Source organism: Saccopteryx bilineata, chromosome 5, assembly GCF_036850765.1.
Source record: "Saccopteryx bilineata isolate mSacBil1 chromosome 5, mSacBil1_pri_phased_curated, whole genome shotgun sequence".
Classification (NCBI taxonomy): domain Eukaryota; kingdom Metazoa; phylum Chordata; class Mammalia; order Chiroptera; family Emballonuridae; genus Saccopteryx; species Saccopteryx bilineata.
The window spans coordinates 132855041-132927129 of NC_089494.1; the positions used below are offsets into that span (position 1 = coordinate 132855041).

At 42.4% G+C, this 72089-nt stretch overlaps 1 protein-coding gene across 1 annotated transcript; it reads right to left on the reverse strand.

The window, feature by feature from the left end:
* Positions 1–15422: 15422 nt before the first annotated feature.
* On the reverse strand, positions 15423–40033 carry LOC136306548 (lysozyme-like protein 1). The gene is made up of 4 exons (XM_066233058.1): positions 39895–40033; positions 39232–39390; positions 16285–16363; positions 15423–15489 (listed from the first exon to the last, which is right to left on the reverse strand). The coding sequence occupies exons 1-4, from the start codon at positions 40031–40033 to the stop codon at positions 15423–15425; spliced, it is 444 nt and encodes a 147-aa protein (XP_066089155.1).
* Between the last annotated feature and the right edge of the window lie 32056 nt (positions 40034–72089).

Genomic DNA, 72089 nt, shown 5'->3' on the forward strand with positions numbered 1-72089 from the left:
CTCTCTTTCTCTCTCCTTCTCGCTTGCTAAAAAAAAGAAGAGCCAAGACTAGCTAAGGGGGTAAGAGGAAGAAGGGTTTCAGTTCAGGTTGGCTGGGAACTCTGTTCTAATAACTGTACTTTCTGAGACTCAGTTTCTCTGCTTATCACTTCAGAACCTTGACATCTGTTCTGACTGTGGAACATAGTTTCTTTCTTGAGACTTAAAAGAAAATGAATATGAAAGTTCTTGCATAAAAGTTAGAATTATATTATTACTAGTGCAAAAAGTTTAAGGAGATAATTTCAGGGTCATGCAGATTGCCTGCCTCTTTTGCTCCATTTTCATCACTAGCAATTGTTTTGTGCAATATATTATTAATAGCGATGGGTTTTTGAAGCTCCATCAGTGCTCCTGGCATTGCAGGGAGCTGCTCATTCTGCTTAGTATGGAGATAAGCAGATGAAGGGCTAAGCATGTGATTCTAGAACTACACACTTTTTTCTTTCCATGATAATACCTGGCTTAGTGCCTTGTGAACATTCAGTATTTAGAATTCTAGAGTTGAAAGGCTGTCAGGGATGCCCTGGCCCGGTGATCTGAAAATTACCTGGTGGTGGAGGAGACAGAATAGGTGGGTCTCTACCACGGAGAACATCAGAAAGGAACGAAATATTTGTTGAGTACCTATTGAGAGTCAGGTACTAAGTGTCAACTACTTTATATACATTGGTTCATTTAATATTAAGAATAATATTGTAAGGCAGGTATTCTCATACTTTACAGATGAGTCAACTGTAGAGGTTAGTCATCTTCATCACACAGCTAGTAAGTGAATACATCCAGGAGTTGAATCTAAGTCTCTGATTCTTAAGCTTAATGTTCATTCTGCTAACCCTCGGAGTTGATAAGGAAGAAGAGGGAGGGCTTTCTCCCTGTTTAGAAGGAATATTTTATGCACCTATGCAGGTCCATAATATCTGAATAACTTAACTGACACAGTCAGGATGGTATAATAATAGATGAGAAAGGAAGAACAAGAAAGAGACAGGCTGAAGGTGGAAAGGTACAGGGAGACAGATGCACACCCACTCTCTGTGCTCCTCTGACTTCAGCCAGTCAGTGGAAGAAATAGATAGAAGTGGGTCTTTTGAAAAACATTGACTTTAGAAACGCTGCCAACAATTCTTCCAATAGCTGTTTGCTGATAATTGCATCATCTACTGGCAAAAATGTGAGTGTAAATTGTGTTTAGATGTTATGTTGGCTAAAAAGAAAAGAAAAGGAAAGAAAGAAAGAAAGAAAGAAAGAAAGAAAGAAAGAAAGAAAGAAAGAAATGAAAGTGAAAATCTAGAATGCTTAGTATCATTTTCCTGTTTATTTATTATATAAAGGGTTTTTCATTGCAGATATCTTTCCTCTTGGTAGCAAATAGGAAATAACATGGATTATAGAAATTATGCTATTCTTTTTGCGTTTCTTCTTGCTACTTGTCATCCCTGCAGAACTTTCCCTTCTTTCTTTTTTCCAAATCCCCTCCACCAACTCACAAATCAATAGGTCGTGTTAAGTGTTTACTCAGCGCCTTGTGCCGTGAAGGGATGGCATGAGGGATATAATCCGCATTATTGAAGACCAAATATGTGCTTGTTATTCTTCTTTTTTTTAAATGAGAGTAGGGGAGATACAGAGACAGACTCCTGCATGTGCCTGGACCAGGATCCACCCAGCAACCCCTGTCTGGGGCCAATGCTCTGCCCATCTGGGGCCTCTTGCAACTGAGCTATTTCTAGTGCCTGAGGCAGAGCCTCGACAGAGCCATCCTCAGAGCCTGGGGCTGACACACTTGAATCAATCGAGCCATGGCTGCAGGAGGAGGAGGAGGAGAGAGAGAGAGAGAGAGAGAGAGAGAGAGAGAATGAGAGAGAGAGAGGGAGAGAGAAAAGGGGAGGGGGAGGGGTGGAGAATCAGATGGTTGCTTCTCCTGTATGCCCTGATCAGGAATCGAACCTGAGACATCCACATGCCAGGTCAACACTCTGCCACTGAACCAACCAGCCAGGGCTGTGCTTATTATTCTTGACCTAAGAGGAGATACAATGTCCTTTAGTAGGAGTTATGTAAATGCTCTATTCTCAGGTGCCTCATAGAGTGTTCTACTTGACTTGAGAATAATTTATAATGCATAGTGCTTATAATATCTGTTTCAAATAAATGTGAATGCTTTGAGTATAAAATGAAATTTCTCTTATGTGGTGGTCATGGAGCTAGGCAAGATTGCTTCATAAGTGAAAGCCAAGAGGCTCTGCAAAAATTGAAGGAGGTGGGAGATAAAAATGAGAGTGATATTTTCTGTCACAGATAGAAAATACTGGAAAGCTTCCCCAGAGTCCACCATGGAGTAAAGCAACAGATCATACACACGGCAGCTAACGCAGGAATGCTGGAAGCCATGCCTGGGTATCTCCCCTGCCCCCGGCATCACTCTTCGTATTTAGAAAGCATACCTGTGAAGTAGTGGTTGCCAAAGTTTTATGTCCTGACTGTTTCCCTGAGAAACATGCAGGTAATTCATGTTCCAAACCATTCTTCCATCCTGGTGCTAAAATCAAACAAACACCTCATCAAGGATGAGTTACATAGGTCCCATATCTGCTAAGCATCTGTTAGACACATTCCAGGGATGGTCCCTCTTGACAGCACATCAAATCTTTGAGATGAGGAATAGATAAAGTCTACGAGAGGATCCAAGGATGAGGATAGAAGATGGGCATCTTACCTCATACCTGGCCCAGGTGTGGAACAACCTTGTCTGAAGAGCAGCACAGAACACAGGATGGGCATAAGCTTCACAGTCAGATGGACTGGCGCATTGGAGGTCCAGTTCTGCCTCTCACTGTCTGTGATACCTTTCCTGGCCCCACAGTTTCTATGGTCTCAATTTTTTTCCATTTGCAGAGTGTATCATGCCATAGTAAGTTCTTTGTACAAGGCACCGATTACTCTTCTTATTTTATAATTTTTCCAAACAGTGACGGTTGGCTGCTGCAGCAATCTCTCATGGCCCGGACTCTCAGAAGTCCACAGAGCTTAGACATGCTACCCTCCAACTACAGAAATGGTGACATGGGTGGTGCCAATGGATAGCCACCTCCATTTCCCAATTGCCTTTCCATGAGGACAGGCCTGAGTATATTCGTGGCCAATAAACTGCAGAATCTGTTACTAACCTTAAAAGGAAACGATCTCCATGGCAGTACTGGGATTAAGGTTCCAGAACTGAGATTTGAGAAAGTAAAAAGAACTTCCTTCCACACTAAGATTTAGCATGGGATGTGTTGTCTCAACCAGTCTTCCATAGCCAGCCAGCCCGACAGCCTCGCAGGGGAGAACACAGAGAAGGCTTCTTCCGCGAGGTGCTATCAAGGATAACTGGGCTAGGTCAACAGTCCGAGAATTATTGGTGTGTAAATCAGAGAGAAAGCATTTAACTAGGAGCCTCATGTTTGCTTTAGGCTGCTTTTGACTTTGAAATGAGAAAGCTGACCCTGTTTGGGGTCCCCAAGCATGGGAAACCACAGGCTTCAGAGAGCCCAGGACCTCCAAATATTTGGGTTTATTTATTTCCACACATTGATAAATTCTAGCTCCAATTCTTTCACATACTCACTCTACTACAGTTTTATTACTAACTGTGCTCTGAGTGTCCATTAAGCATAATGCATACTCACATACAACAATAATAACAGCCCAAACCACTGCTTGAACAGTTAATAGAAACCAAATGTCCCAGTAGCTAGCAACACCGTGTATCATGTTTTTCTTTTTTCCACTGATTTAAGAATGTCTCTCCCTGAGCTCATTTTCTCCCCTCTTTACTTCACTTCACTCCCCAATGTCTATAGTCTAAAGGTCTCTTGTCAACCACACTTAAAGACTTCCGTCTCCTCCGGGGTGAACTTCCCTGCCTCGTTTCATTACTTGCACTGCATTCTTCACAGACAGGGACTTTGACCTTCTCAAATTCCTGTTGGAGATTAAATGCTAAACCCAGCAGTCTACAGAAGAGTGAACAGACAGTTTAGATACACACAGCAGGACTTTGAAAAGGGGCAAATTATTAACTCACGGGAAAATGTGGATTGGATGGTCAGATGCAGGATATCACTCACATTCTAATCAGCTTTTGGCACTGGACAGGTGGAGGGGGGTCACCAAGTCCTTGGTAGAGAACAGCTCTGTTCTTGGTGAGCAGGAGATCCCAAGTTTGGGATTTTTCTGAAAAACACATAAATGCCCTCAATTCCTTCTTTATGGAGCTTTTAGACCCCCCCCCCCCCCCAGTACCCTCTTAGGCAGCCTAGCTCCTGGCCCTCATCCAAAGTGTCTATTTTTCGTCTGCTACAGTGACTGTAACAGCTGCTATCTCTTTCCTCCTTTTCTTCTCTCCCTTTTCACATCCCAGTTTTAGGCTTTTCCAGAAGTTTAAAATATCACATGTCTAGTCTGTTAGAAAATAGAAGTTAATAAGAAACCTGCTGGGTCCATGAGGTATATATCCCACAACACTACCGGGTTTTGAAGTTTCCAAGTCTGAAAGTGGGGGAGCCAGAAATATGGTTAAAAAACTTGTCCTTCATTCAGCAAGAAAACTTGCTAACGCATTCATGTCCTGTAATTGAATAGAGATTTTAAGTTTCTAAACATTCTATAAGATGTGTGGATTTGATTGAAGATGCTTTGTGCATTTGTCTCTAGATCAGTTCTGAGTTCTCCATTGGTCCCTTCTTTCTGTCACCTGTCCCCTTCTTATCAGGGTTACTTACTTACTCCCTGACACAGGTTGGTAAGGGTCCTAGAGATATGGAAAGAGAAAAATATGACTCTGCCTTCTTTCCTACTTTGGGATCTGTTAATGTTTTCATGGAAATAGGAGACTAAAATTCTGGGTAAAATACATGTGGGAGCATGTACTCAGGTAGCAGCATGTACTCAGGTAGCAGCATGTACTCAGGTAGCAGCTTGTACTCAGGTAGCAGCTTGTACTCAGGTAGCAGCTTGTACTCAGGTAGCAGCATATATATTCATGTAGCATCATCATGTACTCAGGTAGCAGCATGTACTCAGGTAGCAGCTTGTACTCAGGTAGCAACATGTACTCAGGTAGCAGCTTGTACTCAGGTAGCAGCATGTACTCAGGTAGCAGCATATATATTCAGGTAGCATCATCATGTACTCAGGTAGCAGCTTGTACTCAGGTAGCAGCTTGTACTCAGGTAGCAGCATGTACTCAGGTAGCATCATGTATTCAGGTATATCATGTATTCAGGTAGCATCATGTCACATTAGACTCTGTCAGCTGTACTTCTCTCATTTGTAAAATAGGAATGTTGGGCAGATAAAATATATTATGCTCACTTTGTTAAAGATGGTGCTGCCCACGTGGAAGCCCGTTGCCCAAGTGATGATATTAGTTGTCCTTCTTGCTTGGGATGGGCGTGATTATGTTAATGTGTGTTGGGGGAGGGCTTTCGCACCAAAAGGTTTTAAAAGGAGAGATCACATTGTTCCAGAAAAAGAGTGATTACATTCTAGGAGGAGCCCATGCTGGGAAGAATGCAGAGAAAGGCCATGTGGAGGAGGCCAGGAGAAGCAGCCAAGATGGTGGAGTGTTGAATGAGAAGCCAGTTTGTGCAGAGTTTGTACAGAGAGAAGGAGATGGGGAACAGAGGTGAATAAGGCTGGTGAGCTAGAAACCTTTGATTCTAGGAAACTTGGATAAGTCAGTGGCTTTGAGAGCCCTGAGTGGAATTGGAAGTGTTTTCCCACTGTGTGTATTTCTTGCCCGCTGGGTGCAAGCTGGGATTAAAGGTGATGGCTCACCAGTTCTTGGCTCCATTGTTTCATTACCGACTGTCCGAATCTAATGTGAACCTGCCCTGGCCAGGCAGCTGTGATGGTGGCCGTGGCTATTGGCTTTACAGGGAATAATATTCATTGCATAGGATTGTGAAGGGAATTCAGGTAGGTAATATTTGAAAAGTCCTTGTGGTGCTCCCAACCTATAAGAACATGTGTTGAGTATTTATTATTATTAGTTTCTGCAATACCCCACGAATTTGCTGTTCACAGAACACTGGTAGCTCAGCCAGAGTGGCAGGATAGTTTTAAGAGTTTCTTTTTTTGGGGGGTGTGTGTGTGAATTTTTTCCCTTGTTTAAACAGACAGCAGGCTGTTGCATGGATGCCCAAGGTCACGGGTACAACCCACACTGCCCTGCCATTAGAGAGAGCAAAACTTCAGTACCTGCATGAAAGCAACTGCAGATCAAATGGAAAGAGTTGTTTATGACCAATCAGAGCACTCCATGCCCCAAACTTCCCATTCACTGATGTCTAGGAAATTGGGGAACTCAGTTGCTTTTTCAGGGTGCATTTGCCAAAAGCTCTCATAGAAAAAAACATAAGAGAAAATATTTTGAAAATGTCTGCAGTTTCTGAGTTATGCCACCTAAGCATTTCAGGTCCTCCTAAACTCTTCTAGAACCTACCATGAAAGCATCTGAAATCTCCAGAATGAGGTTGTGCTCACCTTTTATTTTTTTCCCTAATTTGACCATTTTGGTCTAATCACTGTTGCTGCCTTGTTTCAGGCCTCTAGGAAGCCTCAAGAGCAGGTTTTTCGTTAGCCCCACGTGAGAAAGTAGCTATGAACCATCACAAGACTGCTTCGCCAACTGGATGTGGTCAACTCTGCCTGTGGGGGAGGGGTTGTTCCAGAACTTTTCAGAATTTGGTCTCAACAGACCACTCTAAAGGGATTGAGGAGTGAGAGAAGAGACTTCAAATTCTATTGCCAAGGACTGTGGAGTTGGCCCAACTCGTGTCCTGGTTTCAGACAAATTAGAGCCAGGAGGTCAGCCATAGAAGGAGTGTCAGTTTCCTGAAGGCTTGGTCCTCACAGTGGCTCTGGGTGGTTTGCTGGGTGAAATCATCATCATAATAATAGGGAAAACATGTTGTGTGCTGGAATTTATGCTGAGCCCTTTGGTGCTCAACCCCAGGGTGGTCTCTACCGTTTGAGGGTCCACTGGAGGATAAGAGGGGCCATGTTACTGACCACATGGCAGAGGTGGGTCCTGAACTGAGGCAGGCTGTGCCCTATGACTGGAGGCAGGCCCTAGGGTAACCATAGGAACCTGCACAAGGCTGGAGCCAAACCCCAGATTCTCATTCCCTAGCCCCTCCTAATATCCCGTGCTGACAGCACTTTCTATTTGTGTATTATTAAACTTTAAGCCAGGGGTCCCCAAACTACGGCCCACGGGCCTCATGTGGCCCCCTGAGTCATTTATCCACCCCTGCCACACTTCCGGAAGGGGTACCTCTTTCATTGGTGGTCAGTGAGAGGAGCACAGGATGCATCCACATCCTGTGCTCCTGGAGTACTGTATGTGGCGGCGCTGCAAAGCACGGCGTTGCTCACGTACAGTACTACTTCCGGTTGAGGCAGGACGCACGTGTCACGGCTCCAGAAGCGCGTCATATCACTTGTTACGGCTAGCAGTGACAGATATGGAACCAGACATTGACCATCTCATTAGCCAAAAGCAGGCCCATAGTTCCTATTGAAATACTGGTGAGTTTGTTGATTTAAATTTACTTGTTCTTTATTTTAAATATTGTATTTGTTCCTGTTTTGTTTTTTTACTTTAAAATAAGATATGTGCAGTGTGCATAGGGATTTGTTCATAGTTTTTTTTTATAGTCCAGCCCTCCAACGGTCTGAGGGACAGTGAACTGGCCCCCTGTGTAAAAAGTTTGGGGACCCCTGCTTTAAGCAGCTTAGCAAATTGGCTTCAGTACCGCTCACCTGCAGCTGGGAGTGATTGATGTGCTCTGCTCACCTAGCCAGCGGGGCAGCCTGGAGCACCCTCTCTCTCTGTCTCCCCTCCAAGCACCTCCAGTCTGGCTGGCTGCCCACCAGAGGCTCAGGGTGGCTTTAGGAATGCTGAGACCCACTGCACATGCAGTAAATACAGTCTAGGGGTTGGGGCCAGGAACAAGTATTTCTTAAAAGCTCCCAGGGGAGGGCCATGGATGTCAGGGCTGGAAACCACTAAGACATACAGGTGTGAGTTCTGAAGGGTGCTGGATGGAAGGTCAGCCTCTCCCTGCGGGGCCCCTTTATGTCTCTGGCTCAGGGTTCCTGCCTGGCTGCACAGTGGAATCAACTGCGGAGTGAAAAATACCCAGGTCAGGGCACCGCCTCTGGGGAGCTGGGCCTGGGCAGCAGTATTCCAAAGACTTGCCTGGGGTGCTTCTGTTGTGGCGAGTTGAGAACCACTGGCCTAGTGCTGTCCCTGAGCCTGCTCCTGAGCCACAGGCTGTTCTACCCAGAGGCTCACCTCCTCCTCTTCACATGTGGGTCACCTGAGCTGGGTTCACAGGGCCCCTCAGAGCTGTTTTTCCTGTGGAGTGCAGTGCCCTGGTTAATCTGCGGTGGGGCCCAGACCGGTTTCCGAGTCCACAGAGAGATCCCTGTTCCTACCAGATTTCCACCTTATTGGCAATGTCCCTAAAGTCTGCACAGACGCTCTGTGGGGAGAGACCCCTCTCTCTTTCTGTTTTTTTTTTTTAATTCGAAGTGCCTGGCAGTCACTGAAATGTCTCAAGAGGCAGAAGCTGGCTTTGATAGACTGTCAGCAGAGTTGAAAACTGTAGTTTCTAAACAACTATCTAAAAATCTCCCTTTTCTGGCTTGTCTTTTGCTCCCCCTGGTAGACTTTTGGATGGCAGGTTTGCACAGCAGACTTTGCCGGCCCAGGCCACCCTCCCCTCTGCGTCCTCCCCGCTCCCTCTCCACTTCACCTTCCTCCTTCCCCTCCCCCTAACTTCTTCCCCCTCCTCCTCCTCCCCCTTCCCGCATTGTGCCCTCCCCCCTTTCCCCTGGCCTTCCTCCTCCCCCCCTTCCCGCATTGTGCCCTCCCCCCTTTCCCCTGGCCGCCTCCTCCTCCCCCCCCATTTCCCCTGGCCGCCTCCTCCTCCCCCCCATTGTGCCCTCCCCCCTTTCCCCTGGCCGCCTCCTCCTCCCCCCCCATTGTGTCCTCCCCCCTTTCCCCTGGCCGCCTCCTCCTCCCCCCCATTGTGCCCTCCCCCCTTTCCCCTGGCCGCCTCCTCCTCCCCCCCCCATTGTGCCCTCCCCCCTTTCCCCTGGCCGCCTCCTCCTCCCCCCCCCATTGTGCCCTCCCCCCTTTCCCCTGGCCTCCTCCTCCTCCCCCTTCCCGCACGCATTAATGTGGTGCTGCTGAGGGACTGTGGTGCCTCCTTGGCCTCTCTGCCATCACAGCCTGGCAGCGTCAAAACTCTCCCCATCCTGCCCCTCTTCCCTGAGCCCCTGTGCACAAGTCAAAAGTGCAGGCTGTGCGGGAGGTGGGCAGCGCCCAGAGCCGCACCTGCACTGCATCTCACTCCCCTCCCTCACCAATCCCCCAACCAGCCCTTCCTTCGGAAAGATAAGGCTTCTTCTCAGTTCCCCCATCCCCTTCCTCTGCTCCCCAATTCCTTTTATTTCAGGCTGAGGTGGCCCTTTGTGAAGAGGGCTGTGGGGTTTTGCACAAATATTTAATCTTTTCCGACCTGCCCTCTGCACTGCCTGTCAGCTCCTGGGTGGAAAGCACTCTGTTTGCTTTAGCTGGTAACAGGATACTGTTTTGAAAAGTGATGCAGAAGTCAGATTACTTATGAATCTGGGCTTTCTTTTGCATGAATGCTTTTCAAGGCAACTGTAGATTTATTTTTTTCTTCCCCACTAAGAATGATGTTGCCAGTGGGGGTGTGGTAGCGAGCCGGCAGGGGTGGGGTTCTGGCGGGGAATCCAGAGCCGACTTGTACTCTTTTACGCCAGGGCTTGGAAATCTCAGCAACTGGGACCTAGTAAAACAGATTTAGTCATTGTTTCAGAAAGATCTGCCCTTTACTTGTTCAGAAATGTCATTATTTCACATAAAATGTAGTCCATCCAGTTGGAGCGTCCGCAGTACCTGTTAGAAATCACGTTAAACATACTGGAGAAAGAAACTAGAAAGAGAATGATAGTAACCAAATTTTATTAAAAGTCCACTTTGTCTGACCAGGTGGTGGCGCAGTGGATAGACCGTCGGACTGGGATGCGGAAGGACCCAGATTCGAGACCCTGAGGTCGCCAGCTTGAGCGCAGGCTCATCAGGTTTGAGCAAAGCTCACCAGCTTGGACCCAAGATCGCTGGCTCCAGCAAGGGGTCACTCGGTCTGCTGAAGTCCCGCGGTCAAGGCACATATGAGAAAGCAATCAATGAACAACTAAATGTGTCTCAACGAAAAACTGATGATTGATGCTTCTCATCTCTCTCCGTTCCTGTCTGTCTGCCCCTATCTATCCCTCTTTCTGACTCTCTCTGTCTCTAAAAAAAAAGAAAAAAGTCCGCTTTGTGTCACCAGCCCTGTGTATGGCCTATATACGTATTATTCCCACTTCACAGGCCGTGTAAACTACTGGTTTGGCTTTCTCAGGACAGTACCGACTTTAAATAGTTTCCTTCAATGTAAGAGCACGAGGCAGATAACAGATCCCAATTGTTTTTCTTGTCTCATTTCAAGTCATCCCTAAAGCAGTCAAGGAGTCCATGGAAAGATGGACCCCATGAAAACCAGGTATGGAGGGCTTCGGGTGAAGTTTGGAGGAGAATAAACAGTGAGAAAAGAAAAAGCCCTATGCAAAAATTGGCCTAGCATTCCGGGCCTGAAAATGCTACTGGTTAACCCAAAAATACAACCACAGGAGAAAGAGGAAATGAAATATGAGACAACATAGGAACCATTATGCTGTTCTTAGGTATGGTGTTTTTGACAATATTAATTGGAGGAAATCTAGTACACTAAGTGAAAAGAGCAGGCTACAAAATTAAAACAATAATTCCAACTATATACAAAGTAGAAAAAAAACTAGAAGAAAAAAATAAAAGCAGTTATCATTGAGTGCTGAAAATGCTTTACTGTTGCAGTTTTTCCATTTGTTCTGTCATGAATATGTACTTTTAGTATAATCAGAGGCCCATGGATAAGGTCATGAAAACAAAGGAAAGGAAACCGCTGGCTAAGTACAATGCGGTGTTTACTTAGGGTTGTACATCTGTAAGGAGGCCCCTGTGGTAGAACTTGTTCAAGTGGCGGCCTCATGTAAGAAAATATATTCTTTGTCTTTCTTCCTTCCCCTCTCCTGCGAGACTCTGTTCATTAGCGGCTGACCTTCTGTGCTCCCCTTTCTGCTCTCCCGGTAGGATGGACTTAGACAGGCTTGCTGAGTCTGTGACTCAGAGTAGTGTGTGAATCTCTTTTGCCCAGTCTCCTGGGCTATGGGACCAACTGCACATGAAAGGGAAGCTGCTACAGTTAGGGTGCCTCCTGTATCTTGCACGCTGCCAGGCAACGACTCCTTTGCAGGTTGGTTGTGTAACTTTCTGTCCCCTGCCATCCATGCACTAAGGAACTGGTGGCGGCTTGAAAATCCCCAGCAGAATGACAGGGGTGGGCGGGGCAGGGGGGTGGGAGTGGGCCTGCAGTGGACCTTTTGCTGAAGTTGCAAAAAATAATTTTCACATTTAAAATTTTTAAATTAAAAACTGTAAATTTTTCTAGTTGGAAAAAGTTTTAAGTTTTAGAAATCTAGAGCATTCCATACATCTTGAGGAAAGGCAGAGGAACTATTTCTAGACCTCTTAATGACGTCTTCATTCTTTTAATACACCTTGAAGAGATGACACTTTGTATGAGAGCATTTCGACTCTCTCTCCTAGATCTTTCTGGGGTGGGCTATACTGTGTACTCTATTTTAAGGACTTGAAGGGGTCGTTGATGAACACAGATGAGGGGCTCAGCCCCCTTTCTTTCTACAAGCTCTAGGACACTGTTTTTCCCCCATGTCCCAAAGATTCCTCTGGGGTGGCAAGACCTCCTGTGTAGAGAACCACTGCATCGCAGAGGAAGGGCCCTGCTCGGCCTTGAGGGACCTGGCAAGGCAGGACACTAAAACAACTTGAAGGCTGTTCGTGGCATTGATGCCAGAAGCAGGGCGGCAAGCACACAGTGCTACCAAACGCTCAGGATGTCCTGAAATACTTGTAGGACAGAGCATTACATCATGATCACCTCTACCCTCCAGCACAATACCCTCTTTTCCAAGCATACAAAGTAAACAGGTTTTCCAGCCTTGGGGTCATTGTGTCTTCATCAGAGCACAATGTCTCACCTGACCCAAACTTTATCTATGTCTCTATGTTTTCCTTAATCCTCGGTCACCTCCACTCAGGTCTTCACTTCCCCATGCTGTTTGTGGCACCCTGGGTTCCCCACTAGAGCCTGTGGGTCTTGGGGAGAGAGTCACCCTTTCTGGTTCTCAGTGTCTCCCATATAGAATTAAGGTGACGTTACATCCTGTCCCAAGGTGCTTATGAGGAGCACTTAAAATAGTGGATGTAAACCTGATTTGGAAATAAAACTATTCTAAATACGACATCTTATTCATGTTCCTTCTGTGACCCCATATGTATCTAGTATCATCAAAAAATAACATCAGCTGTTTTCACATATCAATTATTATGTGCTGAGCACTACAAAAAGGATTGTAGAAGACAGAGAAGTAAAAGACATGGCTAGGCTTCAGGAAGCTTACAGACAAAGTGAGATTACCAACCCTTGCTGACCTCGTTGTGTGGGACACACCCAGCCATTAGAAAAACCATAGAGCAATAACAGGAGGCTGTATGTTGTAGAAAGCCTCCGTGTAGGCTCAGTGGGACCTGAGTAGGCTGGAGGGAAGGGGCACAATCTCCCAGGTTTGGGGAAACCAGGAGCAAAGACAGCTAGGGGGAAATGGTTTATTGGGTGAAGGAGGCATCAAGAAAAAAATGGTGGACCCGACAGACAGTATTGAGAAATAACAGGGACCAGGCTGAGGTGCTGGAGCAGAGGGTCCTCAGAGCCAGGCTGAGCTGAGTTCCCAAAGGAAGAATGTACCCACACCTCTACATCCTAATTCCCAACTCTGCTCAATACATTTGGTAAACTGCTGGTAAGGTGGTTGTAAGCATAAACTGAAAATCTATTTTCAATGTCTTAGAAACAAAAAGGAAATGTGAATCTTAGTTGTCATTTCAATATACATTGTTAAATAAATATAACTCAGGAATCAGAGTAATAGTTTACTCTTGGATTTCTAAGGGCATTAATTGTGCAAAATTATGGGGAAAATGCATTTTTTATCCTAAATTATTACTTGTAGAAATACTAACTCACTAAAACATTTGAGGAGAGAAAGTATACGTAGGATTGCATTCTTAGAGATTTTATGAGTTTGGCCTGACCAGGTGGTGGTGTAGTGGATAGAACGCTGAGGACCCAGGTCTGAAACTCTAAGGTCTCCAGCTTGAGTGTGGGCTCACTAGCTTGAGCGCAGGGTCACTGGCTTGAGTGTGGGATCATAGACATGTCCCCGTGGTCACTGGCTTGAAGCCCAGGGTCTCTGGCTTGAACTCAAGGTCACTGGCTTGAGCAAAGGGTCACTAGCTCAGCTGGAGCCACCAGGTCAAGGCATGGATCAGAAAGCAATCAATGAACAACTAAGGTGCTTCAACTATGAGCTGATGCTTCTCATCTCTCTCCCTTCCTGTCTGTATGTGTGTGTCTCTCTCGCTAAAAATTTTTTTTTTTATGAATTTGCAAAAAGATAGATTAATCAAATTGTAGAGCCAGCCAACTTCCCTTCACCTTGAATTTCATGGTATTGCATTTTGGAATTGGCTTTTGTTTTTGCTTTATTTTTCATCTTTCACCTAGGCAGGTTCCTATGCTGACATAGATCATTAACAAGGTACCACTAATTTTTTAAATCATTTTTTACTTTTTAATTAAAGTCAACACAGTATTATATTAGTTTCAGTTGTATTTCCCCGTGATTAGACATTGTATAACATATAAAGTGACCATTCCAGCATATCTCTTACCTATCTGCTACCACCATAAAAAGCAAGAGGTTTGGCTAAGAATGGGGACTACAAGGCAAATGGGTAATAGGACAATAATAATGAAAAATTCATACTTATGGACTTCTGTAAGCACAGGTTATTGATTTATTGTAATAATAGATTCTACAGTTTTCCACATTTCCTTCAGCCATCTTATAAAATTGGTGTTCAATTCCTACATGAGTTTCAAAAGCTTTCTTCCCACGATTTGTAGCACCTGTTAAATCGTCACAGGATTGTTTGTTTAGACATGTATGAAATGTATATATTTTTTTGGCAAGTGGTAGTTCAGATTTTTTTAAAGCCTCTGCCTGTGAGTGAAGCCAGTGGTCACAAAGTGAGCCAGCCTCAAAATGTGGGCAGTTGGCAACCACCAAGTGTTCATGGGCTGGTTAGGTGCTGTCACAAAGCCCATCCATCTGATCAGTGGGGACTCCCTTCTAAGTGGGAAACTCATTTGTTGCCATAACCGTGTCCCCAAACGACCTTAACTTAGTGTGTTCTTAAGGTCAGATTGCACTCAACCTGAGCATGCTACTTTCACCTAAAGCTATGCAAGGCCACCTCAACCCCATCTGCCCCAGCAGGACAGAGAACAGACAGAGACAACTCAGCTACAGCATAGCCATTCTGCTTGGGGCCGGTAGGGGGGCAATCCTGCATGGAGCAGAGAATGCTGGGAGTATCTCTTTGAGACTTGAGCTCCCAAGTCCACGTGTTCCATGGAATAAAACATCCTTTAGCTAGTCAGGTCAGTTTCCTGACCAAACTAATAAAATCTTCAGGTCTGTGCCTGGAAACAACTTTGTCTTGAGGATATAGCATGGTTTTTTAATTTGATGGATTCATTTAAATGTATGTTGCACTAACATGGGGAAATCTCTGGCCATTGGGAATAAGAGCTGCAACTGCACCTATTTGACTGCATTTGAGCGCCCATCGGGGCTTCCCAGAGGAAATAGGAACATGCTCTCTGGGCATGCTGAACTGCAGAAGGATTGTGTGTTCACTGACCAGGAGAAGAACGACCTCACGCTCCTGAACACAAGTCAGCATGCTAATTTGTAAACGAATGGTTACCTCAAGGTCACGGGAATCAGGATTCCTTTCAATAAAGAGAAGTTTGTCCCCCAGGGGTTGGAACTTTTTATAGGTGACTTTTCCAGTCTTAACATTGTGCTTTTATGATATCATTGAAACAGAGATAGGATGGAGTCAAGACATTTAAATGCAAATATTTATTTTCTTAAAAATACAGCTTCGTTTTCCCTCTCCAACCCTGAGAAGGAATGTTGGGAGAAAGGTAACAAGACAACAGGAGAATTTTGACATTCATTACATATTCTAGGGAGTTGCAAAGCGTCCATGGTCTAATTCCAGCTCACTAAACATTACATCCTCTTTTCCACTTAGCCAGGTCCCTTCCCTCACAGTGTTTCTTCCAGCCTTGCCTGAGGAGGACAAAGGAGCAGAAACAACAGAAAAGAGCATGACAATCCAGGTATTCTTAGGTACAAAAATGGCAGAGAACACAAATGACCTGCAGTGTCCAGGATTTAGTTTTATTTGACCCTGAGATCTAAGGACTCTATCCTTTTGCGTGTGAAGACTTAGCTTTCTCCAGCTTTTCTTTGCGTCATTATTTGCCTCAGCAACAAGGAAGAAATTTTTATAAAGATGGGACTTTTAGTTTGACACCCATTTCTCTGAACACTGGGTTCCCCACATGGGTGATCTAATTAACCATGTTCTCAAGAAGCACAGCCTAGAGATGAGAGTGTGCATCACTAAACACAATTCTAGGGAAGTGTCCTGTTTACTTATCATGTACCTGACATGGTAATTTTCTTCTCACTGATGTTTGTCTCTCTCTCCTTACAAAATGTGACTGCTGCCCTCCAAATCTTATCCCAGTCTAGAAGACCCAAGCTTTCTTTCCTCTGATGTCTGACTTCATTGAGGCTTTTACAGATCACATTGAACAGCAACTCTTTTTTCCCCATTTTTTGGAGTGTGAAAAACCATTGAAAATGATCATGACTCAATACCATCGCTCCTCCCTGTACAAATGCCTTCCACTGTATTCCTGCACACCCACACTCTGATGAAGGGCATAGATGAGTCACATTAACACCACTGTTGGACCACTCTGCATAGGCGTTTGTAAATGTCCATGCGGCCATGATAAATGGACACACAGCAGTGTTGCCCATGTCAGACTAAGTCTTCCAAAGGAAGTTTCTTACCAATAGTCCATCCCTTCTGTCTCTCTAACAATGATCTTGGCACAGATAATTGCATACACCAGGTCGTCATTGAGCAAGGCTGCAAAAGAGAAGAAGTATAGAGTTAGCTAAGATTTTGCTATTTGAGATTTTTCATCCCTTTTCTCATTGCTCTTTTGGAACAGGAGATTTGGAAGAACTATGAGCCATACTCTTAGTTTTGTTGAGCTTCTTGGCAAATCAAAGAATTTCTTTTGTTTCCACATCATCCATATCTTGGATTTCTTGAAGTTTCTGTGGAATAGATCAGTCCTGGAGAGTTTTTGAAATTGTGTTTAGAGATGACACAACAGCAGACTGTTTCTTATGTCCTGAAGAAATATACAAGACAGGACAGTACAATGTTTTCTTTGCTAGAATTAATTTGACATAGAAGATCTCTATGTGTTAAACTTTGTCTATTGTAACTTTCCAGTTTGTGTATTAAAAAATAATTTATCCAAAGTGTTTTTACATGCAGAAAATTTTAAGCTTCATGTCAAATACATCAATCTTTGCTTTTATTATTTTTATGTGGCTTATATTATTTTTATTATTATTTCAGACATAATAATCATTTCAGTTGAAAATGTACTAATATCAGCATTCTTTCCTGCTCACCCAGAAGTGGCTTCAAAGTTTTTCCCAACACAAACATGACAGAAAGAAGCATTAAAGTCCAATGTCACTTCTGTTGCAGATTGGGTTCTCGGGAAGCAGATCCAAAGAGGGGGTTGGGGTACAAGGTATTTATCAGGGACCCACACATGTGCAAGCAATGGGGCAGAAGCAGGATTGGACAGATGGAAATGTCCACCTCTGATACAGGTCATTCAAAGCCCCAGCTGATGCTGGGAGCTGGGAAGTGAATGTTGTCCATCAGAGCTGCTCATATCAGGTCCAAGTGGCCAGGTCTCTAAGTCTCTGCCTCACTTGGGCAGTGGGTGTGGGTGTGGGCCCAAAGGACTAGCCTTGGGTGGGCGGTGGCTCTGACAACTGAGGCACACCCTAAAGGAGGGGCCATGCAGACTACAGACACACACATGCAGCTGAGGCCAGTGTCTTCCCTTCCAGAGAGATCTAAGCAGCCCATCTCCATGCCAACCGCAACCACCAACCAAAGACTGAAAAACCCATGCCACCTGATGTCATTTCCGTTTACCAGTTTAAAAAGAATTTTAAAGAATTGGGCAATGCTTGATGTTGACAATGACGAATGCGGTAGGCTCTCCTGAGTTCTTGCTGGTGGGAGTGCAGGGGGTTCAACTTTTTAGGAAAGCGACTCCAAAGCCTTGGAGCAGTTCTTATCCTTTCATTCAGTAATTTTGCTTCCTGGATCTCTCCCCCAAGGTAATAATCATGAATTCAAAGATTTATTCACAAAATGGTTTACTGTTGTTTTATTTACAAGAGAAAATTTACTTCCAAATGGAAGGCATCGAATTGCCTCGTAATTACAATGTTCACATTAATAATTCCTCTATATAATGAAATAAGGAGCCATTTAAATCATATTTTTATAAGATTTAATAACTGAAAAATACTCCCAATACAAAGTGAGCAATATTGTAAAAAATTCTGTTTCAAGTTGTACGGTCCAATATGGTAGCCAATACCTACAGGTGACTATTAAAGTCTAAGTAACAGATACAGTTAAAGATTCCCGTTCCACAGTTGCTTTTCCTACATTTCAGATGTTTTCTAGCACCTTTCACATGGTTAGTGATTCTCATATTAGATAATGCTGATAGATAACATTCTTATCAACTCAAACTGTTAGAGGATATTGTTACAAAGAAAAAAAAAGTCATTGACTCACCACTATTTTAAGAAAGATTAGCTCTTAAATTGTGTAATCACCACTGTTTTTAAATTATCACTGTATATTTTCTAAATCTTTTATAATAAAGATACATTATTTCTGTTATCAGAAAAAAATAACCAAAGAGTATAATGTAGCCTAAAAGGTTGCACTTTGATGGGATATTATAATATCACATTATTTTGTAACGCAGTTGAAAAGGAAAGTATTCCTCAAGTATGCTAATTATGCTGCTTTCTCAGAAGGCTTACCTAGAGGATAAAGGGAGTGATAGATTTCTTTTTAGCAAATTCATTCTTAATGTGGCTTATTTTTAATTCAAAACAAAAATGTATTAACCAGGAGAAAGTTAGCAAAAAACAAAAACTGTAATCTATATAAATAGTATCAAATTGAGTTTTTGCTTTCTATAAAAATGTTTGCCTTGGTTTTGGAGAGATAAGTATTTAGAATAATAATAGTTATAACTAATAGCTAACCTTTATAAAACTTACTATATGTCAGGCATATAGCAAGTCTCTGTTAGTCCTCAAACAGCCATATGGGTGGGCTCCATTATTGTGCCTATATTATAGATCAAACTCACCCAGTAAATGAGGCTTAAAATCTATACTGCTCACAAAAATTAAAGGATATTCCTTTTTTTCCCATTTATTATTATTATTAATTTTAATGGGGTGACATTGATAAATCAGAGTACATATGTTCAGAGAAAACAACTCCAGGTTATTTTGACACTTGATTATGTTGCATACCCATCACCCAAAGTCAAATTCTCTTCTGTTACATTCTATCTGGTTTTCTTTGTGCTCCTCCCCCAGCCCCCAATGCTCCGTAACTACCACCCTCTTTTTTTTTTTTTTTTAAATTTTTTTTTTAATTCTTTTAATTTATTCATTTTAGAGAGGAGAGGGAGAGACAGAGAGAGAGAGAGGAGAGACAGAGAGAGAGAAGGGGGAGGAGCTGGAAGCATCAACTCCCATATGTGCCTTGACCAGGCAAGCCCAGGGTTTCGAACCGGCGACCTCAGCATTTCCAGGTCGACGCTTTATCCACTGCGCCACCACAGGTCAGGCACTACCACCCTCTTGTCCATGTCTCTGAGTCTCATTTTTATGTCTCACCTATGTATGAAATCATATAGTTCTTAGTTTTTTCTGATTTACTTATTTTACTCAGTATAATGTTATCAAGGTCCATCCATTTTGTTGTAAATGATCAAATGTCATCATTTCTTATGACTAAGTAGTATTCCATTATATATATGTACCAAAGCTTTATAATCCACGCATCCTCTGACGGACACTTGGGCTGTTACCAGATCTTCGCTATTGCGAACAATGCTGCCATAAACATGGGGTTGCACTTATTCTTTTGAAACAGTGCAATGGTGTTCTTGGGGTATATTTCTAAAAGTGGGATAGCTGGGTTAAAAGGCATTTCAATTTTTAATTTTTTGAGGAATCTCCATACTGTTTTCCACAGTGGCTGCATCAGTCTGCATTCCCATCAGCAGTATAGGAGGGTTCCCTTTTCTCCACATCCTCACCAGCACTTATTCTGTGTTGTTTTGTTGATGAGCGCCATTCTGGTTGGTGTGAGGTGATATCTCATTGTGGTTTTAATTTGCATTTCTCTAGTGATTAGTGATGTTGAGCATTTTTTCATATGCCTATTGGCCATCTGTATGTCCTCTTTGGAGAAGTGTCTATTCATTTCTTTCGCCCATTTTATGATTGAATTGTTTGTCTTCCTGGTGTTGAATTTTACAAGTTCTTTATAAATTTTGGTTATTAACCCCTTATTAGACGTATTGCCGAATATGTTCTCCCACTGTGTAGTTTGTCTTTTTATTCTGTTCTTATTGCCTTAGTTGTGCAAAAGCTTTTTAGTTTGATAGAGTCCTATTTGTTTATCCTATCTTTTATTTCACTTGCCTGTGGAGATAAATCGGCAAATTTATTGCTGCGACAGATGTCGAAGAGCTTACTGTCTATGTTTTCTTCTAAGATGCTTATGGTTTCACAGCTTACATTTAAGTCTTTTATCCATTTTGAGTTTATTTTTGTGAATGGTGTAAGTTGGTGGTCTAGTTTCATTTTTTTGCAGGTAGCTGTCCAATTTTCCCAACACCGTTTGTTAAAGAGGCTGTCTTTACACCACTGTATGCTCTTACCTCCTTTGTCAAATATCAGTTGTCCATAAAGCTGTGAGTTTCTTTCTGGGTTCTCTTTTCTGTTCCATTGATCTCTATGCCTGTTCTTATGCCAGTACCAGGCTGTATTGAGTAGAATGGCCTTGTAGTATAACTTGATATCAGGAAGTGTGATACCTCCCACTTTATTCTTCCTTTTGAAGATTGCTGAGGCTATTCATGTTCTTTTTTGGTTTCATAAAATATTTTGGAATATGTGTTCTATAACTTTGAAGTATGTCATTGTTATTTTAATTGGTATTGCATTGAAATTATAAATTGCTTTGGGTAATATAGACATTTAAGTGATGTTTATTCTTCCTAATCATGAGCACGGCAGTATATGCTTCCACTTGTTATATCTTCCTTTATTTCTTTTATTAATGTTTTGTAATTTTCCGAGTACAAGTCTTTAATCTCCTTGGTTAAATTTACCCCTAGGTACTTTATTTTTTTTGGTTGCAATAGCGAAGGGGATTGTTTCCTTAATTTCTCTTTCTGACAGTTCATTGTTGGTGTATAAAAATGAGTCTGATTTCTGAGTATTAATTTTATATCCTGCCACCTTGCTGAACTCATTTATCAGGTCCAGTAGTTTTTTGACTGAGACTTTTGAGTTTTCTATTGTACATACAATATCATATCACCTGCAAATAATGATAATTTTACTTCTTCTTTTCCAATTTGGATGCATTTTATTTCTTCTTCTTGTTTAATTGCTGTGGCTAGGACTTCCAGAACTATGTTGAATAATAATTTTATTTGAGTCCTCTCTCTCTTTTTCTTGGTGAGTCTGGTAAAAGGTTCATCAATCTTGTTTACCTTTACAAAGAACCAGCTCTTGGTTTCATTGATCCTCTGTATTGTTTCTTTAGCCTCTATGTCATTTATTTCTGCTCTGATCTTTATTATTTCCTTCCTTCTACTACCTCTGGGCTTTACTTGCTGTTCTTTTTCTAGTTCTTTTAGATGCAGGGTCAAGTTGTTTGAGCTTTTTCTAGCTTCTTGAGGTATGACTGCAGTGCTATGAACTTCCCCCTCAGGAGTGCCTTTGCTGTGTTCCATAAATTTCGAGTTGATATATGCTTATTATCATTCATTTCTAGGAATTTTTTATTTCTTTTTTGATCTCATTGTTAATGCATTTGTTATTTAAAAACATGCTATTTAGTTTTCAAGTGTTTGAGTATTTTTCAGTTTTTCTGTTGTGGTTGATTTCTAGTTTCATGCCATTGTGATCAGAGGAAATGCTTGATATGATTTCAATTTTCTTAAATTTGTTGAGACCACTTTTGTGCCCTAACATGAGGTCTATCCTAGAGAATGTACATGAGCACTTGAAAAGAATGTATAATCTGCTGTGTTAGGGTGAAAGGTTCTGAAGATATCTATTAAATGGAGTTGATCTAGTATGTCCTTTAAGTCTGCTGTTTCTTTGTTAATTTTCTTTCTTTAGGATCTATCTAGTGATGTTAGTGAGGTATTGAGATCCCCTACTATTATAGTATTGCTGTTGATCTCACCCTTTATATCCATCAAAGTCTGCTTTATATATTTGGGTGCTCCTATATTAGGTGCGTAGACATTTATAATGGTTATATCTTCCTGTTAGATTGCTCCCTTTATCATTATATAATGACCTTTTTTTTCTTTACAGAGACAGAGAGAGAGTCAGAGAGAGGGTTAGACAAGGACAAACAGACAGGAATGGAGAGACGAGAATCATCAATCATTAGTTTTTTGTTGTGTGTTGCAACACCTTAGTTGTTCATTGATTGCTTTCTCATATGTGCCTTGATCGCTGGCCTTCAGCAGACCAAGTAACCCCTTGCTTGAGCCAGTGACCTTGGGTGCAAGCTGGTGAGCTTTTGCTCAAATCAGATGAGCCCACATTTAAGCAGGTGACCTCGGAGTCTTGAACCTGGGTCCTCTGCATCCCAGTGCGATGCTCTATCCACTGTACCACCGCCTGGTCAGGGTGTAGTGACCTTCTTAATCTCTTAGTATAACCTTTGTTTTAAAGTCCATTTTGTCTGATATAAGTATTGCTACCCCAGCTTTTTTTTTCATTTCTAATTGCATAAAATATTTTTTCCATCCTTTTACCTTCAGTCTATGTGCATCTTTTGTTTTAAGGTGTGTCTCTTATAGACAGCATATGCCTGGGTCCTGTTTTCTTATCCACACAGCTACCCTATGTCTTTTGATTGGATTATTTAATCTATTTACATTTGAGGTTATTATTGATATGTATTTGTTTATTGCCATTTTATTCTTTAAAGCTGTATTCCTCTTTTACTATATTCTTTTTCCCCTTTGATCTGTTTACAACAGGCCCATTAGCATTTCTTGCAGCCTTGGTTTGGTAGTAGTGAATTTCTTGAGTTTTTTCTTGTCTGGAAAACTTTTTATTTCTCCTTCAATTTTTTTTTTTTTTTTTACAGGGACAGAGAGAGAGTCAGAGAGAGGGATAGATAGGGATAGACAGACAGGAACAGAGAGAGATGAGAAGCATCAATCATCAGTTTTTTGTGGCAACACCTTAGTTGTTTATTGATTGCTTTCTCACATGTGCCATGATTGTGGGCCTTCAGCAGACTGAGTAACCCCTTGCTTAAGCCAGCAACCTTGGGTCCAAGCTGGTGAGCCTTTTGCTTATGCCAGATGAGCCCGCGCTCAAGCTGGCAACCTCAGGGTCTTGAACCTGGGTCCTTCTGCATCCCAGTCCAACGCTCTATCCACTGCACCACTAGCTGGTCAGGCTCTCCTTCAATTTTAAATGATAGTCTTGCTGGATAAAGAAGTCTTGATTGTAGACTCTTGTTCTGCATTACTTTAAATATTTATTGCCATTCCCTTTTGGCCTCAAGTGTTTCTATTGAGAAGTCAGAAGTCATCCTTATGGGGGCTCCTTTGTAGGTGATAGTCTTTCTTTCTCTAGCAGCTTTTAATAATTTCTCTTTATCACTTAGCTTTGGTATTTTAATTATGATGTGTCTTGGTGTAGATTTCTTTGGGTTTCTCTTTAATGGAGTTCGCTGTGCTTCTTGATCTTGTGAGACTTTTTTCTGCATCAATTTAGGAAAGTTTTCAGCTATGATATGATTGCACAAAGTCTCTATCCCTTGTTCTTTCTCTACTTCTTCAGGAACCCCTATGATGCAAATGTTATTTCTCTTCATGTTGTCACAGAGCTCTCTTATAGTTTCCTCAGACTTTTTGAGTCTCTTTTCTTTTTTCTGCTGTGCTTCCATGTCTTCATTTATCTTTTCCTCTAACTCACTGATTTGATCCTCAGCTTTATCTGTCCTGCTTTTAATTCCTTCCATTGTGGTCTTCATTTCTGATATTATATGTGATCTCTGATTGATTCTTTTTTATTATTTCAATGTTCCTTTTTACATTTTCTATGACTTTATTTAGGTCAGGGGTCCCCAAACTTTTTACACAGGGGGCCAGTTCACTGTCCCTCAGACCATTGGAGGGCCGGACTATAAAAAAAAACTATGAACAAATCCCTATGCACACTGCACATATCTTATTTTAAAGTAAAAACAAAACAAAACAAAACAGGAACAAATACAATATTTAAAATAAAGAACAAGTAAATTTAAAACAACAAACTGACCAGTATTTCAATGGGAACTATGCTCCTCTCACTGACCACCAATGAAAGAGGTGCTCCTTCTGGAAGTGCAGCAAGGGCCAGATAAATGGCTTCAGGGGGCCGCATGCGGCCCGTGGGCCATAGTTTGGGGACCCCTGATTTAGGTGTTTGTAATGACCATCTATTGTTGTTCTAAGATTTTAGCATTCTAACAATCATTATTTTAAACTCTGAATCTGATAATTTGGTGATATCTGACTTATTCAGGTCTTTCTCTGGGGATTTCTCTTGATTCATTTGGGTTGCATTTCTCTGCCTTCTCATTTTGTCTGTGTATAAGAAGGGTTTGCCCACTGGAGTCCAATGGGTGTTGCCTCTGTGCTCCCCAGGTGTGGTGTATCTGCAGGCCCACCACCCCCTCTTCCACTACTACCTAGGGTGTTCAGGTATGGGTGTTGCCGGTGCCAGCCCTCTGGGGCTGTCACTGCGGTTTTGCCTCTCATCCACGGGAGGAGCTGTGATCACATGCCTGGGTCTACAGGCCTCAGCATCCATTGCCTTCGCCCCGCTCCCACAGGTGGCATTATGTGCCATGACTGGGCTGTAAGCCTCGGCACTGCAGGCAGCTGTGAGCACTTTTGCTCAGCTATGGGTCTCCACCTGTTTATGGGCTTTTGCCTGGCCCCCATGGGAGGAGTCTTCTTGAGGGTCAGCTGCAAGTCTTGGCTCTGCTGGCTGGGCTGGCCTGTGTGCTCATGCTCAGTCACAGGTCTTCGCCTGTCATGGCTTTCACCCCACTCTTGTTGGAGGAGCTTGCTTGGGTCAGCTGCAAGCCTTAGCTCTGCGGGCTGGGCGGGGCTGCAAACCCTTGTGCCCTTGCTCAGTGGCAGGTCTGCCCCTTCCAGGGCTCCCACCCTTCCCCCTCAGGCAGGATTGCAGGTTGGCCGCAGCTGGGCCTGACCACTTTTGCGTGTCCCCTTCACCCCCGCTGGGCAAGACTGAGCTCACACCCGGGCCTTCGTCATGGCCGGACAGCTTCTGTCCTTGCCTATGGAACCACGCCTCCATGTCCCACCACTGCTTGCCCTCCAGTGAGCCCTCAGCCATGTGGGTGGGGGTGCTGCAGCTCAGACAATAACACTCCATATTGTAGTCCCAAAAGTTCCCTCCTTCTAAGCGACTCTGCTCTGAGTGCCACAGAAGAGCTTTTTTGGCTGGTATCCTGCTTCCTTTCACTGGTATTGCTGTTTCCAGGGGAAATGTTTGCTTCAGATTTGGGGAGTGACTCATCCCAGGTGTTAGGGTGGCTGTTCCTCAAAGTGTTTCTCCCTGTGCCTCCTAGATTACACTCTCTTCCCACTGCTCCGGTCCTCTCCTCTCTCCTGTCCACTGGAGCCCCAGGTGGGTGGTTGTGAGAGAGGTTTTCTGCACGGTCCCTTTAAGAAGAATCCTGAGTCTGAGAAGTCAGATTCTTTCTCACAAACAGTATCCTGACTTGTTTCGCAGCTAAATACTGTCCGTATGCCTCTTCTAAGCTCTGGGGCTGCAGGTTGGGGCTTTGTTCCTGGGGCTCAGGACCCTTCCCTCTTTGCTGAACTCACTTCCCGCCATGCAAGTCTCTCTGGGCTGCTGTTTGCTCCTGGGAGCTGAGCAGCTCTCTTCACGTTTCTGCTTTTCCCACCAGTCTCATTGTGGCTTCTTCAGTGTTCCTTGGTTAAAGAGTCCTCTTAGTTTAGTCCAAAGTTGGTTTTTCCAGATGATGGTTCTTTTTTTTTTTTTTTTAATAAATTTTTATTAATGGTAATGGGATGACATTAATAAATCAGGGTACATATATTCAAAGAAAACATGTCTAGGTTATTTTGTCATCAAATTATGTTGCAAACCCCTCGCCCAAAGTCAGATTGTCCTCCGTCACCCTCTATCTAGTTCTCTGTGCCCCTCCCCCTGCCCCTAATTCTCTCCCTCCCTCCCTCCCTCCCATGTCCTTCCTCCCCCCCCACCCTTGGTAACCACCACACTCTTGTCCATGTCTCTTAGTCTCATTTTTATGTTCCACCAATGTATGGAATCATGTAGTTCTTGTTTTTTTCTGATTTACTTATTTCACTCCTTATAATGTTATCAAGATCCCACCATTTTGCTGTAAATGATCTGATGTCATCATTTCTTATGGCTGAGTAGTATTCCATAGTGTATATGTGCCACATCTTCTTTATCCAGTCTTCTATTGAAGGGCTTTTTGGTTGTTTCCATGTCTTGGCCACTGTGAACAGTGCTGCAATGAACATGGGGCTACATGTGTCTTCACGTATCAATGTTTCTGAGGTTTTGGGGTATATACCCAGTAGAGGGATTGCTGGGTCATAAGGTAGTTCTATTTGCAGTTTTTTGAGGAACCACCATACTTTCCTCCATAATGGTTGTACTACTTTACAGTCCCACCAACAGTGAATGAGGGTTCCTTTTTCTCCACAGCCTCTCCAACATTTGCTATTACCCGTCTTGTTGATAATAGCTAATCTAACAGGAGTGAGGTGGTATCTCATTGTAGTTTTCATTTGCATTTCTCTAATAACTAATGAAGCTGAGCATCTTTTCATATATCTGTTGGCCATTTGTATCTCTTCCTGGGAGAAGTGTCTGTTCATGTCCTCTTCCCATTTTTTTATTGGATTGCTTGTTTGTTTGTTGTTGAGTTTTATGAGTTCTTTGTAAATTTTGGATATTAGGCCCTTATCTGAGCTGTCGTTTGAAAATATCAGTTCCCATATAGTTGGCTGTCTGTTTATTTTGATATCAGTTTCTCTTGCTGAGCAAAAACTTTTAATTCTGATGTAGTCCCATTCATTTATCTTTGCCTTCACTTCTCTTGCCATTGGAGTCAAGTTCATAAAATGTTCTTTAAAACCCAGGTCCATGATTTTAGTACCTATGTCTTCTTCTATGTACTTTATTGTTTCAGGTCTTATATTTAGGTCTTTGATCCATTTTGAATTAATTTTAGTACACGGGGACAGGCTGTAGTCGAGTTTCATTCTTTTGCATGTGGCTTTCCAGTTTTCCCAACACCATTTGTTGAAGAGGCTTTCTTTTCTCCATTGTGTGTTGTTGGCCCCTTTATCAAAGATTATTTGACCATATATATGTGGTTTTATTTCTGGGCTTTCTATTCTGTTCCATTGGTCTGAGTGTCTATTTTTTTGCCAATACCATGCTGTTTTGATTATTGTGGCCCTATAATATAGTTTAAAGTCAGGTATTGTAATGCCCCCAGCTTCATTCTTTTTCCTTAGGATTGTTTTGGCTATTCGGGGTTTTTTATAGTTCCATATAAATCTGATGATTTTTTGTTCCATTTCTTTAAAAAATCTCATAGGGATTTTGATGGGAATTGCATTAAATTTGTATATTGCTTTGGGTAATATGGCCATTTGGATTATATTTATTCTTCCTATCCAAGAACAAGGAATATTTTTCCATCTCATTGTATCTTTTTCGATTTCCCTTAACAATGCTTTGTAATTTTCATTATATAGGTCCTTTATGTTCTTTGTTATGTTTATTCCTAGGTATTTTATTTTTTTTGTTGCAATCGTGAAGGGGATTATTTTTTTGAGTTCGTTTTCTAATATTTCATTGTTGGCATATAGAAAGGCTATGGACTTTTGTATGTTAATTTTGTATCCTGCGACCTTACTGTATTGGTTTATTGTTTCTAATAATCTTTTTGTGGAGTCCTTCGGGTTTTCGATGTATAGGATCATATCATCAGCAAAAAGTGATAGCTTTACTTCTTCTTTTCCGATATGGATGCCTTTTATTTCTTTGTCTTGTCTGATTGCTCTGGCCAGAACTTCTAGCACCACGTTGAATAAGAGTGGAGAGAGTGGACAACCCTGTCTTGTTCCTGATTTAAGGTAGAAAGTCCTCAGTTTTATGCCGTTTAATAGGATGTTGGCTGATGGTTTATAATATATGGCCTTTATCATGTTGAGATATTTTCCTTCTATACCCATTTTGTTGAGAGTCTTAAACATAAAATTGTGTTGTATTTTATCAAAAGCTTTTTCTGCATCTATTGATAAGATCATGTGGTTTTTGTTCTTTGTTTTGTTGATTTGGTGTATTACGTTAACCATTTTGCGTATGTTGAACCATCCTTGAGATTCTGGGATGAATCCCACTTGATCATGATGTATTATTTTTTTAATATGTTGTTGTATTCGGTTTGCCAGTATTTTGTTTAGTATTTTAGCATCTGTATTCATTAGAGATATTGGTCTGTAGTTTTCTTTCTTTGTGCCATCCTTGCCAGGTTTTGGTATGAGGGTTATGTTGGCCTCATAAAATGTGTTTGGAAGTATTGCTTCTTCTTCAATTTTTTGGAAGACTTTGAGTAGAATAGGAACCAAATCTTCTTTGAATGTTTGATAGAATTCACTAGTATAACCGTCTGGGCCTGGACTTTTATTTTTGGGGAGATTTTTAATAGTTTTTTCTATTTCCTCCCTGCTGATTGGTCTGTTTAGGCTTTCTGCTTCTTCATGACTCAGTCTAGGAAGGTTGTATTGTTCTAGGAATTTATCCATTTCTTCTAGATTGTTGTATTTGGTGGCATATAATTTTTCATAGTATTCTACAATAATTCTTTGTATATCTATGATGTCTGTGGTGATCTCTCCTCTTTCATTTTGGATTTTATTTATTTGAGTCCTGTGTCTTTTTTCCTTGGTGAGTCTTGCCAAGGTTTTGTCAATTTTGTTGATCTTTTCAAAGAACCAGCTCCTTGTTTTATTGATTTTTTCTATAGTTTTTCTGTTCTCTATTTCATTTATTTCTGCTCTGATTTTTATTATCTCCTTTCTTCGGCTGGTTTTGGGTTGTCTTTGTTCTTCTTTTTCTAGTTCCTTAAGGTGTAAAGTTAAGTGGTTTACTTCGGCTCTCTCTTGTTTGTTCATATAGGCCTGAAGTGATATGAACTTTCCTCTTATTACTGCTTTTGCTGCATCCCAGAGATTCTGATATGTCGTATTTTCATTTTCATTTGTCTGTATATATCTTTTGATTTCTGCGCTTATTTCTTCTTTGACCCATTCATTTTTTAGAAGTATGTTGTTTAGTTTCCACATTTTTGTGGGTTTTTCCCCCTCTTTTTTGCAGTTGAATTCTAGTTTCAAGGCTTTATGATCAGAAAATATGCTTGGTACAATTTCAATTTTTCTAAATTTGCTGATATTGTCTTTGTGGCCCAACATATGGTCAATTCTTGAGAATGTTCCATGTACACTAGAGAAAAATGTATACTCTGTCGCTTTGGGATGAAGTGTCCTGTAGATGTCTATCATATCCAGGTGTTCTAGTATTTCGTTTAAGGCCACTATATCTTTATTGATTCTCTGTTTGGATGACCGATCTAGAGCCGTCAGCGGTGTATTGAGGTCTCCAAGTATGATTGTATTTTTGTTAGTTTTTGTTTTAAGGTCAATAAGTAGCTGTCTTATATATTTTGGTGCTCCTTGGTTTGGTGCATATATATTAAGGATTGTTATGTCTTCTTGATTCAACTTCCCCTTAATCATTATGAAATGACCATTTTTGTCTCTGAGTACTTTTTCTGTCTTGTAGTCAGCATTATTAGATATGAGTATTGCTATGCCTGCTTTTTTTTGGGTGTTGTTTGCTTGGAGTATTGTTTTCCAGCCTTTCACTTTGAATTTGTTTTTATCCTTGTTGCTTAGATGTGTTTCTTGTAGGCAGCATATAGTTGGATTTTCTTTTTTAATCCATTCTGCTACTCTGTGTCTTTTTATTGGTAAGTTTAATCCATTTACATTTAGTGTAATTATTGACACTTGTGGGTTCCGTACTGCCATTTTATAAATTGCTTTCTGTTAGTTTTGTATCTAGTTTGATTCTTCTCTTTTGTTTTTCTATCATTTGTTTTTGTTTGTTTGTGTTCCATACTTCTTTCCTCTGTTGCTTCCTTTTTTAAGTCAAGTGTTTTTGTGGTGGTTTTTTTAAGGGTGGTTACCATTAAGTAATGAAAAGGGTACCTACCATATTCATTGTAGTACCCTATCTTATAAGTATTTCTGCACTTCATCATCCTTTGCTACTGTTAATCTCCATCCTCTCCCCCCTTTTTTTCCTTTGTTGTCACAGTTTAAGTTTGGTTTTATTGTGTTCTTGGTGGAGCTGTTACTTGTGGTGTTGTTTTCTTTTGTTCTTTGAATCTGGTTGGAAAACCCCCCTTAGTATTTCCTGGAGTGGGGGCTTTCTGTTGATAAATTCTCTCATCTTTTCTGTATTTGTGAATGTTTTTATATCTCCTTCATACTTGAAGGATAGCTTTGATGGGTATAGTATTCTTGGCTGAAAGTTCCTCTCTTTCAGGGCTTTAAATATTGGGGTCCACTCTCTTCTAGCTTGTAGAGTTTCTGCTGAGAAATCTGATGATAATCTAATAGGCCTTCCTTTATATGTTGTTCTCTTCTTTTCCCTGGCTGCCTTGAGAATTTTTTCTTTGTCATTGGTTTGTGTCATCTTTATTATGATGTGCCTTGGAGTGGGTTTGTTGGGGTTAAGAAAACTTGGTGTTCTGTTTGCTTCTTGAATTTGAGGCTTTAGTTCCTTCCACAGGCTTGGGAAGTTCTCGTCTATTATTTGTTTGAGTATATTCTCCATTCCATTTTCTTTCTCTTCTCCCTCTGATATACCTATTATTCTTATGTTATTCTTTCTGATGGAGTCAGACAATTCCTGTAGGGCTTTCTCGTTTTTTATTATTTTTGAGTCTCTTTCTTCTTCTCTCTGTTGTGCCTCAAGTTGTTTGTCTTCTATTTCACTAATCCTATCTTCAATCTGGGCTGTTCTGTTAGCTAAACTTGTTACCTCGTTTTTCAGCTCGTGAATTGAGTTTTTCATTTCTGTTTGATTTGTTTTTATAGTTTCAATTTCCTTGGTAATATATTCTTTGTGTTCATTGAGTTGTTTTCTGATCTCCCTATATTGCCTTTCTGTGTTTTCTTGTATATCTCTGAGTATTTTTAAGATTTCTATTTTAAATTCTCTGTCATTTAGCTCCAAGGCTTCCAATATGTTAAGTCTTTTCTCCATAGATTTTTCCACATCTATTTGTGTTACCTCTCTTTCTTTTGTATCCATAATATTTGATTTCCTCTTTCTTATCGGCATCTGAGGGTGGTCTTATTGATAGCACACAGGCGCACTTCCTTGCGGTTTGAAAGAACGTCCCTGTGGTAGATTCCTCCACACCCTCGTCTCTCAGATTCAAGTGATAACAGTCCTTTCGCTATCAGTTTGTGTGGAACTCCAGAATGCTCCGAGGATAAATTTTTCTGTTTCTAGTTGATAAATTTGTTGTGATTTAGGGGAGAGCTGTCGGACGCGCTGCTCACGGCGCCATTTCCGTGACGTCCTAATCGATGATGGTTCTTAAAATTAGGTTGTAATCTACTTTGGTTCTGGGAGGTGGAAGTTGGTATGTCTGCCTACTCCATCGCCATCTTGCCACTCTCCCAAGGGATATTTCAAAATGAATATGAAGCAATGGAATATCCCCTAATTTTTGTGAGCAGTATATTATATTCACTATTTTCTTCCAATAGAGACACTTAAGGAATGAGTTCCACTTATGGAGTACTGTATGCTAATGAAGTTGAAATTAATAATATAAGTGCTTTACAATTTTTAAAGTAATTATTCATTTATTATGAGATTCCCCAAACTTAGATGCTTGATATCTGATACATGTTCAAATTACATAGACACACTTATGTGGTGTGCTTGCTAAGTGCTGCAACACTCTGGTTTGCGTTTGGAAGTGGTTGGATTCTGTTTCCAGGAGAAATGGGTTCACGGGGGTCTCAAGGGGTGGGAAGGACACATTTTCCATAGCGGCGAAGAAGCAGACAGCGTTTTATTACACTAGGATGGGAGTGCACCCGGGCATGCCCACAGAGAGCAAGGCTAGTATCTGGCTAAGGGCAGGTTGCTTGGCTGCCCATGCTGTGTGACTGTGGTAGGAGGACTGGGTTCCAGAGACCCAGGTCATGGAGCCCAGGTAAGTTGTTTGCCAGCCTTCTGTTTGGTTATAGCATTTTGTGGTACAACTGAGATGCTTCAAAGCACTAGTTAGGACTTGGGATTTGCTTAAGGTAATACATAACTTGGCATTTGCTTAAGGTAATATGTTAAGGCTGTGGGGCTGGGAAAGAAAGAGCCTAGAGCAGAGCTGATATGGGAAAACACAACAGGATGGCCACAGAGGGACAGCAGAGGGGCAGGAATGTGTTCAGGCAGCAAGTGTTCATACCGAGCCATGCCAAGGATTGCTTCTGCTCAATTGACTTTAAGTAGTTGATTTCATTCAATCAAACATGAATAAGGAAAGGGTTATGTTGAATGGCAAAGTGTTATTCAATTGAACAGTCTACTTTCCTCCATCCAACAGCAGAGAAATCAGCAATCTGCATGAAAAGAACCACTATTTCCACTTGTTTGTTAGCTCTGCATCAAGCTTGTCCCTTCTCAGCTTTCTCCTGCATCCCACTAAAACATTACTGCCATGCCCACAGTTCACACCTCTTTCCCCTTGCTAAAGTGACAAGGCCAACTCAGACACCAGGCTGATGAGAAATAGAGATCAATATGCATCAACTAGACTTGATGGAGGTGGCAATAATCACCTTCTTTTTCTTAGACACCTCTTACTTTAAAGAGGTCTATGATGTTGGGAGAAAATAAAAATTGTTATTATAATATTATGTGATGTATATGTGTGTATACACACACATATATAAATATGTTTATATTCCTATGTGTGTACAGATAACAAATATTCTGTCCAAATATTTTGGAGAAGGTAGGCAGGAGTTTTAGGAATGTAGTTTGGTATGGAAGTGAGGGATTCTGCAGCCTCAAAAACGGATACAAATCTTGGCCCGTTGGCTCAGCGGTACAGCATCTGTCTGGCATGTGAAAGTCCCATGTTTGATTCCTGGTCAGGGCACACAGGAGAAGTGCCCATCTGCTTCTCCAACCCTCCCACTCCCCTTCTGTCTGTCTGTCTGTCTGTCTCTCTTCCCTTCCTGTAGCCTTGACTTGAACGGTTCAAGCAAGTTGGCCCCAGGTGCTGAGGATGGCAGCAGGCCTCACCTCAGGTGCTAAAATAGCTGGGTTGCTGAGCAATGAAGCAAAGCCCCAGATGGGTAGGGGGCTTGCTGGGTGGATCCCGATTGGGGTACATGCAGGAGTCTGTCTCTCTGCCTCCCCACCTCTCACTTAATAATAATAATAATAATAATAATAATAATAATAAAAACAGACATGAGGTGCATGTATACAGTATATACATGCAGTATAATGTACCTTGTAAACGTACCCTAAAACTAAGTTATTTTGGGGTTCTCATAACAAATGTCCCCACTGTAATTTATGGAACAGAATTATATTGTCTGTAATTAAAGACTCCCTCTGAGGGATGCTAGTCACTATGGGGGAATTATGATACAAAATCAGCATCTTGTTTTCTGTTTTAAAGCTGTCCCTAACTAATCCCATACTCTTTATGATGGGAAACAGATGTGCACATTCTTTTACCTCTTGCCACGAATCATCCAATATTCTAATTTCTAGACTCCAAGGTTGTCTTGTAGATATATATGTGCCCCATACTTCCTTACCTCGAACTAAATCGAACAATATTAAATGATTATTATATTAAACTGTATGTAAAATCAAACACAGTCATGATAGGATAGCAAGTTTTTCTCTTCTACTGCAAACGACTAGAAAACTAGACAAACTATAGAAAAGCATAATTTTCAGACATTACACAGCATATAATGCGGAATCATGATTCTTAAAAGATGGAAACTGAACAAGGTGAGCTTTGTGATTGCTACAACTTTCTGCCCAGAGGCACTGTCCAGATCAGGAAGGCAGAACACAAGCAGGAGATAGCAATCTAAATGGAGGAGAACAGCTCAGAGGCCAGGACAGCTGGACTTTGTAGTGAACAGTTTCTGAGAGGTAAAAGCTACCTGGAAAAGATTCCCAAAAATCTACATCAGAATTCCACTGACAAAGGAACTAAGAAGTACAAATTTCCAGTGCTAAAAACAGTCATGGGGATATAAAATACAGCAAAGGGAAACAGTCAACAGTGTTGTAATAAGGGTGTATGGTGTCAGACGGGTACTAGACTTATGGAGCTTTGCTGACCCTTGGTCTCAACATTCCTATTGAAAAGCAGAGGTTTGTTGACCTGGATATAAAAGCAACACCTAACTAATTATGTTTTGTCTGTAAGAAACCCATGATAGATACAAAGTAAAAGAATGAAAAGAAGGTTGAATAAACTATATTACTGTCAGCAAAAGCCGATTTTAGGATAAGAAATAGAGTGTCTGTAAAGTCATGGTGCACTTTTGACTGGTCACAGGAAAGCAACAAAATATGATAGAAATGTGAAATCTGCACCAAATAAAAGGAAAACCCTCCCAGTTTCATACCTATTCAGTGCAGTTCAATGTGGGCTCACACATTTTTAGAGCTCCTTAGGTAGCTATCCCGTATAGCCTCTACAGACTCGTCACTGACTGATGGCCTACCAGAACGGGGTTTCTCCACCAAACTGCCAGTTTCCTTCAACTGCTTATCCCACCAAGTAATGTTATTCCTATGTGGTGGTGCTTCGTTATAAACGCGACGATATTCACGTTGCACTTTGGTCACGGATTCGAATTTGAATTTTTTTTTTTTGTATTTTTCTGAAGTTAGAAACAAGGAGGCAGTCAGACAGACTCCTGCATGTGCCTGACCGGGATCCACCTGGCATGCCCACCAGAGGGCAATGCTCTGCCCATCAGGGGCGTTGCTCTGTTGCAACCAGAGCCATTCTAGTGCCTGAGGCAGAGGCCACAGAGCCATCCTCAGCACCCAGGTCAACTTTGCTCCAATGGAGCCTTGGCTGCAGGAGGGGAAGAGAGAGACAGAGAAGAAGGAGAGGGGGAGGGGTGGAGAAGCAGATGAGCACTTCTCTTGTGTGCCCTGGCCGGGAATCGAGCCCAGGACTCCTGCACATCAGACCAATGCTCTACCACTGAGCCAACCGGCCAGGACTGCGGATTTGAATTTAGCGAGCCACAGAACACACTGAACTTTCCTCTGTACTGTCCACATTTCGACTGGCATGGTCGTGGGCTGCTCCGCTGTATACACGGTGTTCCGTCATCATCTGCGCATGCACACATGCTGCCACATCATCCGACAGAAATTGGGAGGGTTTTCCTTTTATTTGGTGCAGATTTCTATCATGTTTTATTGCTTTCCTGTGACCGGTCAAAAGTGCACCATGACTTTACAGACACACTGTATTATCAAAGTTAAGGAGCGACATTGACTTTAATGATAAAAGGTTCAGTGCACCAGGAAGACACAGCAGTCCTCCTATATGTATTGTACCTGGGAACGCTGATTTCCTTTCTGGATGTTCTAGGGAAAGATCTTTTTTTTAATTTTATTTTAATTTATTATTATTATTTTTGCTTATTTGGGTTTTGGCAGAATTCAGTTATTTGTGGTTGTAGGACTAAGGTCCCTATTTCTTTGCTGAATGTTGGTGGAGGGCCATTTCCAGTTTCTCTAGGCCCCCTAAATCCTGTGACTTATGGCCCTTTTTTTCCAGCAATGAGGGGTTGAATATCTCATATTTTGAATCTCTTCTTCTTCTGTTGTCATCAAATCTTTCTCTAACCACATCTGGGAAAAATTCTCTATTTTTAAAGACTTGAGATCAGATTGGGTCCACCCAGGTACCTAGGATAACCTCTCCCTCTCAAGGTCAGTACCCCTAGAAACATTTGCAAAACCTCTTTGGCCATGTAAATGAACATATTCACAGGTTTCAGAAATTAAGGAAGGAACATTCCTTAGGAGGCCATGTGGGACCTACCATTGGAGGTAATGCACCTGTCCAATCACCATGTTCAATGGAAAGACTCCATTGACAAACTCTGAGGAAATGCTAATGAGATTGACCACGATGGGAAGGAGTTTAAAAGTCCTACCTGCAGGAAAAGTGAAGATAATAGATGTTTTAGCCCAGAAGATAGTAAATTGAAGATGAGAAATATCTACCAATAATTTTAAATATTAAATATGTTTCTATGCATAAAACAGAGCAATCTTGTTTTGAATAAATCCAGAATGAAAAAGTAGGATTAATAGAAGAAAGCTATAAGGAGATAGATTTTGGTTCACCAAAAGAATGTTCTAAATTAAGGGCTGATCAATGATTGGGTGATCTTCCCCTGGAAGTAGTGAGCATTTTATTAATGTAGGGATAATTTACTAGATATATTAACATATTGTTCAATCATTTCTGCATGCCAACATATATATTGATCCTCTTGTATGTGTCAAAAAGAAGTTAAATTTTATTTCCTACTCCTAAAGAATTTGCCATATAATATTTTATGATTCTTTGTTTTTACCCTTGATCTTCATTCCCCAGAAATGGATTTAACAGTGGGCGCACCAGGCGTGCACCAGGCCCCGACTTATGAAAGGCCCCGCAAAACCCCAACTTTACACTTTTTTTCTAATGACACCAAGTTTGGTTTCAGATGTGCAATTTTAACATTAATAGTACATAATAGTTTTTATTTATTTAAAAATATGGTTAACATGTATTTTTATTTTTCCTGTCTCTCTCTCTTTTTTTAAGGGGCCCAATATTTTATTCTGTGCCCGGGGCCTCAACCAACCTTAATTTGCTTCTGTCATTTCCTCCATTTATTTATTTAATGAATAGTTAGTGAGTTCCAACAATGGCCAGGTACCATTCTAGGAACTGAGGATCATTAGTGATCAAAACAGATAAAATTCCTGTGTTTTCTAAGCTTACATTTTAGAAGGGGTACAAAAAAGATAGTCATTGGCTGAGCTCTGTCCTTCTGCTACTGAATACCTCTTGCATCAGTCCCTTCTCCGTGCTCCACCCTTGACCATTGTCAGCCCTTTAGTCTCTCACTTTAACAGTGGGAGTGGCATTTAAATAATCCCCATTTTAATCTCTCTCACACCCTGCCTGCAGATTAAGTGTTCTGAAACAACGCTTCATTAACTAACCTCTCTTGGGTTCCTCTTGCAAGCAGAAATGAGTATGTGCTCCTTAGCCTGGCTTCCAAGGTCCTTGATGGTCAAGTAGTTGTCTACCTTTCCGACCACATGTCCTGTTAGCTGCTTTCACGTCTCCTTTGCCCCAGATAGGAAAACAGTTTCTCCTCTCCCTGTTTATATCCACACATCCTCACAGACACTACTTTGTTTTTGTTCCTCTATCCTGGAAGGACTTCTCTCTCTCTGAACAGCCAAACCTTATCTATTTTCCAAGTCTCACATCAAATATCATGATGTCTACAAAACTTTCCATGATTTTCTTGACAATACCTCTTTCCTCTGAAACCCACAACACTCGACCCGCACCTGTTTATAGGGCCACACATAACTTCTCATGAGCATGGGTTCTCCTCCCCAGGGCCAGAATTCATGACTGATGCATTTTGCTATTTTACTCAATTGTTTGCACATATGCATTTCTTAGATTGTTAAAGTTGAAGATTTGGTAGTTTTTGGGCAGATAAAATATATTTTGCTCACTTTGTTAAAGATGGCGCTGTCCACATGGAAGCCCATTGCCCAGGTGATGATATTAATTGCCCTTCTTGCTTGGGATGGGTGTTATTATGTTAATGTGTGTTGGGGGAGGGCTTTCACGCCAAAAGGTTTTTTTTTTTTAATTTAATTTTTTTTTTTTTACAGAGACAGAGAGTCAGAGAGAGGGATAGACAGGGACAGAGAGAGATGAGAAGCATCAATCATCAGTTTTTTGTTGTGCGTTGCGACACCTTAGTTGTTCATTGATTGCTTTCTCATATGTGCCTTGACCGTTGGCCTTCAGCAGACCAAGTAACCCCTTGCTGGAGCCAGCGAGCTTGGGTCCAAGCTGGTGAGCTTTTGCTCAAACCAGATGAGCCCGTGCTCAAGCTGGTGACCTTGGGGTCTCGAACCTGGGTCCTTCCACATCCCAGTCCGACACTCTATCCACTGTGCCACTGCCTGGTCAGGCCCAAAAGGTTTTAAGAGGAAGAAAGATTACGTTGTTCTGGGGAAGAGTGATTATGTCCTAGGAGGAGCCCATGCTGGAGGAGAGCAGAGAAAGGCCACATGGAGGAGAAGAGAGGCAGCTAAGATGGTGGAGTGCTGAAGGAGAAGCCAGTTTGTGCAGAGTTTGTGCAGAGAGAAGGAGATGGGGAACGAGGTGAATGGGGCTGGTGAGCTAGAAACTTTGATTCTAGAAAACTTGGATAAATCCGTGGCTTTGGGAGCCCTGAATGGAAAGGGAAGTGTTTTCCCACTGTGTGTATTTCTTGCCCACTGGGTGCAAGCTAAGATTAAAGCTAACGACCCACCAGTTCTTGGCTCCGTTGTTTTATTACCATCTGCTTGAATCAAATGCAAACCTGCATGGGCCAGACGGCTGTGATGGTGGCCGTGGCTACTGGCTTTATAGTAGTGAACTCAAGCTCTGTTTCTACTTTTGAAGAAAAGCTATGTCAAGTGTATTTATTTGTCTCATTCTGTACAAACAGGCAGATACTGGATCTTTTGAGTGAATCATTTACGGGAAGTAGTTGGCACACAGTTTTCTCCTTTTTGGGATGTTTAATTTTTCTATCCATGAAAGGGTAGTAAGGTCACTTGTCTATCCCACCGTTTTTATGGTGGACTTTAAAAAAATCATCCTACACCTGACCAGGATATAGCGCAGTGTATAGAGCATTGGTCTGGAAAGCTGAGGACCTAGGTTCAAAACCTTGAGGTCGCTGGCTTGAGCAAGAGGTCACTTGCTCTTCTGTAGCCCCCCAGTCAAGGCACATATGAGAAAGTAGTCAATGAACAACTAAGGTACCACATAAAAATTAATGCTTCTCATTTCTCTCCTTTCCTGCCTATCTCTGCCTGTCTGTTCCTCAGTCTCGCTCTCTCTCTTGCTAAAAAAACAAAAATAACAAACTTCCTAGAAGGCATAAATCAGTAATTGGACAATTAGGCCACAGGGTCAGGAGTGTTACCTTAGGAACTGTTGAATTGGCCTAGTGGTATAAACCTACTTGCACATATGAACTTCAAATTTTAGTGAAAGCAGAAAATGGGTGGATATTCTATTCTTAGCTCTCATGCCTTTGTCCCCAAGGATGAAGATCAGAACTGTACCTGAGCAGGTAATGTGGCAGTAGTTCTTTTCTTGGAATTCTGCGCGTCTGCACCACGTATCACTGTTTACCTGGAAAATGCCATAGTCGATGCTTCCGTCCTTCAGGAACTTCTGAGCCGTGCTGTTGAAGTGGCTCTCATAGTACGCCATGCAGATCCCTGGAGGGGGAAAGTCAGAGATGCCCAAAAAGAAATGCATCGTACCCTCTAGCCCTATCTTAGGGGAGCGTTCCCTCACATATACTACAGTGATGCTCTGCTTCCAATAACCCTGGGGAGGGTCGGGGAAGGCAGCACAGCCGTTGGGCACATGACAGGCAAGAATGGCACACTTAACTCATGTCTAGTCTGTGGCCAAGTCTGGTCTAGACTAAAAGTCACATCTGCCCCAACAATGCCTGCAAGGGTAGCATTGTTTTCTCCTTCCTTTGCTAGAGTCATGAGTACAGGACTCCAGAAGTTGGGCATGAGGGGCAAGGGAAAGCAGAGGGGCTCCAGAGAGGAGCTGTTGATGAGAACATGTGAGCCCCTAGCGGACACCCCTGGTGGGGCAGAGTAGAGAAAAACTGGGAACAAGTAAATAGAAGTGGATGTGGATGGGGCCTTTGATATCTTGAGGGAGAGATCAAGGGTAGAAAGAGAACAGGAAGGAAAGAATCTTACAGTTTCCAAGGCTAAAGCCCTTGTAATTGTCCAGGCCAGCCCTTGAAAATATTTTTGCCAGTTTACAGCGAGTGTAGACTTTAGACTCAGTGACTGTGGCCAGGCAGCCAATCAGGGCCAAGATGCTGGCAGCCCTCATCCTGGGGCCTGTGGGGGCAGAACCTGTCAAAGAATGAATAGAAGACCAGGTCAGACAACCTTGCTTTGTCCTGAGACTAAGTCTGTCACCAACGAGAACTTCAACATCTGCCGGCCTCGGATGTGGAAGGCCAGACTTAGGGAATAAACCCAAGTACGGAGAGGACACAGCACAGGCAAGGAAGGAGTGCAGGTTCTCCCTTTAAGAGTTACTTTCAAGTAAATGCTGTGTTCCTAGGATCAGGACAGCAAAGAATTCAATCTTCCTTTGTCCATCCTGCTGGAAACCACAGAGGCAATATATTTCTAAAGGTTTCCCATTAATGGTATGAATTGGGGGAAACACAAATACAAAGAGTTAGGCATTCCCTTTAGGTGCAGAGACAGACTCCATTTCAGCCAGAGATGAAGTCCAGCTCAACTTACTCAGTTTGTGCTGGGCAGCTCCCACGAGCCTGCCGCCCATGAGGCCGTTTCTGTTTCCTCCCGGCACAGGCGATCCTGTCTTCAGAGCCTTTAGAAGAAGAATTCTAGCTCTTGTGTCTCCAACTGCCTAGAGATTCTAGAATTCCATTCTTGGAATTGAGGGGTAATGGCATTCTGGGCCTTCCTACCTCTCTTTTCTCTTTCATCCTCAACACTTCCCTCACTGCTCAGCTTAGGTAGGGCCTCCCATCCAAGGGAGAGCTCTATTCTGCAGCATCATCACCCAAACTTCATCACCAATCCCATCAATGAAGTTGAACATGTGCCCAGTAGGTACATATCCCATTATAAACCACACACTCATGGACTTCTGTACTAATATGTTACATAAATTATAAATATACAGCAAACTCAAATTTAAAAGGAATGAGGTAGAGGTAAAATTAACATTTAGAAATTTTTATTACCAGCACAAATGCCTTGCTATAATTAAAATGTTATTATTAATAAAATTTCTGTGGGATTGACAATGATTAAATAAGATTCATTATCTTAGTCAATACTTCTGAAAACTTTAGTTAGAACTTTCTGGATCAATAGTTAAAGGGCTGGTTTCAAAGTCCATTTATTTCCATGTTCAGATTTAAAGGCACCTTTGAAATTGATATGAAATATTTCATTGTGATATGCAGATCTAACTAGAAGTGTATCATTATATTCTTAAATTCTATATGCCAATTATGCAAAGGTTATGTGAAAATTTACTTAATAAATTTTAATTTTTCTAGTTATCAATCTCTTACAGCCTAATTGGAAATTATCACAGTTTTAAATTTTTAACAAGTGGCTTCAAAACTTACCAACATTTTTTTGGAAGGTTTTGAAAGAGGTTGGAAAATTGTTTCTTAAGGTTTTAGAAGTATACTTTTGTAAGACCTGATTCTTAATCTCAAATCTCAAAACTCCAAAAGAGTAAAAAGAATAGTAAAAAATTTTCCGCCTATCCTTCTCAGGTGTGTGGGAGACAGGCTGTAAGCTGACAAAGTCTAAGGGTTAAACCAAAGGCTAAACTCTTCCCCATACTCTCTGTTTTTGTTCCTTGAGGCAATCTACATATCCTTCCTCCTACCCGTTGTTTATGGACTTGCTAGTTATAATGTGATGCATGATGAAAAGTCACGCACTTTTGAGAAAGGTCTGGTTTATACCTTACATATGTGACTTTGTATTAGAGACTCCCTTGTTTTGCAAATGGCTTTGTTCTCTGCATTACAAAATAAAGCTGACTGAGGGTGTCTCTGCTCTTGTAGTTCATCAGCCTACAGAGACCTCCCGATCCCATCCTTTACCTCTCTATGCTTCATCCCCCACCATTTTTCCTCAGGACCTGGTCAATTATGAGTCCTGCTGGTTCGTGGCATAGGTGGGCATCCAGCTGCTTTCCCCATAGGTAAACAAGGAGACAACTATGTCTTCCAGACTTATCAAATGTATAATATGTACACACTGATATATAAATGTATTATTTTCTTTTTCTTCTCACACTACTTTTGTACCTTACTTCTAAAATTGGATGATATATGTTGAAGATCTATTCTTATGACTACACAGTGTTGCATAATAGAGCATTTTTGGCCAACTTAATATAGATACATGTTTAAGTTGTTTCATTTTTCTATAATAAACATGTGACAATTAATAATCTTGTATATTTCAGAATCCCTCTTTTTCTCATTCCAAATTATTGCAAGGATTCTATTACTTCAAGCCCACCTTTTAATAAACTTAACCACTTAATTCTAATAGAGTTAACTCTAATAGTATAGTCTGATCTTATTTAATTTTTTTTTTATAAAATGCAACCACATTGGGGATATTCTGCACCATTTAAGCTGAAATAAACTGCAATAAACCAAGAGGACTGAATGGATACCTTATTCTCAATGCTTTTATTTGAGGCCATGTAAAATGAGACGAGGACACAAGAGCAATAGAGTTCAAGTATTATATAAAGATTCAAACTGCTGACCTGCACATTTACCTACATGGAGCCACCAGCAACAAAACAAGTCAGACTTAGACTTTGTCCTCCTGAAGGTGACCACAGCAGCAGTGTGGTCCTCAGCCCAAGACTTGGGGAGATCTGAAAATCTTCTGTTATTGTATGCAAAGTAGGGAGATTCATGTGCACTTTTCTGGGGACAAACTCTAAGTTTGACCTAATTCTTAAAGAAATCTGGGACTTCCAGAATGTGAAGAATTGCTACTTTTGAGCCTGCTCACCCTCTAATCAGATAGCCCCCCCTTCATCCCAGCATTCTGCCCTGCCTTGGGGGATGCACATAGATCAAGTGTGAGTTTTCTGTGTCTTTTGTGCCTCGTTGATTTTGCACTGTGTATTCCTTACTGTTTTTATTTTTTGACATGTTTAATATTTTCCAAATGCATAAAGAAAGTTCTTCAGCATTTTATACACTGCAAAATCTTGGCACGGGTCAGAATGGTGTGGAATAACATTGACTACTCCATGAAATACACATTTTCTAAACTTCTTGGCAACCCAAGAATAGTTTGTCAGTTGTTCTCTAAGAGTAGGAGGGTGTGTGGGTGTGTGTGTGTGAACGGTCATCCTTCCCGCTTTAGTTTTGCTTCACTTCCCCCAACAAATGCCCGGCCCTTTGTAGACCATTTTCATTGCCACCATTTTTGCAAACCTTCCCATTTTTCCTCTCCTGTGTCCACAGGTCATGTTATAGCCATCTCCCATTTCTTCCAGTCCAAGATAAATGTAGAAAGAACTTGCACTGTGGCTGACCTCTCTTTCACTTCTTGAAAGGAAAATGTCTGTGTGGCATGACTTTTTCCATCATTTAATCCAACCGTGCATTTCCAGAATAAGAAAAACCAGAAAACTAGCAGGCTTATAGCTGCTCACTCCCACCAATGGCCATGTGGTTGTAGCTATGAACCAGAAAGCCCGGGTCTGTGGTACCAGCCACATTACCTTTAGCCTTGAGCATGTCCCTCGAGAGCAAAGCCCTGCTTCTGTTGGAATCCTGAATATGTTACCACTCCTAAGTGGGAAAAATGTTTTCCAGGAATTACATTAAGGACCTTGATTCTCTCGTTGTCATTTATTTATTGTGTCTGAGGTTTGTAGTTATTTGTGAGCATGTGTTTAAAATTCCAGTAAGCATTTGCCTCCGTTCCCAACTCTGGCAGGCTCCAGGGCTCAGAAACACATCATCTGGTGACCTTTCCAGGGCATGATTAGATCCAGAAATCAATCACAGTAACCAAACTGCATTCATGAAGTATATAAATGATATAAAACTATTTATAAACAGATACAAAAACCAATTGAAACGACATGTTTTGAACAGGAAGAAACCCTGGAAACATTATAGGACAGTATCTTCTTTTACAGATTAACATGTCGAAGCCCCCATCAACCAAATGAAAAGGCAGTCTACTGAATAAAAGAAATATTTGCAAATCGTGAGTCTGAGAAGGAATTAATATCCAAAAATATATAAATAATTTGTGTAATTTAGTTACAACAAAAAATATAATAATTTGATTAAAAATTGAATAGAGCATCTGAACAGACATTTTTCCAAAGAAGACATACACAGAAGGTCAACAGGTGCATGAAAAGAGGCTCAACATCACTAATCACAAGGGAAATGCAAATCCAACCACCGTGAGGTACCACCTCACACCTGTTAGAATGGCTGTCATCAACAAGACAGGTACCATGTGCTGGCGAGGATGTGGAGAAAAAGGAAGCCTAGTGAACTGTTGGAGGGAGTGCAGATTGATACAGTCACTGTGGAACAGTATGGTAGTTCCTCAAAAAATTAAAATGGAACTGCCTTATGACTGAGCAATTCCACTTCTGGATATGTATTTATCTGAAGAAGTAAAAAACAGTAAGTCAAAAAGATATCTGCACTCCATGGTCATTGCAGCATTATTCATAATAGCCAAGATATGAAAACAAATGTCCATTGGTGGGTGAATGAATAAAAACAATGAGATTTTCCATGGTGGTGGGAGACAGCTCCACATGCCTTGAGTGGGCAGGCATGTTCTCCTGCACATTCACCCACTAGCCTGATCCCTTCCCGACAGCCAAAAAAAGAAAAAATAAAGAGAGAGACTTTTACACACACAACACATACCCTGGAATATTATTCAGCTGTAAGAAAATTAAATCTTGCCCTTTTGTGACATGACTGGATCTTGAGGACATTATTCTAAGTGAACTAAATCAGACAGAGAAAGACAAATACCATGTGATCTAACTTATATATGAAATCTAAAATAAAACAAAACAAAACAAAATAACACAAGCTTATAGACACAGAGAACAGATTGGCATTGTCAGAAGCAGGGTTGGGGGTGCAAAATGAGAGAAGGAAGTCAAGAGGAACAAACTGCCACTTATAAAATAAACAAATCCTGGGGATGTCAGGGACAGTGTGGTGACTGCAGCTACAACTCTAGTGCACATTAGAAAGTTGCTTAGGGCGTAGATCTTAAAAGTTTTCATCACAAGAAAAAAAATGTGTGACTATGTATGGTGACAGATGTTGACTGGACTTATTCTAGTAATCATTTCACAATATATATAAATACTGAATCATTATGTTGTACACCTGAAAGGAATAGAATGCCATATGTCAGTTGTACCTCAAAAAACAAAAACAAAAAAACCACTGAGGCTTCAAGAGTTACCTTGTTGCATTTGAACCTGGAGCACAAAGTCTAGCTGTAAGTAAGCAATTTGGTAAGTGTTTATAGAATGAGTCGCTGTGATTAAGTGACTTGCCATACGAAAGAGTCTACTAGTGCCTGGCCCCTCGTCACAATGGAATGAATATTGAGTTAAATAGAACATATCGATGGAAGCTCAGTTTAAAAACAAGTAGCAGTAAATGATTGTTTAATCCAGAGATGCAACTCTCCACAAACCAGCACACGTAACTGTAACCCTGGCTGCAGCCATCACATCCCTTCCCGAACACAGCAATCACCTAGCGGAATTCTAGACAGGAACAGCAAATCACGGCGGTGCACAATACCCTTTACACGAGGTGACAGGGAAGCACACTTGTGTTCATAGTGACTGATTGACTAAGGCATTCTGTGTCTCTAGAAGCAGTCTTTTCTCTCACCATATCTCAGTCAGAGCCCCTTGCCCCTCCCTCCCTACCCCCAAGTGCTCTAGAGGCCTTCTCTCCTCTCCTCCAGGGTCCTCGCCTGATTCCATAGGCACTGCCACCTGGCCAGCTCCTCCCCGTAGAGCTACTCCCCATATCAACCTGGCCAGGGATTTCACCCTTTGCCTTACACATCTGAATGTTTGTGTCCCTTTTAAACCTGGATGGGTTCTCACAGCAAGAGTTTGTGCCACTAATGAGGTTGCATAAGAAAAGTCAAGGATCCCAGATTGTGTGGAAATTCCACTTGCTAACCCAGCTGTGATGATCATATTTGATGTTAACTCAAGTGAACAGTCCATGGATGTTAAAAATCATGGGCACTTTCAGGGGGCTATTATTTCTAATGTCATTGGGTGATTTGGGGAGACTCTCGCTCTTGTGTACTCTCCCCTTTGTAGCTTGCTTTGTGGAGTATTTCAACCTCCCACCTCTGGCTTCCGCACAACCCGTGCACCTTCCTGGTTGTTAGCATCACCACAGTGGGAAAGGAGGCAACAGGGAAGCCCAGATCAGCCCATTTCATTTTTAAGGCAGCTCTCATAAAAGATTTCAAGGGATAAAAATGATTGGTAAAAATAAGGTTTGGGGTTTCTGTAAATCTAAGCTGGTCACGCCTTTCCTGTGTTCTGCTGAAAAGGTTAAATAGATTTAATCTGGTTTTCTGTGTCTAGAGACCAGCAACTCGCTTTGGGATTATTTGGGCTCTTTGGGGAGATTAAGTGAAGATAGGTACCAGTACTTATGCCAAGGGGCCATCTGTCCCTTTATGTTTTTAAAGACATGCTCCTTGGTAACTTGTGCTTTCATCTGTTAAAAGTTCAATACAACTTAATTTCATTTCCTGTTAAAAGTATACTGTGGCATTGTTGCAGAAACAACACTTCTCATTTTTGGTGGGTTTTGATGAGTTAGGGCTTGTTTCCCTCCTTTTATTTGTTCTGTGATAATACTTACATATGTTCAGGAGGAAGCCAAGGCTGAAGATATTTGGAAGTCAAGAGTTTCCTAGAATTTGGAAAGCCTGAGCCTTTTAAAACATAAGCATGCTTCAAAATGCCAAACCTATGTGGCTTAGAAAATCCAAGGACTAAATTTGCATTTAAACATAACACACACACACACACACACACACACACACACACACCCGCCCCCGCACCTTCTGCAGCTCCGGGTCTCACAGGTGCACCCCGCTGGAGTGCAGGGCTGGCCCCAGGCTGGGTTCCATCACCTCAGAGTGAGGTGACAAAGAGCATGGCCTCTGACCTAGTCAGTGTGAAATAGAAAACTGAACCAGGGCTGTGCCCGGGTACCTGAGGGCACCTGAGGTGTGGAGTGCAGAGTCCACACCCCAAAGGAGCATTCCTTGCCTTGGAGAGCAAGTCCAAGGGGTGACTATTATTAAGTGTATAAAATAAATGCACAAAGTTATATGCAAGGAAGAGGGTCTAAATATGGATCTTTTTTTTTAAAATAAATTTTTATTAATGTTAATGGGATGACATTAATAAATCAGGGTACATATATTCAAAGAAAACATGTCTAGGTTATCTTGTCATTAAATTATGTTGCATACCCCTCGCCCAGAGTCAGATTGTCCTCCGTCACCCTCTATCTAGTTTTCTCTGTGCCCCTCCCCCTCCCCCTAACTCTCTCCCTCCCTCCCTCCTGCATCCTCCCTCCTCCCACCCCTGGTAGCCACCACACTCTTGTCCATGTCTCTTAGTCTCGTTTTTATGTTCCACCAATGTATGGAATCATGTAGTTCTTGTTTTTTTCTGATTTACTTACTTTACTCCGTATAATGTTATCAAGGTCCCACCATTTTGCTGTAAATGATCTGATGTCATCATTTCTTATGGCTGAGTAGTATTCCATAGTGTATATGTGCTACATCTTCTTTATCCAGTCTTCTATTGAAGGGCTTTTTGGTTGTTTCCATGTCTTGGCCACTGTGAATAGTGTTGCAATGAATATGGGGCTACACGTGTCTTTATGTATCAATGTTTCTGAGTTTTTGGGGTATATACCCAGTAGAGGGATTGCTGGGTCATAAGGTAGTTCTATTTTCAGTTTTTTGAGGAACCACCATACTTTCTTCCATAATGGTTGTACTACTTTACAGTCCCACCAACAGTGGATGAGAGTTCCCTTTTCTCCACAGCCTCTCCAACATTTGCTATTACCCGTCTTGTTGATAATAGCTAATCTAACAGGGGTGAGGTGGTATCTCATTGTAGTTTTGATTTGCATTTCTCTAATAACTAATGAAGCTGAGCATCTTTTCATATATCTGTTGGCCATTTGTATTTCTTCCTGGGAGAAGTGTCTGTTCATGTCCTCTTCCCATTTTTTTATTGGATTGTTTGTTTGTTTGTTGTTGAGTTTTATGAGTTCTTTGTAAATTTTGGATACTAGGCCCTTATCTGAGCTGTTGTTTGAAAATAACATTTCCCATTTAGTTGGCTGTCTGTTTATTTTGATATCAGTTTCTCTTGCTGAGCAAAAACTTTTTATTCTGATGTAGTCCCATTCATTTATCTTTGCCTTCACTTCTCTTGCCATTGGAGTCAAGTTCATAAAATGTTCTTTAAAACCCAGGTCCATGAGTTTAGTACCTATGTCTTCTTCTATGTACTTTATTGTTTCAGGTCTTATGTTTAGATCTTTGATCCATTTTGAATTAATTTTAGTACAGGGGGACAAACTGCAGTCGAGTTTCATTCTTTTGCATGTGGCTTTCCAGTTTTCCCAACACCATTTGTTGAAGAGGCTTTCTTTTTTCCATTGTGTGTTGTTGGCCCCTTTATCAAAGATTATTTGACCATAAATATGGATCTTTTGTTCATCTTCTTGCATGTATGACAGACCGAAGCATAGTGCTTTGCACATTATGAGTCTGCAACTACTTTTGTGTGTGTGTGTGTGTGTGTGTGTTATAAAATGTCTTATATTTTAAATATACTAATAAAAGCAAACAATTTTAAGTTGAAGTGATTCTTTAACATACAAGTTCCTGTTTGAAGGAAATGAATATTAATGTGGTTTGGTTTTATCTGAGGTCCAACTGGCATGTGCAGTCTATAACCCTTAAATGTATGAAATTTATAACTTATTTTCCTGTTTAGGGACAAAAGGACAAGTGGTTCAATGTCTGGAACTGTACCAAGAAACAATGTGTATAATATTTTTATTTTAGTTTTTACCAGCCCCTGTCTTTGTAGGGGGAAAGATTCTATTAACTTCTTTAATAAGGCCAGCAGACTTTCTCTCAGAGAACAGTATCTTACAGAGTTTATAAAGGTAGGGATTCAAGGCCCTGAGCTTTGTCAGACTGTTTCCTCTGCCTCATAAACCTGCTTATCTACATCCATCTATGTTTATTTTTCTCCTTCTTTTTAATTTACTTAATGGGCTTCAGCTGAAGTCTTTCCTTAATGTCTGAGCAAAGTCCAGTGCCATTAAACCCCTGAGGATTTAGCCATCAGAGTTCAGCTCTTCTGGATTATTCTGTCTGCCTTTCATCCTCACCACCACAGAAGCAGTGGGTATCAAGCACCCCAGACCCAACCTGGAGGCCTGGAGTTAACCTGGGGCTCCACTAACCAGACGGATCATCTTGCCCACTCTCCTCCCTCCTTACTGTGCTGGCCTCTCACCTCCTGTCGCCTCCTGCCTCTCTGTCTGGTGTCTCTGCCTCTTTAAACCCTCCTACTCCTCCCCCTCCTCCTTCTGGTATTGTTCTACCTCCAATCTTAACTCATTCACCTCTTCCACACTTTTTCTGACTTAACTCATAAACCAAAAAATGATAGAGCCTAACATTTTAGTTTACCAAACCAAGTGCTGTAAAGGGTCCGCGTGATAATGAGATGTTGCTTAGGTTTTTGAGAAGCTGACACTCTAGTGGACATGACGTGGGTGGGGGATGGGAGGAAAAGGGGGATCAGGGAAAGCTAAGTGGAGAAAAGGTTATCTGATGATGGAAGGTTTCCATGGCAAAGCCGGGGACTGAGGAATCTGATGTTCTTGCGTTTCATCAGAAACAACTGGCGAGCTGGTTCAAAATCCAGAGTACTGTACTTTTTTAGAAATCAGGACCACTGAGTCAACAAGTCTGACTCTAAGCCCAGGAATCTGAATTTTCAGAAAACACCTCAGGGGATTTATCAGGTGTTGGAGAATTACAAAAGCAACGAGAGCCTGGAAATTCATGAATTAAAAAATATTCATTTCATTATTAAGCTTTGTTCAGGTGTTTTGTCTTTTTTTAATTAAATAAATTTTTAAACACTTTATTCAGTTTAGAGAGAGAGAGAAAGAGAGAATGAGGGAGGAGCAGGAAGCATCAACTCCCATATGTGCCCGGACCAGACAAGCCCAGGCTTTTGAACTGGTGACCTCAGCGTTCCAGGTCCATGCTTTATCCACTGCACCACAGCAGGTCAGGTTTAATTGTTTTTTAAAAGCAGCACATTTAAAGAGGTGAGTGTAATCAGTTCTTGTTTATTTATTATGCTTATTGACACATCTGTGTTCCTTCCTACCTCTGTTCCTGTACCATGCATTTTCCTTTGGCTGGAGTTGTCTCCTTTCCTGACTTGTGTTGAATTAATAAAGCTTTTTGTTGGTGGTGGTGGCAGTGGAGATGGCTGTTCTGGATTTGCTTCTTCCCCCTCCCCACCATACTGCTTTGAATACTACAGTTTATTATCCTTCACTTTTATGCAAAATTTGGTTTTAATGTATATATTTTACCTTACACTTTCCTAATGATGATGTAGCCTGCCCAGTGCCGCTGTCCCCTTCCCGGCAGCAGGCAACAGAAGCACCATTATAGGTTGGGATGCTGTATAACTCCCATCTGCACGTGTCACCATCTGGAATTTCTGGTTCATCTTTTAAAAACAAATTAATTAATTATTAATATTTCACTCTGAGTGGTTAGCTATATCATCAGCTTTTATCATTTTTTTTTTCTAAAGACTATAGTCCTTAAAAAAATTCAGGAAGGGTCCAAGGGATGTCAACTATCTAAATTTTTTTTTCCTTCTTTTTTTTCTAAGTGAGAGGAGGGGAGATAGAGAGATAGACTCTTGCATGTGCCCCAACCAGGGTCTACCTGGCAACCCCTGTCTGGGACTGATACTCTGCCCATCTGGGGTCATCCTCACAACTGAGCTATTTTTAGTGCCTGAGGCAGATGAGCTTGAAACAATGGAACCACTGGCTGTGAGAGAAGAAGAGAGAGAAAAAGAGAGAAGGAGGAGGAGAGGGGTGGAGAAGCAGATAGTTGCTTCTCCTGTGTGCCCTGACAGAATCAAACCCCGACATTCATGCGCTGAGCCAGGGCCAACTTTCTAAGTTTTTATGGGCTTTATTTGGCCCTCAGGATTGAGTGGTCTTTCATCCTCATACAGACCAAGGTTCTTTTGTCCATCACTTTGGGGATGTTTTGCCACTGTCTCCCTGTCTTCATTATGGCAAGACCAACGTTGAGGTGGCCACTGCAATCTCTCCTCCTGGTGTTCACACTCTCGTAGAATCTCCTCCTTTGAGCATGGGTGACTTGCTTCCGACCAACAGGAAATGACCATGGAAATGGGGTGTCATTGCTGGGGTGATATTATGATATATAAGACAGCCTTGCTGGCTAACTGGCTCTGGAATTTCTCTCTCCTTGCTGCTTTGAAGAAGCAAGTAGCCGTGAGCTCCACAAATGCAAGGCAATAACCTCTGCTGACAACCTGAGTGAGCTTGGATGTGAATCTTTCAGCAATCGGGCCTCCATTGAGAACCTGGCCCTGGCGACACCTCGCTTGCAGCCTCACAAAAACCCCAGCTAGGTGGAGTCCCAATGCGTGACCCACAGAAACTGTGGGGTAAGAAATGTGAGTTGCTTTAATTTTTTACGTAGCATAAAATACTAATGCATCACCCCCACTGTCATTCTTTGGTAGGTAACTGTCATTTCTCCCTCCTCTAGGACTGCCTTGTCCGCAGCGTTCCAGTTTCTCTACAGTGTCTCAGCATGGTTTTATTTTTTCTTCATCTCTTTCACACTCGACACACATTATATAGATGGCGACTTTTTATTCCTTCAAGTTGGGAAATCCCTCAGCTATCAGTTCTTCAAAAATCGCCACTCTGACATCATGTGTGTTCTGGGCTCTGGAGCTCGGAGGGTGGGGCTCGGTTAGCCTGCCAGCCCCTGTCTCCCCTCCTGTACTTCATGTCTCTTCGTCATTCTGCACTTCATTCTGGACAGCTCAGTGCAATGTGACAGCTCTCTAATTCTGTGGCTATGACAAGTCTAATTTTATTATCCCTTCTGTTTAGCTTTAAGTTTCTGTTTATATATTTTGTTTGAGTTATAGTATTTGTTTGTTTTTGGTAATTTTGTGTATTCTAGATTTAAATATTTCTGGTTTTTTTAGTTTGTTTCTTTCACGATGTCTCCTTGTTATTGTTTCAGCTTCCAAATTCACCTTGAGAAGGATGGGTGTTGAGTGTGTGTGTGTGTGTGTGTGTACACACATGTGTGTGTTTTCTCTTCCTTTCCCCATGTTAATGTCTCTACGTAAAGACATTAACACACATCTGACCCCTCGGGTCCTTGATTCAGAACCATTTCTTCTTTTGGTGTGTCTTGCGGCCATGTCACAACTCCTGGTCTTAAACCAGCAACAGCTTATTCACCTCCAGGCCGGACAGCTGCCTCTACTCCCTCCCACCACACTGGGCCGCAGCTCTGTGCAGTTTAACAGCCCAACAGAGAAGCTCCATTGGAAACAAAAGACCTACTTCAGATCCTGCATGCATCCACGCTTCCCACTTACTGCTGTGTGTTCTGTTCTAGTCATGGCCTGCCCACGGAATCATTCACCCCATTGTCTTCAACATGTTTCAGTGCTGTGTGTTTGGAGTGCAGGCAGGAGAGTAACATGTGTGAACACAGCACTCTCTTTGGCGAAGACTCCAAGAATCACTACTGTTAAATTTTCTTTAGTTGGGATAAAATATTTTTATATCAATGACATGCATCTTTTAATCACTGACCAAACTCTCTTTGCCACTATTTTCAGAAGGCTAGAGGGAGGAAAGGACGAGCACCTGAGCATCTATTGTCTTGGGTTCTAGTTGGTATTATCAGAGTTTATCAACCATCTCAAGGGGCAGATGAGGTATCACATTGCATTTGGCATATGTATGTGTCTATGTCTCTCTTCAGGAGAAATCAGCTTCAAAATAGTACATGTAGGCACTTGTCTATGTTTCTGAAAAAAACTTAACACAAACATTTTGGGCTCTAGAAACTTATAAAATCAGAATAAGTATGGAAGACAAGACGAGAGGCAGTTGGGAACAAAACTCTGAGGAAAAGACCAAGAGTGCTGGAGCTGGACCCAGCTCTTACCCGTGCTTCTTGCAGAACTCTCTGTGCCTTGGTTCCCTCATCTTCACAGAGTTGTGATGAGGATCACATGAGTTAGTCCACGCTGAGTGCCCAGGAAGTCTCTGGCATGCCACAAGTACTCAGGGAAGGCCAGTCATTATCACTAGAAATGTCAGGTCTACTGAATCGGCATTTGTGAAGAGGAGAAGAGGCTTTCGGATGTGTAGGAGCTGGTGCATCTGTTAAAAGGAATCAGTCTCCATGTTATAGTCAATTTTACATGTCCACTTGACTGGACCACAGGGATCCTGGACATTTGCTCAGACATTATCCTGGGTGTGTCTCTGAGAGCGTTTCTGGATGTGATTCACATTTGGATGAAGTAGATGACCCTCCCCAATGTGGGTGGGCCTCGCCAAATTAGTTGAAGATCTGAATAGAACAAAGGACTAAGAGGGAACTCCTTTTGCCTGACTGTGCAGGGCTGGGACATTGCCTTCAGACTTGAACCGAAACATCAGTTCTTAGGTCTCAAGCCTGCTGGTGTTTGAACTAGAACTTACTAAATCATTGGCTCTTCTAGATCTCTAGTTTGCTGATGCAAATCGTAGGACTTCGCAGCCTTCATAAATATTTAAAGCAATTCCATATCTCTATGTCTATTAGTATTGCTTTCTCTACTCCTACATCTATCTATCTATCTATCTATCTATCTATCTATCTATCTATCTATCTATCCATCCATCCATCACCTATCTATCATCTATCTATAGATTTCCTTTTGGTTCTGTTTCTCTGGGGGACCCCAACATTCCCTTTCTCTTTTATGCATGAGTACAGTAAGGTTGTCAATCTTGGATTTCGACCCCTTTGATGGTAAAGGATATTAATGTCAATATCTGTGGTCAGATGATATCCTCTTGCAGACATGGAGTTTAACACAATTACAAGGGGTCATTTTGTTGGTGATAGATTCTCTCCTGTCACCTAATTTCAGACTTTAACTATGAAGCAGTGCTGGTCTGAGCATCCTAAAAACCTGTTTTCTCTGACATGAGACTGGCTCCTTCACCTTGTTCTCTTCCTGAACTTATTTGAGTCCATGTCTGGACACCATGAATCTGGGCTTTTAACCTTGCCATACTTCAGTAAAATGCTGGAAGTACATCTTGCCTTGGAGACATTAAGACCACTCAGTGGTTGCTCCAGCCCCATGGGAAGGAGGCTCTGCTTTGCCCTCCCCAGACCTCAGTGCCTGGTTCTCAGGAAAACATAAGAGTAAACAAATCCTTCCTCTACTAAAACTATTCAATTTCACAACATTTGTTCTTTCCAAAATACACCTCTCTTTCTAACGAACTCTTTAATTTTTATTTTACTTTTGAGTAAATTGTTCTGAACTTTTTTGGAGTTGTCTTCCCAGAATCTGATTTTAAAAACAAAACAAAACATAGCCCTAGAACAATATGTATCACACAGAGCACGAAAACACGGACTGGGAGCTCACGCCAGAGCTTGATGCAGACCCACTTTAAGCATCCCCATGTCAGATGGATGTCAGAACACTTCTTATAGGCAAATCCTGGTTCACTTCTGCATTTCCAAGGAAGCTGAAATTATTCTATTGCTGAATTCTCCCCTGCCCCCATGGGATAGAAATAAGGTCCTAGAGGTATCCGTTTTTGTTCATCAAAACTGTTTCATTACCAATTAAATACCAACTGCAGAAAGCCACAAGTAAATTTTATAAAACTGAAAACATGTCATTTCATTACCTAGGGAACTATTTCACCAACTGGGAGATGAATATACAGAAAACACTCACCTCAGCTTTGACACGGGCTCTACTCTTTTACGGAAGAACACAGACTTCAAGTCCTGATAGCCCAATGTCCCCATGAAAAAGACATGAAAGGCTTACTTCTGTGACTTTCCTTCCCTTTAGAAGGCACAATTTTGAAAAAATATTAGATGTTGTCACATCAAAATTTTCTTTTAAATGGGCAGATGTTGACTTTTTGCCAAGAAATTGTTTTCCTAAAAGCATAGAGTCATTTTTCTCTCAAATGTTTTCCTCCAAAAGTTACACAGCAACCCACATTTCTAGAGGAACTCACTGTTTGAACTCGAAGAAGGAATAGAAGGATGGCACGCCATCAACCCATGTCCCTGGCTCTGTTAGAGAGGAGGCCCAGAAAGCCGACCACCCTACTGCTGATAAATGCTGGCATGAGAACACCATCTGGGCCAGGTGTTCTTAAGCCTGAAGATAGGTAATCATGATTTTATAAGGCTCTCAAGGTCAATGTCCTTTTCTGGGAAAGCTAGACCTGGCCCCAGGTAGAATGATCTAGCACTCAGCTTTCTCGCTGTCTTCCACCCCTCTTCCTCAGGGGAACATCCTTATTCCATGACCCCAACCTGGAAATATCCAGTGTCTCACTAACACTCCCGCTGTTCCTGGCTGCCCTGGCTGTGGCATCCTGTCTGGTTTCCCGGGCTTTCACTTGCCTTGGCCCAAATGGCATCAACATTTGCCTGCCTTGTGTCCTCTCTTGAGGCTCAGTCTCTCTTCTTTCTGTTCCAGTTTATTTATTTATATTTTAATTTTTAGTGAGAAGAAGGGAGGCAGAGAGATAGATTCCTGCATGCGCTCCAGGACCCACCAGGCAAGTCCACTAGGGGACGATGCTCTGCCCATGGGGCTGCTGCTCTGTTGCAAGTGGAGTCATTTTTTAGCATCTTAGGCAGAGACCATGGAGCCATCCTCAGTGATGGAGGTGAACTCACTGGATCCAACTGAGCCATGGCTGTGGGAGGATAAGAGAGAGAGACAGATAGAAGGGGGGTAGGTGGAGAAGCAGACGGTCACTTCTCCTGTGTCTCCTGTGTGCCCTGACTGGGAGTTGAACCCAGGACATCCACCTGCCAGGAGATGCTCTACAACTGAGATAACCGGCCAGGGCCTTCTGCTCCAGGTTAACTGTGGGCACTGAGTCTGGTTCCTGTTAAATAAAGTATCTACCTTTTAAGACGAACCTTCTGTGATTTGTCCTTAAAAGGAAGAACCAGGGCCCTGGCCAGTTTGCTCAGTAGTAGGGCATTGGCCTGGCAATGAGGCAGAAATGACACATGCAGGTACAGGTGTAAAAAAAGGTGGGTTTTTAAATGTGAGGTTCTAACCGGGTATTTTTAAAAAATATGTAAGAGGACATTTTTTTTAAAAAAAGGTTTAGTGCTTCTTTGTGGCAGTTCCCACTTCCTCCCCGATGCCCCTCGCTGAAACCCTGGTGTGAGGGAGGTGGAAGGGCACAGTGTTCACTGTGCTCCCAAGCAGCCCACCAATGGCCCTGCACCTGTGTCTTCCTCATGGGAAAGGCAGGTGTCGCTGGAGAGCTGTGTGTGACCACTGGGCACGTTGCCACCTGCCAGCTTCTCAAGTGGAAGAGTCATCCTCCTTCCTCTTGTATGCCAGCATACAGCGTAGTGCCCTGAACATCAGGTGCTCACTACATGGCCACGGAAGGAATGACATGTGCCTCTACTTCTTGGAGGGGCCCCCACCTTTCCCGAACCTGCTTCAGCTGCAGCTCACCAGAGCCTTTCCCTGGGTGTTGCGGTGCAGGGAGACAGGGGCCTGGGAGCAGAAGCTGCTGCCCCCTCCACAGTGCCCTGGATCACTGTCACGTGGGCCAGCCATTGCACCGTGGGTTGGAGAACAGAGGTGGAGCACGGAAATGGACAATGGTCACAGGTTTGCCTGGGCAAGATGGGGACCGCAGGGTCTATCACAGGCCTGGGGTCTGCAGGCAGTGTTCGAGAACGTGGGGTAAAGGAAACAGGCTTTTCTCTTTCCTATGTCTCTCCCTGCTCCTCTGAGTCATTCCACCATAGTTTCAGATCTCCGTCCCTGCTGCGGTGTGGGGGATACGGCCAAGCTGAGAAGCCCCAGGAAGGGCAAGTGTTTGGTGGGTGTCCCCTGGGGACATTGGCCCGTGGTCATGAAACCCATGAAAAAGAGGGCTCCATCCACCTCTCAGCTGAGCGCCTGTGGAACTCCAGGCCTCTCCCCCACTTCCTGTCTCATTCTTCCCCTTTCTGTCTTCTTTCTTTCATTTCTGAAAGTGTCCTTCTGTTCTGAGGTGCAAAATTTCCAAATTGACACCTTGGCCACAGCAGTGGGGACTCTTAATGCACATGGTGCTTGGTGAGTGGGGCGGGTCTTAAAGACAGCGCAGGTGACAAGAGCAGGACCTTCATGAAGCAGGACCCTCACCAATGAAGACTTCAGGCCATGCCTGGGAAGGGCCCAGTGAGCAGGGGTCTGGCAGAGAGGCAGGGAGTGTGGAAGACAGGCTGGCCAGCAGAGGAGGGACAGGCCTGTGGCGGCAGAGGAGGGACAGGCCTGTGGCGGCAGAGGAGGGACAGGCCTGTGGCCAGCAGAGGAGGGACAGGCCTGTGGCCAGCAGAGGAGGGACAGGCCTGTGGTAGCAGAGGAGGGACAGGCCTGTGGCGGCAGAGGAGGGACAGGCCTGTGGCCAGCAGAGGAGGGACAGGCCTGTGGCGGCAGAGGAGGGACAGGCCTGTGGCGGCAGAGGAGGGCCAGGCCTGTGGCGGCAGAGGAGGGACAGGCCTGTGGCGGCAGAGGAGGGACAGGCCTGTGGCCAGCAGAGGAGGGACAGGCCTGTGGTAGCAGAGGAGGGACAGGCCTGTGGTAGCAGAGGAGGGCCAGGCCTGTGGTGGCAGAGGAGGGCCAGGCCTGTGGCGGCAGAAGAGGGCCAGGCCTGTGGCGGCAGAGGAGGGACAGGCCTGTGGCGGCAGAGGAGGGCCAGGCCTGTGGCGGCAGAGGAGGGACAGGCCTGTGGTGGCAGAAGAGGGCCAGGCCTGTGGCGGCAGAGGAGGGACAGGCCTGTGGCGGCAGAGGAGGGACAGGCCTGTGGCCAGCAGAGGAGGGACAGGCCTGTGGTAGCAGAGGAGGGCCAGGCCTGTGGCAGCAGGTTTTCCTGGCAGTGTCTTCACTTGTTCTCTAGATGAAGACAAACCAATGTTGTCCTGTAGGTCGTAGGGCTCTCTCAATGAGGGAAATCGAGTTTCTCTCCACTGGCATGTCTAAAAGAGCTACCCCGTGCCTTATCTCTGTGGTGCAGTGGATAAAGTGTCGACCTGGAACGCTGAAGTTGCCAGTTCGAAACCCCAGGTTTACCCGGTCACGGCACGCAAGAGAAGCAACTACTGAGTTGATGCTTCTTCCACTCCTCCACCCTTCTCTCTCTCACTCTCTCTACTCTCTGTAAAATCAATAACTAAAACCTTAAAAAAAAGTGCTACCCTGAGCAGTAGGAATCGGGTCACTGGGAGTGAGTCTGACATGACTTGCCACGTCCCTTGCTCAGTTCCATTACAGCTGCCTTTGCTGTTTCAGAGCCGAGCTGGCCCAGCCTCGTTCTGGACACTCCACTGTCTGAGGCTCCACAGGGCACTGCAGCTTCAGGGCTTTTGTTTGTTTGTTTGTTTTTAGCTAAATTTGGAGTGCACCAGGGCAATTTTCTGCTGAAAGTACCATCTTGGAAAAGAAGAAAAAATTATGTGCTCATGATAGCTTGTCGAGCACAAAACACGTTCAGAGGGATCACAGAGAATGGGGTGCACAGCACACCGTCAGTGAAGAGAGAAGAGGATAAACAGAAAGGTGGGGTTCTGGGGGCCCCTCAGTGGAAAGCCCTCAGCAATGGGGGAGCCATGGGCTGATCCCAGAAGTCAAGCACTGAGAGGACATGGAAGGTGTGAACTTGGTTCCCCCTCCAGTGGGCTTGGAGCTTTCATTATGCCTGACTCCCCACGGCCACACCCAGACCAGCTCAGCTCAACACACTGAAGACCACACACCACGTGTGATCCCCGCACCCTTCATCTGTTCAATGAGGAAAGTGGTGCTGCAGAAAAGGTGGGTTTAGTTCATTACCTTAACTTTTTCTCTCTCGTTATAAAAGTCATATACACTTAATATGAAATCAATAAAAATATATGTATATTTAAAGCAAAAAGCCCACTAGTAACAGTTTACTACATTTTTGTTCACATATTAATTTATTTATCAAAATTAGAAAAAACACTCATATGTGGAATTTTTTATACTAGACACTAGGAATGGAATGAGAAACTTGGGGGCAAACCTCATTGATGGGGTATCAGTCTTTAGTAACAAAACTGATCATGTACTATGTATTCCATCTTGTAGTTTACTTTTTTTACTTAATTATACACCATTGGTTTTCTTATATCCATAAATATTCTTCTATAACACATTTAATAATAGTCATGTATTATTTTACTTTATGGATTTTCCATATTTTATTAATCTGTCTCCTATAGTTAGATAAGTTTTTTAACTCCTTCCTCTTTATTGTGACATTATAATGTTAAGATGAACATTCTTTAAAATCTTCCTTCAATCACATTTGACATTCAATGTTATATTAGTTTCAAATGTACAGCATAGTGGTTGACATTTATGTAACTTACAAAGTGATCCCTCTGATAAATCTAATACCCACCTGTTTGAATGTATAATTTATAATATATTTGTCCTACTTATTTTTGGGTTGACACCAGAATTGGGCATTCTAAGGGCTTTTTAGGTGTTTAGTAAAAGATTATTTATCTAGAATGTTCAGGCTTGACTGTTTATGAATGAATGCTATTTCTAGAAGTTAAGCATATTATTTCAAATAGCACAGTTATTTATTTATTTATTTATTTATTTATTTATTTATTTATTTATATTTTTCCAAAGCTGGAAACGAGGAGGCAGTCAGACTCCCTCATGCACCCTACTGGGATCCACCTGGCATGCCCACCAGGGGGCAATGCTCCGCCCATCTGGGACGTTGCTCTGCTACAACCAGAGCCATTCTAGTGCCTGAGGCAGAGGCCACAGAGCCATTCTCAGTGCCTGGGCCAACTTTGCTCCAGTGGAGTCCTGGCTGCAGGAGGGAAGAGAGAGACAGAGAGGAAGGAGAGGGGGAGGGATGGAGAAGCAGATGGGCACTTCTCCTGTGTGCCCTGGCTGGGAATCGAACCTGGGACCCCTGCTCACCAGGCCGACGCTCTACCACTGAGCCAACCAGCCAGGGCCTCAAATAGCACAGGTATTTAAGATAAAATTAAAATGTTATTATCTCCAACATCTTTTGTATACAACCCTCCCCCCTTGTTGTTTTATGTGTTAAAAGACTGGATACATATTATGTGTTTGTTTAATGCTTTCAATAGTTGTTACCCTCTTAATTGATTATATGGCATTTCCTATCAGGTAATAGAGAAGCAGGTTTATGTTACAGTAGACAAATATGGCTTAGAGCTAAAGGCGCCATGTGTCGAGGCCAAAGTTTTTGTGACTCTGTGGATCTTCTCACCATCACAGAATGGCTCTCATCTTCATTGAGGATAGAGAAAACCAAGAAGTGTTGGCAACCTCTTAGAAAATGTTTTCAACATTCTATGCATAAACTTAATTTTTAAAACAGCTTTATTGAGGCATAATTCATATTAAAAATGATACATATTGAATGTGTACAAAATGATGAGCTTAAACATCTGAAAAAGTACCTGTGATTCCATCACCACAATCAAGTCAAGACATATTCAACACCTCTCAGAGTGTCCTTGGGTCCCTTTGCTTTTGTTTGTTTTATTTTGTGATAAGATGACTTAATGGGATCCACTCTCTTAGCACATTTTTTTACGTGTACAGGACGGTGTTGTCAACCTTAGGCACAATATTGTGCAGCCAGCTCTTGAGAGCTCATGCATCTAACATAGCTGAAACAAAAAATAAATCTCCAGTAACCGACCCTAAAGAAATGGGGATCTACGACTCGCCTGGCAAGAATGATGCTAACCTCTTTTCATAACTCTGTGAAGAACATCACCTGGGCACCTGTGTCTGTAGGTGGTGAAAGTGAGTATTAAGCTTTTTCAGTTTTTAGTGTTAAAATGAATAATGGAGAAGAGGGTCACAAGGGGTAGGAAGTAAGGAAGGTAGCTGACAGTATTTGCCATATTACATAATAGCTGTGTGTATGTCTTCTTTATGGACTTTTTATTCATTTCCTTTACCCACGGTTGTGTGTGTGTGTGTGTGTGTGTGTGTGTGTGTGTGTGTGTGAGAGAGAGAGAGAGGGAGAGAGAGAGATAGAGATACTGAAGTTTTGTTTTGTATCCATTGATATTTATTCTCACATTGTCTACCTTCCATGTGAAGCTTAAAAAGTAGTTCCCTTCTCATAGTTACATTTTCTTCTTTTATGATTTTATGTTTAAATATTTAATATTTTTAATCCATTTGGAGCTTCCTTTTGGTATGCATCATGAAGTAAATGCCTAATTTTTGTTTTCAAAAGAGGTAACTAATTATTCTTGTATAACATAAGTAATAATCTATGTGGCCCTCACTAAATGAATATGCTACCTGTATTATCTAATATTGAATTTCAGAGTCTGTTTTCAAACATTGTATTCTGGACCATTGATTTCTTTGTCCTCTCCAGTACTAATGCCATATATGTTCAATTTACTGTGGCTTTATAATCTGTTTTAGTCCCTGGTACTGCAAGTCTACGCATTTGTCTGCTGAAATACTTTACTCATCTGCTTTGTGTTCCTTATTATGCAAGGTGTTGGTGTGAGTTATGGTCAGTTCAGTGAGTTCCCCCCAAGCAGCCTGAGAACCATGGGAAATGGTCTTTCCTCATGGCCTCAGATACTAAAGGCTAAGGAACCATTCCCGGACTCACCTTTAATCAAGCAGTTTTACAAAATTGACACTTGAGGTGAACTTGGTGAACTATTTCCAGAGAAGGTTGGACACTCAAAAGAACACATAGAGAATTTTGAGAGGTAGTTTAAACCATAAATGCACACTGAGCTTTCCCAGAAGGTTAATCATTCATTCATTCATTCATTCATTCATTCATTCATTCATTCATTCATTCATGTTTCTTCTCAGAATCCTGTCTGAGATCCCTGACATCACAGGCTCACGGAGAGCATGGTTTGGATAACACAGACGCTTCAGACATGAGTGGCTGTCAGCAGTGGTCAACTTTTCCCCCCATATTGATTCTTTTTTTTTTTTTTTTGTATTTTTCTGAAGCTGGAAACGGGGAGAGACAGTCAGACAGACTCCCGCATGCGCCCGACCGGGATCCACCCGGCACGCCCACCGGGGGCGACGCTTTGCCCACCAGGGGGCGATGCTCTGCCCCTCCGGGGCGTCGCTCTGCCGAGACCAGAGCCACTCTAGCGCCTGGGGCAGAGGCCAAGGAGCCATCCCCAGCGCCCGGGCCATCCTTGCTCCAATGGAGCTGCGGAGGGGGAAGAGAGAGACAGAGAGGAAGGAGGGGGAGTGTGGAGAAGCAGATGGGCGCTTCTCCTATGTGCCCTGGCCGGGAATCGAACCCGGGTCCCCCGCACGCCAGGCCGACGCTCTACCGCTGAGCCAACCGGCCAGGGCCCGTATTGATTCTTTTGCTTTAAACGAGTCTCTATTTTTAGTACTGAATGAAGGACATGTATAGCCCTAGGTTTTCACAGATGAGATGCCACACCAGGTATGTAATTTAGATAATGGGGAAACTGCCCCATGAAAAGCTGTACATTCCCAAGGCCAGGAAGATTTTTCTCTAACCACGTTTCCCTGTGGCTTCACTGCTCTGTTCTGTAAGGTTTATCTATGTGCCAAGTTCCTGAGCCTGACACATGTAAAGAGAATTCACAGGACCCCTAGTGTGTTTCTGACTTTGTTTGAAAATGCAGTAAAACTTTACAGGGCTACCAGCATGACTCAGTGTTGTGTCTGAATTTCCTAATATTGAGGTTTGATGTGCTAATGACTTGCTGCAGAGTTACTCTTCCAGGGCGAGCCGGGACCCCACCTGCCAGCACAGGAAAAAGGGGTGGCAGTGCATTCCCAGTTCGATCCTGGCCACCTCTGTGCTCTGTCTGCAGCTCTGGAACTGGAGCTCATAGCTGATGGAGTTATGAGTCACCCACAAAGCAGCAGCTACCACCTTTAGTCAATAAATAAAATAAAACATGATTCCAAGTAATCCTGTTCCGTCTTTCCAATACAGTTGGGAACGATGGAGAACGCATCTTTCTACTAAAAGCATCTGGAGGGAGTGGCATTCTCCACAAATACTGAAACATATCTCTTTCTCTCCTCACACATTGGTTGTCATATTTGATCTCTTGTTCCCTCTTTCATTATCACATTTATCCCAACAACAGGCAAGGTCAAAGACACTGAACTACATTGCTAGAAAATAATCTCCTTGTTTTGACAGAACAGCCTTGGTTCTCTGAGAGTTTTATTTTCTACAAGTGCTGCAGCTATTATCACACAGTAAAGGTCTAATATAGATGGCCAGAATTCACCTTATCTCTTAAATAAAATGTTTTGTTTATGGAGAGAGTCTGGTGGCATGTCTGGACCCTGCTATCAAATCTTTCTTTCTTTTCTTTCTTTCTCTCTTTCCTTCCCTTCCCTTCCCTTTCCTTTCTTTCCTTTCCTCTTTTCTTTCTTTCTTTCTTTCTTTCTTTCTTTCTTTCTTTCTTTCTTTCTTTCTTTCTTTCTTTCTTTCTTTCTTTCTTTCTTATGTAAAGAGAAAGGATTTTGTTTTATACCTTTAAGAATATTTAGTCAACTTACTTAATGTTGGCTATAGACAGAACAGCTCACATTGATACTAATGAAAGTTACTTGTCTGAATCTCTGCAAAACCCCACTCAGGACCCAGAGGCCTTCTGTATTGCTTCTGGATTTGAAATCTCTTCTTTACACTCCCTTCTGATTTGGCCTTTGTGGAGTTCAGACCTGGGGTAATTATAAGGTAGGTAGGTGTAAGGGTGCTAGAATCTTGTTGTTTGAATGAACCTCTCCAGCTGCCTAATGCGCATGTCTGCTCACCCATGATTCACAGGCACCTCTCACTAAGCAGCTTTCACTGTCTTAATACTTTGCGTAAGAGCTTCTGTTAAATGATCCTATGTACAGATAAGCTTCGGTGCACCTTAATAACTTGAATTCTGTGACTTTCTTTAAAACACACTTTTAAGGGCATTTCATAAAGCCAGGTTGATGATACCGCATGTGAAACTCCTTAAAACCTGTCGTCCATCCACTGGTCACATGGTTTCCTAACTGGCTAATTAAATTGGTCTGATGGAAAATATAGCATTAAAAGAGACGGAGATAAGCTACATGTATTACTGAAATCTTTCTTTAATTGAAAAATTTAAAATCCCATGATTCACGCACACTCCTCCCAATCCGACTCAGAATACGCACATGATCCCAGCTAACTCAAGACAGCAAGTCCCAACTCCACAACCAGGGCCATCTGGCACATTAATCACAGTGCTCATTCCAGCCCCTACCATCTGGGTTCTCCCCCTCTCCCCTCCCCATCCATCTCCCTGAAAGAGAGAACTGGTCAGGGAACTGGAGCCTGCCATATGCCAGAATCTGACTTGACATCTATTAAAGTCTGTGTCTGAGGACGGAAATGAGGGTCTTTGACAGGGTGGCAAATAGAATATGTATTAAATGGGGTGTCACAGAATGAAACTTCCCTGAGTGACACAAGGTAGGCATCTCATCTTGAAAGCCTCCACATTTTCACCTCTGAATTGCAGTGACTGTTGCCACTTTAGACTACTCAAAGGTATTTATGAACAAATCAAGGATCTCCTCTTTCAAAATTATGGTTGGGGCTTAATGCGATGACTTGATATTTGTCTATCTCTTAGGAGAAAAGCAAATATTTGTTGACATTTCTGACCTGGAGAACTTTAGATTTCATCTATTGTCCATTGACTTCTTTTCCCTTTGATATGAATACTTTTTCCCAGATAAAACAATATGACTTGTGCTCACCACACTAGATGTCTTAATGTTAGTTTTAGAAAGTATGGCCATTATGTTAAATAGTGTATGTCTTACTTTGAGAGAGAGAGAGAGAGAGAGAGAGAGAGAGAGTGTGTGTGTGTGTGCATACTCACTGTTTCAATCACAGACAGTCTGGCTGATACTCAGAACTGGAACTGCACTGGACATGCAGTAACAGCACAAGCTTCATCTGCAGACGCAGAGCACGAGTCAGCACAGAGACTTGTTTTTTTCTGTTTTATTTTTTCCCCAGTTTTACAGAAAGATAATTGAACATACATCACTGTATAAGGCAGAGGCCTTCGGCAGGATGGTATAATTTATGTATACTGTGAAATATGACCACCATCATCTCAGCAAATGTCTGTCCTGTGCATAGATGCAGTTAGAAGAAAAAATAAAGAAAAATATGTGTTGTTGTGATGAGAACTGCTCTAACAGTGAATGTCTTTTAACAAAGGGTGCTTACTGCTGTGAATCCTCCCACTCGACCCCCCCCCCCCCCCATCTTGCCTGGCCAAGCCTGAGCCGGAGTTTAGAGTGTGAGCCTCCAGTCTATGGAAAAGACCTGAGAAATAGCCGCCTTTGGGCGGGTGGCCTTATGGACCAGGCTGGAGAGTGTCACCACCCGCCAGCTAGTCCTGTCCTGCCTCTGCCGCTGCTGCTCCCTGGAGCGCTGATGCTATCAGCATTCCTGGCAGAGTCTGTCTGAGTGAGGGATGATGAATGAGCTGCAGCTACAACTGTCGTTGACAAAAACCAGCGGGCGGCAAGGGCTGGGGGGTTGGAGCCCGGAGGGGAAAATGCGAGCGGTTCATTTATAAAAATGTGCTCCCATAAACATACCGAAGGCAGTTTCCTCTGATACAGGGCAGTCTAACTGTGTGTGAGAACCTGTCTGGGACCAAGCAGTTTGTTTTCGTTTTCATTTTTTAAAAATACCCAAGTTTTACAGAGAATTTTGAGGCAGGAAGGAGAACTGAAATCTTGTTGTTGTTGTTCAAGATTTCCAAAGCAGAATCGGCTTTGTTCATGGCTCAGGAGCTGGCGTGCTCCACCCGGTTCAAAGCTTGTCTACGCACACACCAAAGGTGGTGTGCGAAAGCATGTAGGAGGAGGAGCGGGCAGTTTGCTTTGAATGAGGTAATATGCAGGATTTGTTTGCTACTCAGGTTTTCCCGGGGCTGGCCTGGTCCGTAGTGTGTTCAGTGGGGAGCTGTTCACTCCCTGCGCAGACTGGAGACTGCTCCTGGCTACTGGTGCCCTGCTGAAACCCAGCCCAGCTGTACTTTCCTGCTGACACCAGCAATTACTTTAGCCTTTTAATATATATGTTTGTCCACAAAACCACCCATGTGAAAGCTCTCACATTGGAAGCAGGTTGTAAATAAGCTGGACCTGCTGTAATTCTCCCTCCCCGTGAACCATAGTGTATCTGCTCAGTGATCAGTCCAAGTCACATGCTGTGCAGCACATTAGGTCATCCCAGGTTTGGCTGCAGCAGTGTCTGTTTCAGATGACAGCTCCAGGTGACTTCATAGCCACTGGCCCAAATTCCTTCCCTTCTCTTCGCTGCTGGAAATGGCCCACCTCTGTGATGGGTACATGCCAGGTTCTCCCTCCCTTCCTCTTAGAACGGCTTCACAGCATTCCCATCATCATCCTTCTCACCCCAAAAACAGAGAGGGTGGCTGAGCGTGTGCTGGACCGTGTGAGGGTCCCTTTCAGCGCAGGCATAATCAGGGACAAGGACTGAGGTGCCCCCATCCAGGGTGGAGTGCGTCATCCTCCGGGGTGTCTTGCTGAGGATGGCAGAGAGCCAGGAGACCTCGAGCAGGACAGCCCTGTGACCTCTGATTGCACTGCGGAGCCATCTGTCTCCTCAGCAGCAGCAGAGAGGCTAATGGTTCCCCAAGGAAAGTTCAGGTTCACTGTCAGAATGGAAAAACCAAAGCATCACTTGGGCTCCTCTCTGCTGCCTTTTCATCATCTGCCAGTTCAATAAATGGCTCCCCAAGACCGGACTCTTGGAGACCGCGTCTGGTATAGATTCTCTACGTGGCGTGAAATATGTTGGCTGAAACGGGTCCAGATGTAGAGCAGGCTTTCCAGCCCAGCAGGCCATGGACCTGGGCCAGGCTCTCGACCTGCCTCTGCCCTAGAGGGAGGGGTCTAGTTGAGAGCCTCTGGGGACGGCATCCAGACTGTGCCCACACGTGAAACGGAGATGCTGCTGCTGAAGGAAGTTAGGATGGCCAGAGGCACGGAGGTGGCTTTCCAAGGTGGGTGCTCAGCCCAGGAACTGCAGGGAAGAGGTCAGGCTCGGCTATCATCTTATACACTGTGACAATAGCTACTGCTCACACCAGAGTGTCCCTACTGCTGAGAAATACGAAGGCTATCCTGGAATACAATACCATTTGCTTGATTCACTCAGGTGGAATGTCTTTTTTTTTTTTTTTTTTTGGCTCTTTTATTTATTTATTTATTTTTAATTAATTTTAATGGGGTGACATTGATAAATCAGGGTACTTATGTTCAAAGAAAACAACTCTAGGTTAATTTGACATTTGGTTATGTTGTATTCCCATCACCCAAAGTCCAATTGTCTTCCCTCACCTTCTAACTGGTTTTCTTTGTGCCCCTCCTCTCCCCCAACCCCCTCCGTCTCCTCTCCCCACCCCATAACCCCCACACTCTTGTCCATGTCTCTGAGTCTCATTTTTATGTCTCACTTATGTATGGAATCATACAGTTCTTAGTTTTTTCTGATTTACTTATTTCTCTCAGTATAATGTTATCAAGGTCCATCCATTCATGGTGTTGTAAAAGATCCTATGTCATCATTTCTTATGACTGAGTAGTATTCCAGAGTATATACGTACCAAAGCTTTTTAATCCACTTGTCCACTGACAGACACTTGGGCTGTTTCCAGATCTTGGCTATTGTGAACAATGCTGCCATAAATATGGGGGTGCATTTCTTCTTTTGAAACAGTGCAGTGGTGTTCTTGAGGTATATTCTTTATTTTATTTTTTATTTTATTTTATTTATTTATTTTTTTTGTATTTTTCTGAAGCTGGAAACGGGGAGAGACAGTCAATCAGACTCCCGCATGCGCCCGACCGGGATCCACCCAGCACGCCCACCAGGGGCGACGCTCTGCCCACCAGGGGGTGACGCTCTGCCCCTCCGGGGCATCACTCTGCCATGACCAGAGTCACTCTAGCACCTAGGGAAGAGGCCAAGGAGCCATCCCCAGCGCCCGGGCCATCTTTGCTCCAATGGAGCCTCAGCTGCGGGAGGGGAAGAGAGAGACAGAGAGGAAGGAGGGGGGTGTGGAGAAGAAAATGGGTGCTTCTCCTATGTGCCCTGGCCAGGAATCGAACCCGAGTCTCCCCACACGCCAGGCCGATGCTCTACCGCTGAGCCAACCAGCCAGGGCCTTGGGGTATATTCTTAAAAATGGGATAGCTGGGTTAAAAGGCAGTTCGATTTTTAATTTTTTGAGGAATCTCCATACTGTTTTCCACAGTGGCTGCACCAGTCTGCATTCCCACCAGCAGTAAAGGAGGGTTCCCTTTTCTTCACATCCTCGTCAGCACTTATTATGTGTTGTTTTGTTGATGAGCGCCATTCTGACTGGTGTGAGGTGATATCTCATTGTGGTTTTAATTGGCATTTCTCTAATGATTAGTGATGTTGAGTATTTTTTCATATACCTATTGGTCATCTGTATGTCCTCTTTGGAGAAGTGTCTATTCATTTCTTTCGCCCATTTTATGATTGGATTGTTTATCTTCCTGGTATTGAGTTTTACAAGTTCTTTATAAATTTTGGTTATTAACCCTTTATCAGATGTATTGTCAAATATGTTCTCCCATTGAGTAGTTTGTCTTTTTATTCTGTTCTTATTGTCTTTAGCTGTGCAGAAGCTTTTTAGTTTGATATAGTCCTATTTGTTTATCCTATCTTTTATTTCACTTGCCCTTGGAGATAAATCGGCAAATATATTGCTGCGAGAGATGTCAGAGAGCTTACTGCCTATGTTTTCTTCTAAGATGCTTATGGTTTTACATCTTACATTTAAGTCTTTTATCCATTTTGAGTTTATTTTTGTGAATGGTGTAAATTGGTGGTCTAGTTTCATTTTTTTGCAGGTAGATGTCCAATTTTCCCAACACCATTTGTTGAAGAGGCTGTCTTTACTCCATTGTATGCTCTTACCTCCTTTGTCAAATATCAGTTGTCCATAAAGGTGTGGGTTTCTTTCTGGGTTCTCTGTTCTGTTCCCTTGATCTCTGTGCCTGTTCTTATGCCAGTACCAAGCTGTTTTGAGTACAATGGCCTTGTAGTATAACTTGATATCAGGAAGTGTGATACCTCCCACTTTATTCTTCTTTTTCAAGATTGCTGAGGCTATTCGTGTTCTCTTTTGGTGCCATATAAATTTGTGGAATATGTGTTCTATATCTTTGAAGTAAGTCATTGGTATTTTAATTGGTATTGCATTGCATTTATAAATTGATTTGGGTAATATAGACATTTTAATGATGTTTATTCTTCCTAACCATGAGCATGGTGTATACTTCCACTTGTTTGTATCTTCCCTGATTTCTTTTATCAATGTTTTATAATTTTCCGAGTATAAGTCTTTAATCTCCCTGGTTAAATTTATTCCTAGGTACTTTATCTTTTTGGTTGCAATGGTAAAGGGGATTGATTCCTTGATTTCTCTTTCTGACAGTTCATTATTAGTGTATAAAAATGCCTCTGATTTCTGAGTATTAATTTTATATCCTGCCACCTTGCTGAATTTATTTATCAGGTCCAGTAGTTTTTTGACTGAGACTTTAGGGTTTTCTATATACAATATCATACCATCTGCAAATAATGAAAGTTTTACTTCTTCTTTTCCAATTTGGATGTCTTGTATTTCTTTTTCTTGTCTGATTGCTGTGGCTAGGACTTCCAGAACTGTGTTGAATAAGAGTGGTGAAAGAGGGCACCCCTGCCTTGTTCCTGATCTTAAGGGGATTGCTTTTAATTTTTGTCCATTGAGTATGATGTTGGCTGTCGGTTTGTCATAGATGGCCTTTATCATGTTGAGGTATGTTCCCTATATTCCCACTTTGCTGAGAGTTTTGATCATAAATGGGTGCTGGATTTTATCAAATGCTCTTTCTGCATCTATTAAAATTATCATGTGGTTTTTCTCCTTCCTTTTGTTTATGTGATGAATCACATTGATTGATTTGTGAATATTGTACCAGCCTTGCCTACCAAGAATAAATCCCACTTGATCATGGTGTATGATTTTTTCATATATTGCTGGATCCGGTTTGCTAATATTTTGTTGAGGGTTTTAGCATCTAAATTCATCAGGAATATTGGCGTATAATTTTCTTTCTTTTGTTGTCTTTGCCTGGTTTTGGAATCAGAATTATGCTTGCCTCATAAAAGGAGCTTGGAAGTCTTTTTTCCTCTTGAATTTTTTGAAATAGCTTGAGAAGGATAGGAGTTAGTTCTTCTTTGAATATTTGGTAGAATTCTGTTGTGAAGCCATCAGACCCAGGACTTTTCTTTTTTGGGAGCTTTTTGATAACTGTTTTGATCTCATTTGTTGTAATTGGTCTGTTTAGGTTTTCTGATTCTTCCAGATTAATTTTTGGAAGATTGTATGTTTCAAGGAATTTGTCCATTTTATCTAGGTTGTTTAGTTTTTTTTGGCATACAGTTCTTCATAGTATTTTCTTACAATATTTTGTATTTCTGTTGTGTCAGTTGTTATTTCTCCACTCTCATTTCTAATTTTATTTATTTGAGTCCTCTCTTTTTTTTTTCTTGGTGAGTCTGGTTAAAGCTTCATTGATCTTGTTTACCTTTTCAAAGAACCAGCTCCTGGTTTCCTTGATCCTCTGTATTGTTTCTTTAGCCTCTATGTCATTTATTTCCAGTAAGCTCAACAATAATCAAATGTATGGTTGGTGATAGACATCAAGAAAGTTGTTTACTTTGAGGGAGACGTGAAGGAGCCTTCTAGGGTGCTAGAAATGTTTGATATTTTGAGCCAGGTGCTGTTTAATGTCGAGAAATTCATCAAACTTTACATTGAAGAATTATGCTGTACATATACTTCTGCATTATATTATATATATAACTCAAATCTTAGAAATAAAGGATCAGGGAAAGAACTGTTATTTACTGAGTGCTTATTATGTGCCAGGCAAAGTGCTATGTGCATGAGGTTTTGAAAGTACTAAGTAATGTATCACAGGGCCCAGGTTCTACAAGAAAATCTTGACTCCAACCCAGCTTTCTCTGCCTTCAAATTCTCAACTCCAACTTGCTGTGCCCTGAGGTCCGTGCTTGCTCCTTGGAGCTGACTTAGCCTGGCCAGGACATGGCTTTTCTGATAGGCTGGTTGCCCAGACAGAGCAGGTGGACCCGTGGACGTGACCAAGCTTTGCCCTGAGTGTCTGTCTGATAACAAGAAACCCCTGTTGCCATATTAATGGAGCTGTTAAAACATTTCCCTTGCTGTTGGTCATGTCAAAGATCCTTGCCAAGTCTTGGGGACAGTGGCCTGATTGTTGAAGGGAAGAACTTACTAGGGAGAGAACAGTGAGTGGGATTTTCAGTAAAGCATGGAGGTAAGAACAGAAAATGCATTATTTGTGGTGTTTCTTCGTATTTGAAGTTCAATTTGGCCAGTGCTCTTTGAGGGAGAGAAAGCCAAAACCAAGGCTTCAGAACACATCTGGCCTTCATCTAGTGCTCTCTCTATTTAACTTAACCATTGCAGCTTGTTCTGTTAGTGTTAGGAAGTTTAACTGACAAACCTGATAAGTTGATAACATGTAACAAGTGGACTCCACTATCTTCATATTTATTAATGAGGTTCAAATATAAGAACTGCCATACTCATAGATTCTATAAAGTGAAAGAGAAACCACTGCCTGGGTAATAATCCCTTGGCTCCTGCTCTCCGGGCTTCCCCTTCCTGTTTCTGTCCACATTCACTGACACCCCCCTGGTCTCATAGCCACCAGCTTGCAT

Excerpts from the sequence above, each read along its gene's own strand:
- LOC136306548 (XM_066233058.1), bottom strand. The coding sequence starts at position 40,033 with ATGAGGGCTGCCAGCATCTTGGCCCTGATTGGCTGCCTGGCCACAGTC. Across the intron at positions 39,391-39,894 it reads GGGCTTTAGCCTTGGAAACT|GGATCTGCATGGCGTACTAT; the intron begins GTAAGATTCTTT and ends TTCCCCCTCCAG. Across the intron at positions 15,490-16,284 it reads ACAGAAGGGATGGACTATTG|GCAAGGCTGGAAGAAACACT; the intron begins GTAAGAAACTTC and ends TGTCCTCCTCAG.